The sequence below is a fragment of the Saccopteryx bilineata genome, chromosome 3 (genome assembly GCF_036850765.1).
Source record: "Saccopteryx bilineata isolate mSacBil1 chromosome 3, mSacBil1_pri_phased_curated, whole genome shotgun sequence".
In the NCBI taxonomy this organism is placed as follows: Eukaryota; Metazoa; Chordata; class Mammalia; order Chiroptera; family Emballonuridae; genus Saccopteryx; species Saccopteryx bilineata.
In genome coordinates this window covers 76,363,930-76,436,018 of record NC_089492.1, presented here as the reverse complement: position 1 = coordinate 76,436,018, position 72,089 = coordinate 76,363,930, and the positions used below count along the sequence as shown (strand labels likewise).

Below are 72,089 nucleotides of genomic sequence, written 5' to 3'. Positions count from 1 at the left end.
AAATTTTGTTGAAAGGTTTTCTAAACAATAGGATTTTTTATAAATTTTTAACTTTATTGCTTTTTAGAGAGAGGAAGGGAGAGACAGAGATATCAATTTGTAGCTGTGTGTGCCCTGAGTGGGGATCGAACCAGCAACCTTTGAATATCAGAATGGCTCTCTAAAAAAGTGAGCTATATGGTCCAGGCTAACAACAGGTTTTTAAGGAATAACTTTATATGACTCATTTATGTAGAATTATTTTGTTTCCAAAAATGTGATCACCTTAATTCACAAGATAGAAGCATTCTTATAATACTTGAATTTCAGTTGTTAAAATGGTATAGTTTTTAATATTTGTATTAAGCCTGGATTATAAGCATTCCACTAAATCACTAAGGATAAAAAAAGAACTATATTCAATTTCTAGCTTATGATACTTGCCATTGATATATATGTTTGCAAATTAACATTCAAAAGGACTTTTTATTTCTGTGGACTATTTTTCATGCAGTTAGTATGTGGTAGCATCAGGTAATGGTAGTGGTATGCTTGTTTACCTTTTAAACAACTCAGAACTTAAACTTTTAATGTTTAGGCTTAGATGCTGTAAGAAAGTGACTTAGAAATGTCAAGCTTTTGAAACAAACACACATAGTAAATCTTTGTCAGCAAATCTTAATTGCCATTAATCACCATTGTATAACCCTGGTATCATCTCATCTTAATTATAATGTTTCCTTCTACATTTCTGGGAGTTTTATCTTAGAGTCACATTAGTTCTTCGGTTGGCTTTTCTATCTCCACTTTATTTGGGCTGCTAGACCTAATTAAAACTCTCTTGTGTAATTCAATCAATGGCTCTGGTTGTCTTTTTTAGCAAGCCCTGATTAGCTAGGAATAGAACAACTTAAAATTGGCTCTTCTGTTCTCCCAATTCACAAAAGCAAAATCTAGGAGAAAGGGGCACGTGGAGCTCACCATCCACTGTGACCTCAGTACTTGCCAACACCCTCATCAGTGGAGGTGGTTCTTTATACCCTCTTTAAAGAATTTCCCATGTGGTGGCTCTATCCAAGTGCCACTGGGCTCAGGTGCCATCGGTCATTCTCCTTAGCACTGCCCAGAAATTTCTAATTTTACAAATAATTGAACAGAAAATTCATCAAGAAATACTTTTAGGAAGAAACTTTTTATTCATGTACAGAACAATTTAGGACATAGTCAAACATTATTATAAACAAAGATTTAATGGTTTCATGATAATGGTCCAATGAAGATCATTTCAATACTCTACACTAATGTGTATGCTGAGTAAATGCTAAATAATTTCACAAAAGGGATGTCCATCTAGTTAAGAAAATTTGGATTTCAATACCAGTTTACAAGAAAAAAGACAAGATTTTTTTTCATTTATTGAAAATTATAAATTCGTTACTAACTCTCCATATATGTTGTATTGAAAAAATTTGTTGGAACTGACAGGTAATTTTATAGCAAGATCCTAAATATAGGCTTGGGCCTTTTTACGTGTCTTAAGCAGGAACTACTACTATGAGTCACTTAAAAGTCTTGCTTCTAACAGGAAAAACTTTAATTGCACCCAGCTTTCCCTGGTAAGAATGGGCACAGCCCAGGAACTACTGGTTACCTCCTGGCAAGCGCAAGTGAAAAATCAGCTAGGAGTTGAGTGTGCGTGTTCCTTTTTAAAAAACTTTAGGCATTCAAAAAAACAAAGTTTGGGCATTCACCCAGACCTGTGGCTATGACATTCCTGGGCAGGGCATGCTGGTAGTGGAAATAATGAAGGTTATTCAAACCACTGAGTTTTCTGCTACAAAGTAGAAACTGGCAGACATACCCAGGCCTAAGTGCTCCACCCTCTCCTTCTCCACCTTACCCCGCATCTAAACTGTTGGGTCTCAGGACATGCTGTATTTCCCATGTATAAGATGCTCCCATGTATAAGACCCACCCTAATTTGGGGGTCCGAAATTTGAAAGAAAAAAGTGTTACATAAAGTTATTGAACTCAAGTTTTATTCATCACAAAATTCATACAACTCATCACTGTCAAAAAACTCCCATCCATTAGCTTATCCTCATCTGTGTCTGATGACGAATCACTGTCTTCATATATTGCCTCATCCTCAGTTCCATCTATGGCATTGGAAATGCCACACTTCTACAACCACTGTATAAGACGCACCCAGTTTTTAGACCCCAAATTTTTTGAAAAAGGGTGTGTCATATACATGGGGAAATATGGTAAATCACTTTTGGTCTTTGTAGGCACACAAAGAGAGACTTAAAAATTCTAACTGTCCTGTTAGGACTGTAATGGTGTTTATAATTATCCACTTATAAATTTATACAAATTACAAATGTATAAAAACAGAAGCAAAAATCCTCTATTAGTATTTGGTGAGAATGAGGATGCTATGATTAGGGATTTCTGTTCATAGAATGGCTTCGTCATTAAAAATTACATCTAGGATCTATGATATTTGGTGTTTTTCTACTAACAATATCCAAACAAGCACTTGACAACAATTTTAGACCTAGGGGGACTTCCTAATCAGTAATATGAGGTCACTGATGCCTCATTCAGAGAGGGAATAGTAAATTGGGTCTCACCTTGAATGCCAACACGGGTGGGTTAGGAGTGATGGCTCATAGCATCTTGTGGAGCTGATGATCAGGGAGACGATTTGAGCCATTACTGTCTGCCTCACGTGTGGGAGTCAGGTAGGGGCACACTTACCTTGGATTTGCCATTCCCGGCTGAAACTAAGGCATTATTTGGCACACCCAGATTCAAGTCCAAAGTCTGTCACTTAGCAGTTGTGACCTCTTGGGCAAGTCATTTCATCTCCTTAAGTCTCAGTTTCCTCATTTGTAAAACAGGGGTAATAAAAATGCTTGATCTTACAGGGTTTTTTTTCTCCAGAATTAATGTTAGAAAGTATTTAAAGCAGGGTCTGGCATATGATAAACAAAAGTGATTATTATTGTTGTTGTCATCATCTGTGAGTGTTTTTACATTAAGTGGGTAGTGAACCACGTTTTAAGGACCAGGCCGGGCAACCCGGGAGATGAAAGCGGAGCTGCTGCCGAGGTCTGGCCCGGTGGCCACCTGCTCTGCCCCCCCCCCCCGCACCCCCCAACCCGGGAAACAGCTTCAAAGCGGGCCTGGGATCCGGGAGCAAGGGCTGAAAATCCCTCAAGAAGGTTATTTACAAGTGAAAACAATGCCCCTCTTTTGAGGTTTGTTCTGCATTTGTAAACCAGTTAGGCTTAAATAAGAAAGGTCATAGTCAGGGCAAAATGGCCAAATTTAAGGCAGAGAGAAAAACCACACGGTGAAGACAGTATTCCTGGAAGTAAGATATTCAAAACCAGGCAGTAAATTCACCTGGTTACCAGTGGAATAAACATTTTCTTTCATTGAGATTATTTTGGGCAAATAAAATAGGATTAAAATTCATATAACGTTAGGTTAATTAGAGGATAAAGTGGACCCTTACTTAGCTTTTTGTATTTATATCTAAAACATGACTAGATTTAGTTAAAAGAATTCAATCAGAAAAAATAACTCCCAATTGGTCTGGACACATCTTTCAATTATTTACCAAATTAACCTGCTCCAATAAGTAAGGTTCACATGAAATTCGGTAACTTGTTCTTAAATCTTTCTGAGTTACATCTACGAATCATGAAAACTTTTGCTTGAGGAATCCTCTTGTGAATAGGCTGTGCATCACAAAACTTAGAGAAGGCTTTTCTTCAATATCTGAATGAGAGAGCCACGTGAAAGAATCACAACCGTACTTTTTAGAAGATGTGGAAGGCTTTCAACTCTGAAACTAAAATATTAAAGGCCTGACATATACATCATATTCTAATATTAATCCCACAATGGAAATACTTAAACAAACTTAAACTCTTACGATGGGACTCAGTTACTTAGTACATTAATCCTTGTTTCAATTGGTTAAGATTTCCCTTTAATGGTGTGATTAAGTTTTGCTTTCTGTGTGTACATGTGGCTAAAAAAAAATAAAATAAAATTGACAGTCTTTTAGGATACACAGAATGTTCAGATTTTGCCTTTGCGGTTGCCTCATTAATCATTTCCAACAATGAATTATGTTAATAAAGGCGGGAATATAAGAAAAGAGGTTCTATTAAAAAGTAGGACGTTAATGACAGTATGATATATTGGAAAAATTCTCAAATCTGATTTTTCAAGTCGTTTCCTTTCTATAATGCAGAAAACGGACTTGTACAGAGGCAATTACTCACTTTTTGCCTGCAAAATAAAGTATGTCTGCATCACTTTTTCTTAGTTTCCCAAAAATGGTTTGGATTAGAGACACAATTATTCTATTAAGAAACTGCTTACACGAAACATCAAAGTTATAACTACTTGGCATGATGTCAGTGAGTGATAAGTGTTAAAGGGTCAAGTCATCCCCTCTTTTTCTCGCACATCCATCATCAAGGGCTGACAACAGGCAAAATGTGTGAGGATTCTCATTTCTTATATTCTGGGATTTTTTGTGGAGAACTAGATGAAGGATGTCGTGGTAACTTCGATACATAAACCATACAAAAGGCATTTTGCTATTTTTATAAAATTCCCTGACTCATATTTTTAAAGTCCAAATATTGAGAAAAAAATACTATGTTAATGAGCATTTAATAATTTTTAGGACTTAAACTGGCTACCTGTTCAGGACCTGTTCACATTCTTCCATCTTCGTGACACGAATGCACTAGGTCTGTACTCATCATCTCTTCAAAACAAGTATAAAAAAAAAACAAAGCCACAATTATAAATCTGTCTTGCTGTGTCAAGGAGAGGAATGACTTGGACTTGAGGAACGAGAAGTTTTATAAGGACTTCATAGAAATGAAATATTTCTCACATCTTTCAGAGTATGAGCTAAAATACAATTAAAAGAAAAAATAACTCTCATCTTCCTTGTAATACATTTTCTAAAGGGAGTTGAATCATTAAATATATATGGTAAAATATACTACATTAAGAAATCCATTAATTATGAAATTCTTGAAAGCCTAAGATTTCATTTAAATTTTTATATCCATCTGTAAAGTTGATCTTATCTTAGAGAAGCAAGTTTAAATTTTTGTTACGTGTAGTGCCAGCAAATTAATATTCTGCTTTTAAGAAATATTTCTGGGTGCTTTTCTTTTAAAATCTCTCTTTGGGCATTAGTTTTCCGCATTAAATATTTGATTCTTAGCCGTAAAATGAACAGAGAAACATTAAACTGGAAAAAGGTAGACACTGTAGGTTTCTGATATTATCCTTACAAAAACAAAAACACAGAATACTGTTTACTATGAATGGATCAAGTTTAAGGCCCTAGGCACTCCTCAAACACAGTGCACCCCCTTCCAATTTCCACTGCTGCTCAGGCATTAGGTGGGAGGATGTCAATCTCGGTGGCACTGAGAGATTGAATAAGCAGATTTCAGCTTGACTCAAATTAGAGAACGAATAGTCTCAAATTCAGATGACCCACCCGCTACATGCACATTCATGGAATGAATTCAGAGGCTGGATACACATGTGCATAGGCCTTGTTTCTAAGGTTCCTTCAGTTCAAACATTCTATTAGTCTGTATAGTTAACAGAGACGTATATGTGCTGATATAGCATGATAGAGTCAGCCAGACACCACCGCATCAAAGACTGTGGATGTAAACTTTCTGGTCACCCAGGAGAAATGAAAGAACTGAGACCCTAGTCAGGACTGTGACTAAAAATACTTTGTGCATCAAACAACAATGCATGGCATTATTTAGACAAATGTTTGTAAACTTGGAAGAGAGGTCAGCAATGAAAGTCACCAAGATTTAAGTCATTATTATTATTTGGGACTGAGTAAGAACACCAAGGGAAGAATACTGGGAGAGTGCCCTTCAAAGAACTAAGGGAATACCATGCTTATGGGTCAAGAGGAGAGAGAGCTGAATGACAGAATTAGTCATCAAAGCACCAGATGCTGCAGTGAGGGTTTGGCTCTTTGTCATTAGTGGCCTTCATGAAGGTGGTTTCATTGCAATACTAAAGCTCAGTCTAGATTGCAGTGGGTGCAGGAGTGAACGAGTGCCCAAAGAGAAAGCCTGGTGTAGCTCAAGTGCCTGGGTTCTGAGTTCCATCAGATGTCCCTTTGGAATAGACTTGACACTCCTGATGGTACAGTTATCTCATTAGACTCAAGAGCAACAAAACTTTTTCTAAATCCATTAGAATCAGGCCATCTGCTCTGATTAATTTTAATCTTAATGAAAAGGAGAAACTTTTTTTGTGTGTATGTGTGGCAGAGACAGAGTCAGAGAGAGGGACGGATAGGGACAGACAGGAAGGGAGAGACATGAGAAACATCAATTCTTTGTTGCAGCTCCTTAGTTGTTCATTGATTTCTCATATATGCCTTGGGGGGGGGCTACAGCAGACCAAGTGACCCCTTGCTCGAGCCAGCGACCTTGGGCTTAAGCTGGTGAGCCTTGCTCAAACCAGATGAACCCGTGCTCAAGCTGGCGACCTTGGGGTCTCGAACCTGGGACCTCTATATCCCAGTCCGACGCTCTATCCACTGTGCCACCGCCTGGTCAGGCAAAAGGAGAAATTCTTGAAACTATTTTAGATCCACATTAAAAATGTTTTAAACAGAAAATTTTTTCTGAGAATTATTTTAAAGAATTTATTTGTGCCAAACTGATGACATAGGCCGTGGGGCAAGATCTCAGATGCTTTCTAAATAGAAACTTCGACTAAAAGAATTGTGCTCAATGCTGTTTCATCTGACATGTACTAATGAGAGCCTCCTATTGTGAGAGGTTGTCCTCAGTGGGGCTCACAATGGGGAACCAACATGTTTGAAACAATGACACAGACTTCCAGTTCCATTTTAGTTTTTGGTCTCAGAAATTTATTTCACCAGACTTGATGGAAAGTGTTGTTCAGGAAAGATATTTTGGCTCAGGTATAAGGTCAGCATTTTCAAGCTATTTCCAAGTGACTGACAAGTTTAATATACTGACAGTTTTTTTTTTTTTGTTTTTTGTTTTTGTATTTTTCTGAAGCTGGAAACAGGGAGAGACAGTCAGACAGACTCCCGCATGCGCCCGACCGGGATCCACCCGGCACGCCCACCAGGGGCGACGCTCTGCCCCTCCGGGGTGTCGCTCTGCCGCAACCAGAGCCACTCTAGTGCCTGGGGCAGAGGCCAAGGAGCCATCCCCAGCGCCCGGGCCATCTTTGCTCCAATGGAGCCTTGGCTGCGGGAGGGGAAGAGAGAGACAGAGAGGAAGGAGGGGGGGGGGGTGGAGAAGCAAATGGGCGCTTCTCCTATGTGCCCTGGCCAGGAATCGAACCCAGGTCCCCTGCACACCAGGCCGACGCTCTACCGCTGAGCCAACCGGCCAGGGCTATACTGACAGGTTTTATAAATGCATATATTAATGAAAGACTCCCACACAGTTGACATTCCAAAGGCTATGGAAAGTCAATGTCATAGTGCTTAATTAGGGTTGAGGCCTGATGTATAAGAAAAGGATCTTTTAGAAAATTATTTATTGATTTAGTGAGAGAATAAGGGAGAGATGGAGAAACAGGATACTGATCTGTTCCTGTATGTGCCCTGACCAGGGATCAAACTGGCAAGCCCTGTAGTTCGGGACAATACTCTAACCAACTGACCTATCCGGCCAGGGTTGATAAAATGATCTTTTAACATAGGATATACTGTCAATAAAAGGGTCTAGTTTAGAAAGATTACTTTTACCAGCAAGTGAAAGTCTCTTCTTCTTAAAGCTCTGAATGGATTTCTGAATTGGATGTGTTTGTTTCTTTAGGAACTAGGGAATGCGGAGGGGCAGCTTGTGTATGGGGATGTGGTATTTAACTGAATTCTTATGAAGGTCTTACTGCTTAATCAGAGCGAAGGTGCTAGGTTTTTACCCATCTTGGCTGAAATGATGCCACTAGTGTTAAATCTTGTTGCTACTCCAGATTAGTTTAAGAATTCATTGATGTTAAGAAGGCACATTAACCTGACTGGGTGGTGATGCAGTGGATAGAGCATCGGCCTGGGACACTGAGGACCCAGGTTCAAAACCTTAGGGTTGAGGCTGCCGGCTTGAGCGTGGGATCACAGACATGACTCCAGGGTCGCTGGCTTGAGCAAGGGGTTGCGGGCTTGGTAGGAGTCCCCCAGTCAAGGCACATAGGAGAAAGCAATCAATGAACAACTATGGTGCTGCAACTATGAGTTGATGCTTCTCATTTCTCTCCCTTCTTGTCTGTCCCTCTCTTACTAAAAAAAAAAAAAAAAGATTCATCACCCTTCAGTGCATGTATTGCAAGGATAGAAAGGTAGGGGGAGAGATGGATGCTGTGAGAACTCACAGAGCAGGGGTCAGCACCTGGCAGGTGCCTAATGTCCTAGGTCAGGTTCAATCAGAACAAAGCCATGTTATTCATTCACACTCCTTATGGCTGCTTTTGTGTTAAAATAGCAAAGTTGACTAGCTGTGATAGGCATCTTATGGCCCACAAAGCCAAAAATATTTACTATCTGGTCCTATCAGAAAGTTTGCTCATCCCTACTGTAGATTATTAGAATCCTAAAGAAAGCTAACTGTAAGACACACACACAACACAAGATGACTGGAATTTTGAACACTGATTCAATATGTTTGCTATGAGATTTTGTAAGGTGTAAATACACCAGACTAAAAAAGCACATGGAAACTGAGGTAACACTTAGGCCATTACCTCCCTTAAGACTAACCTGACCTAGGCCCTGGCTGGTTGGCTCAGTGGTAGAGCGTTGGCCTGGCGTGCAGAAGTCCTGGGTTCGGTTCCCGGCCAGGGCACACAGGAGAAGCGCCCATCTGCTTCTCCACCCCTCCCCCTCTCCTTCCTCTCTGTCTCTCTCTTCCCCTCCCTCAGCCGAGGCTCCATTGGAGCAAAGTTGGCCCAGGCACTGAGGATGGCTCTGTGGCCTCTGCCTCAGGTGCTAGAATGGCTCCAGTTGCAATTGAGCAATGCCCTAGATGGGCAGAGCATCGCACCCTGGTGGGCGTGCCTGGTGGATCCCGGTTGGGCGCATGCGGGAGTCTGTCTGACTGCCTCCCCGTTTCCAACTTCAGAAAAAAAAAAAAAAGTGTCGACCTGGAATGCTGAGGTTGCTGGTTCGAAACCCTGGGCTTGCCTCGTCAAGGCACATATGGGTGTTGATGCTTCCTGCTCTTCTCCTCCTTCTCTCTCTTCCTCTCTCCTCTCTCTCTAAATATGAATAAAATCTAAAAATAAAAATGAAAAAAGAAAGACTAACCTGACCCGTGCACAGTGCTGTCTGCACGAGCTTCCCTTAACCTGCACTGTTTTAGCTTTGGTTATCCTACCTGTCCACTCCTCCAAGTTACTCCTGTTTTTCAAAACTGATGAAATGATGAAAGAAAGGGCCTTTTTGATAAAGTTCCCTGCTTCTGTAATCTTGTATCTTTTCCCATCCCAAATGTCTTGTAGACTAAGAGGTAAACTGTGATCTCATTATCCAGCACAAGTAACCCTTTTCTCACAAATGGGTCTTTTAATATGTATCTGTTGAATACATGTATGCCCAAATGGTCAGAGATGACATGGGAGCTCCCACTGAGCATGGTGAGTCACCAATAATAACCAAGGACCAGACAGACTAGGGTGCAGTCAGCTACCTTCAGAAGGCAAACTGGAAGTTTAATGTAGGGTTCTGATCAATATCTTTAAGCTATGTAATAATCAAATCTTAAAAGGAGGCAAATTTAATACTACCAAGGAAAGAAAAAAACATATACATATATAAAACTCATTATTTAAATGAGTTTTAATAGTCTTTAAATAATGTCTTTAAATTTCCTTTGCCACAATGAGGATAAGGCCCTGGGCTAGTACTCTGGGAGGCCAATCCAATTCTATAATGCCATTCTTTGGAATGAGCTAATAGTTTTACTTAATTAATAAGGTGAAAATTACTTGAGAAATTAGTAATGTAGAATCTGCTTTGGAGAATTGTGCCTATCTTTTTTTTTTTTTAAAGATTTTATTTATTCATTTTAGAGAAGGGGGGAGAGAGGGAGGGGAGGAGCAGGAAGCATCAACTCCCATATGTGCCTTGACTGGGCAAGCCCAAGGTTTCAAACCAGCGACCTCAGCGTTCCAGGTTGACGCTTTATCCACTGCGCCACCACAGCTCAGGCAACGCGCCTATCTTTATGTAAACATCACCACTCCAGTTTAGGAATCCAGGTGGGTGTGGTCAAACAGGGGACCGGGTGACAGAAGTACGAAGCTCCATGAATCTTTCACATGAACACGTTTCATATGGTACAATATAAATGTCATCACCTGACATGCCTCTTCACAAACACAGAAATCCCACTGGCAACTAAAACGCAAGATTCAAGAGCCTTTATTGAGGCATCATGTACTCTACACTATCAAGGAACAAATGCCAATAGTGCTTTCTTCCTAGTTTTCCACATCTCCCTCACATACACTGAATGTTAGTCATTTACATGATTCGGTGGCTGCACCAATCATGGTAAAACAAGTATTTTGCAGAAAATGGTCAATATTTAATCTTGTCACTAAGTATTCTGAGTTACGGAGAGGGTGTACATGTTTTTTAAATCACAATAAAATTTAAAAACTAATCACAACGCTCTTGCATTGAGATCTCTAAATGTTTGCTATAGGTTGGGATTGGTCATTGTCTTTGGGTATGGTCCCCTATGGGTGTACTGGGGGAAAAGGGTCCCAAGGGCTCAGGAAGTGTGATCCTTCATATCCTGTGCTGCCTGGCAACACAAACTACTTTTAAACAAAATTTGCTGGATGGCTACAAGCCATTAGATGCCAGTGGGTAAAATCCTTAAGTTACTGATGTCTTTAATCATACACTTGGGGATGTGAGGGCAATCTGGCTGCGATATCTGTCAACCCATTGATCGCCAGGGTTGATTTGGCTGATCTGGCTGGCTAGGCGGGTGTCCCCTTCCTCCCTCACTGCTCCACATGCATCCCTCCCGAAGCTGCGCGCTCGGTCGAAGAGGACGACCTTCCCCGCTAGAGGAGAGGACCATTCTTCAGTCAAGGGTTTACGAGTAGCTGCACTCCCCTGCTAGAACCTCCAAATAATCATACACTTGGTAAATAATATTGACCTCAGACTATGTGCCAGGTATTATTATTTGAATATACATTGTAATTTCTAATTTCAAAGTTTTCCCAAACCTGAAATATTAAATAAGTTCAATATAGGGAAAGAATATTAAAATGGAAGTTCAGGAACCATGGGTCCTAACATTCACAGCAGTCATTGTATCAATCTCTCTGGGAATCAGTTCTTTATTACTTTTGAAGTTTCTTTTAACCTAAAAAAATTCCTAAATTACCTTGAAACCTTTCTACATACTCTTCTGTCACCAGCTGCTGGGACCTATGCCATGAAGAAAGTGGTCTTTGGCACATCTCTCACTAAAATTCTAAAACTGGAAGATAATGTATTTGATTGCCAAATGGGTTGTGTTGGAGGAAAATAAAAAAAGATATCTGGATATTCATACCAAGGTAGGCATTGCGCAGCTATGGAGCCTCACCCCCTTTTGAACTTACTTTTAAATATCCTGTAGTGTAGTGGTCCCCAACCTTTTTCGGGCCACGGACCGGTTTAATGTCAGAAAATATTTTCACGGACCGGCCTTTAGGGTGGAACGGATAAATGTATCACATGACCGAGACAAGCATCAAGACAGTCTTAGCCGGATGTAACAGAGGGAATCTGGTCATTTTTTAAAAATAAAACATCGTTCAGACTTAAATATAAATAAAACAGAAATAATGTAAGTTATTTATTCTTTCTCTGTGGATTGTACCAGTCTGCAGCCCGGGGGTTGGGGACCACTGCTGTAGTGCACTTTTATCTCCTTCTTTAGGACAAAAGTCAGATATTTATGACGTAGACCAAAACCTGAAGGACCTCTGATTTATCTAACTGCAGACTCAATAATTAAATTTTCCTATACCAGTACATGGTCTGTGCTGACTTGTAGTAAAAAGGAAAAAAATTCAAGTAGGAATTTTTTCCATAAAGTGAAATATTTCTAAATTTTAACTGTGTCCTTTGTAGTGTCAAAATATTTTATATTTATGCATACATCATCTTATCAATGTTATTAGTAAAGCAAGACAAAAAATTGGCAACTACAATGGACTGAGAATTTTAAAACAAAACACAGCTTCCTTCTATAGGAATGTTTGGTCAATATTGCGTTAGCTAAAAGCTGCTCAGTCTAGAACATCTCCAACTGGTAGATTTGGACTTTTTTCTGAAGCAGTCCCATTTCATCTTTGAGTAATTATTAAAAACTGCCTTTTAATCTTGAGCCACGTGGTCTCAACTGAACCTCTTGGGACCATACAGACTGTATCTAACTCTTCTGCCTCCTGATAAGTTATTTCACAGGTAAAGAAACTGGGCATCAGCATGAGCAGGTGGTGGAGCAGTGGATAGAGCGTTGGACTGGGGGCGGAGGATACAGGTTCGAAACCCGAGGTCTCCAGCTTGAGTGCAAGGTTGCTGGTTTGAAGCCAAAGGTCTTTGCTGGCTTGAGCAAGGGGTCACTCACTCTGTTGTAGCTGCCGCACCCCCTCAAGGCACACATGAGAAAGCAATCAATGAACAACTAAGATGCTGCAACAGAGTTGATGCTTCTCATCTCTCTCCCTTCCAACGTGGCTCTCCCTCTGTCACCAAAAAAAAACCCCCAACCAACCAAACAAAAATATCCGGGCATTAAATGCTACATGGACATCTCAACCCTCCTTTAATTTACCTTCTCCAAATTAAATCATAATGCTCGTTCCTTTAGTAAAGCCTGAACATCTAGTCATGCCATGATTTTCCTGTCCTACTATTAACACTACTACAAAAACCTGATAAAAGTATGTTTTCTCCATATTAAAGTTTTAAAGACTTTAAATTTCTACATTTATTTTTACTCCACTAATCCACTAATATACAGTTAAAATGGGATGAAGTGATTTACCTTTGCTCTTCAACCATTTCCCAAATTATACACACATGTAAATCACAGGGGAAATATTTTAATGTTTTCTAAAATCTGCAGAGAATCCCTAAAGGAATCATGATAGACGACATGCTGATTACAAATCACTGCTGTTAATGGAAGCAGCTTTCCAAGCGCTTCTAGGAGGTAGTTTGAGTCACTTATGCACTTCATATAAAAACATACAAACAAAAACCCTTAAAATATTCTATAATTCAAACTTGTAAACCTTAAGTACAAAGATATGAATTATATATATATGTCAAAGTTTACAAAGGAGTTCCCCTACACCCCAATGTCTAGTTTTGTACAGTTTAAATGCAAAGAAATCTGTATTAAATGTCAGAGTCAACAAAATTCACAAGCCAGAAGCAGTTTTAGTGCTCACAAGTTTATATTTTTAGGTTTGATAAAGATTCTTGTGTATTTTCTAAATACACAGACAAAACAGTTTTGGAAGTTTACATACATGTCTTAGGACACTTATACTAGGTAGGTAAATTACATTTAAAAAATTGGTCTTTGTAAAAGATCTTCCCAAAGAGCTTTTACAAACAGCAGGCAGAAGAAAGTGTTCTTTTTTTTACAGTGTTTAAATGCTGATTCTCCCATTTCGTAATGGCCTCAACCATCCCTCTCCTCAACCCAAAATTGTTCTCAATAGCCAGTGTACTCCAAATATAAGTACCCAATATCACAAAATGCAGGGCTTAACGTGTGCTTATCCCTGACATATCTGAAATGACCTAGAGCCGTTCAACTTCACTTGAAAGCAGGGATACAGCTGGAATAAAACTGTCCATTTTAACCCTAAAGTGACTAAGAGATCACCTGTTAGTTCTAAGCACATATATTAGGTACCATAGATAAATTTAAGGATCTGGGTGACTGAACGGCACAAAAACTGGGGTCCATATCTAGTTCTTCATTTAAAACCCGTCAATTTAAAAATGAAAATGCCACAGCCAATTCCTAGCATGTGTCACACTGAGGTTTGGTGTCTTATTTGTAGCCGGGTGACAAAACAATGGCTGTATCAGGAGGAAACAGTAGTGAGGATGTTTGGGGGAGAAAGGATTAGACACCCCAATTTCTAACATAGCTGTTGAAAGGGAAAATATGTCTCCATAGAAGATTCCTTAAAGAGCTGAAATTCTACAGAAGCTGTTGCATGAGGCAGCAGTAAGGCCTCCCACAAAGTGCCCGGCATCAGCTCAGCCAGGGCGGCGGGCGCTGTCTGGAGCCCTTCCTCTTCTATCAAATGGAGACAGTAGCACCTGCCTTAGAGGGGAGTAGATTAAACAAAGCGCAACGGCACGAGTAGGCACTAAAAAATGGTAGCTTTTGGAATCATTATTCAGAAAAATAAACTCTTCATTCTATGTTGACAAAGTCCTAAAAATATAAATAAAGCTTATCAAAGTTTTAAAATCTATGATTTTTAAAACCCATCTTCATCACGCTTTCCCCATGATTACACTGCTCCAGGTAGTGTCAGGCCTGTCCCTCTACTGTAGTGACAGAAGTTCCCAGGCCCTGGTCCTCTCATTTCCTGTTTCCTCCCTCTTTCCCCCTTCCTGTGTCTTCTTTCCCTTTTGGTTCCCACCATGGCGACAGGACCACCAGAGTACTCTAAGCGCTTCCCACGCCGTGCTCCTGATTCCCCTTCCTCAAAGGACAGCTCGGTCCTCCCTCCAAATTTCAGAGCTGCTCATGACTGTTCAGTTCCCCTTCCTAGTGTTTCTTCTTTTTTAGCTCTTAGTTGGTAGGGTACTAAAATTTAGCTAAACATTTAGTGAACATGAAAAATGAGGGTAAAAAATGACAAAGCAGGGACCATTAGGGAGGTAACTATCTCTGAGAAGCCAAATAAACAGTGCATGACCTTGATTTACGTGAGAGGGTCTGTTACTACAGAGTAAATAGGAAAGAAACAGCTTATACTCTTCTCCTTCATTAAAATTAAAAGCTCTAAAATATTTTTCATTTAAAATATAAGTTATAAGAGAAAAAATCAGCAAATGTTTATCACATAATTCTGCCAGGGCTCCACAGACAAAATTATGAGTATTCCATTGATATCTCTGAGACCAATCCTAAGTTCTTAGTATCTATCAACTTCCTGAAATTGTACTGTAAGTCAGAAAAAGAATATACTTAAAAAAATAGAAACGTCCAGTAGTATACCTTAGTACTAAAACTACTTTTTAAAAAAGATCTGGCAGGGAAAAGGTAGTCCCCCTCAAGATCATGGAACAAAATAAGTTAGGCAGTCAGCAAGTAGAAAAATCCATCAGTTCCGTTCCTGGTAAAACGTTCACTTTAAACAAGAAATTTCTGTATAGGCTGAGGCTAATATATTCAAGAGTATAAACATTTTTCCTTTGGATTACCTTTCTAAAAACAAAATTGTAAAGTATATTTCAGTTGACTAAAAATATAGCCACATCTGTCACAACACAACATAAAAGGTAATGGACATTTATAGAATATTTTAAATTAACAGTAACAAGCAATCTACATCAAACCTTGTTTCCAACTAAAACCAAAACAAAAGCACAACAATCCCGTAGTGTACCAAGTGTGTATTTCAATTTACTGTATGCAATCTAACAAAAATTTGGTCATAATTTACCAGATATACATAAATGATTTAAGTAGTAAAAGAAAATTCAGCTTAAAGAGAGTAAGTTCATATCTTGGGTAAAGTAAAAGCACATTAGGAACGTAAAGCCAAGTCCAGTTTCTATGCAATAAGTGAACTGTAGTCTAATAAAGCAGATTTAGGTGATTTTCAGATATATATCTTTTCTCTTTAATATATATTTATATATAGACAGATCTACTGATTGTAAACTATGGTTTATTTTAAAGGATGGGGATAAATGGGATGAAAGAAATCTTTATAGTCTACTTACATATTCACAATGCAAAACATTACGCTTAAAATACTTTTTCATTCATAGTATCTTTGCCCAACTAACATCTACTTTGGACCCCACCAGAACTACATTTTACTCATTTATCTAGAACATTGAGAATAAGATGTATTCATCAGTCTTAAACAAAAATCAAACCCAAAACTATTCATGTCAGTTTTACAGTTATGTAGAAACTACAATAAAGTTTAGATAACAAAAGATGCATCTAACCATGTGACTGTACTTGATCTTTGATTTATCTGAGCAGAAACATCAATGTCTAACATTTTAACCTTTATTCTGCTGAAATCAGAGACTAGAAAGCTTATCTCTCAAAAAAACCTGTTTCGACTTTGACCAAATGAAGCACCAAAAGGATTATGTCTGTCAAGGTATACTTGCACCTTTCTCACATAACTAGCATAATTTAGTTACCTGATATAAAATAGGAAAATATACTCAATTTCTATTTAAAAGAAAGCTGAAAATATGATATCCCTCACTCTTATATAATATACAATATGTTCCTGATAAATGTGCACGTTAACACTATGTGAAATGTTGCTGTGAGTTTTACAATCAGCTAATTCATCTACCGTCAGGCTAAATAAATCTGACAAATTCTACTTTGTAATACATCACTCTTGTACCCTGAACAATTTAGTTAATAATAAATTGTAAAACCTCTCACTATGTTATTTGTAAGACTTTGCTGATTGTTGGATCATGGTGACTACTAGAACAACTATATATCAAGGTGTAGTGACTTTAAAAAAAATAATTGTCTTATCATAATTTTAAAACAATATCCCAGTAAGTATGAAACAAAAGAGAATGCAATTTTTGTGTTAATTTTAATGATAAAAGGGCACAAGAGTAAAAACCTGATATTTCACTTATATTGCATAACAAGCTAACCAAACTGGACATGGAGGATAAATTAGAAAACAAATCATTTCACTCATTGTTTCTGTGACTCTTCTTTCATTAGATCTGTCTTTTCAAATAGGACTGAGGTATAGTACACTGGCAAAAATAAAGAGAGGCCAACAAGAATAGTGCCAAAGTAACAGATACCCAGAACCGAACACCAGGCCAGAAAACGTCCTAGAGTAACCATTTATCAGACTAGAAGCAGCAGGAGCCAGTCACTTCTACATCATAATCACTTAGTGGTACTGTCAACTTCGCCACGGTAACTTTGAAACATCATTCTTCATTTGTGTAGTAAAATTCATGTCAAAAAGGAAGGGGGAATGGAGGAAGTCAGTTAGTTCATTCCAATAAATTACCTCTCCAGTTCTTATAAACATGCCTGTCAGCACAAAACTGAGAAATGATACCTAAGATTAGAAGAGACTTGCTTTAACTTTTGAAGCAAATTAGAATGGAAAATACAGAAAGTACAACCAATGGGGTTGAAAAGGCCCCTCACTGAAAATCTGTATTAAAAAAAAAATAAAATTAATAAAAATAAAAACAAGTACTAGTACAAACTAGCCTGAGTGGTTTGATGGACAGAGTAATTGGGCCAGCTGTCACGGTGTTGTCATGAATGGGTTTTCTTCATTCATGTTAAACTTGTACATGAATGTCAGCTCTTTAAGGACAGGTACTCCATTTTCATCGGACCCAGAGTTACTGTATAGCCTATAAATAAAAATACTTTACTCTGATAACTGACTGAAGATGTGAGACTCCATGTGATCCAACCACAAGGTTGTTTGCTGTACAGTCCTGTGCAAATATAAAAAAATTTTTTTTGCTATAAGGCTTTTTGACCCTACAGTTTTCACAGCAACATAACTACCATCCAGCATGTACCATATTTTGCAAGCCTTCAAGTTCAACAATTCAAATTGTCGATTCATATTATGTCCAAATGCAGCATCCTTGAGGAGTAGAGTAGGCAGTCAATCATCTAGAGACATGCAGACATCTCCTGACTCGTCCCATCGAGACGGGTCGTTCTGGTCTTCTCCGTCATCAGCCAGCTCCTCGTCAGCTTCTCCCACTTCATTCTCCTCGTACTCTTCATCCCGCGGGAAGTCTGCATCCTGTCCCTGATCTACTCCTTCTTGCCCTCCTGGCTGTGACTTATCTGCACAGTCTACACAAACACCGTAGCGTCGAGATCCGTGCCTGATTCCCACACTGGCTGCTAACATGAAGATCTTCTTACACACCATACATTTGTATTTTTTATCCTTTTTATGCACCTAATTGAAAGGGGGAAAATCCAGTAAGGATAGTATAGACATTATAACACATTTGAATGACCCAAATTAAATCACCTGCATAGCCATGAGTAAATATGCCATTGTTTTTTCTCTGTGAAGTTCAGTACCAGTTCATAAATCATATTCTTTGTTTAAAACTATTGAATAATCAACTTGTTTAAAATTGCAGGTAACAGGGTTAAAATATATTAAATTTTACTGACAAGTGATAGGTAAAGTTACTTACCAGGGAATGTCTTTTCACATGCTCTCGGCGAGTAAACAGTTTCCCACAGATATCACAGCTAAAAGATCTGACTCCCGTGTGAATGAGCAAATGCCTCTTTAGTGTTCGTCTGTATTTGGCTACATAGGTACAGTGAGGGCATTTTAACTTGTTTGTGTTTAGAGATGATTCACCTTTGAGAGCAAAAAAAACACACAAAAAAAGCACTTATATATAAACAGAAAACTTGCTATTGAAAGCTTACCTATCTCTGAGAATAGGACTCTTATGGGCCTATGTATGGGGAAAATATGGAAAAGGATTTGGGAACTTTTAATTGTTAAGCATTATTTAATAATTCTGTAGATATTTAGTTGACTGATACTTGCCATTTTCCCAAGTTTCTTGTTTTGGCCACGATTCAGGCAATAATCCATACTTGAAATCGTTTGAAGCACCTGGTAACAATCCATACTTGAAATCAGTTGAAGTACCTGGTAGTAGTCCATACTTGAAATCACTTGATGGGCCAGGCATTAGGCCATACTTGAAATCGTGTGAAGTACCTAATACAATTGAAAAGTGATTTTGATGTAATAATGGTAAAAGAACGTTCTCTTGCTAGAATCATAAAACATAGTAAATGAGCATTATAATAGAAGAGCTTAATATAAAAAAGCTAAACAAAAAACTCTACATTTTAGTCTAAAACTGAGGCGTCTTCTTCATACTTTATTACCCTAAATATAATATTCTGATTGGCAGGCATCTTTACACAAAATGAACCAAAGTTTAAAATACAGTTTAACAGGAAAAACTCAGTGAAATAAATCTGAATACTATTTTTTTTTAACTTTTCCATTGATTTGGGGGAAGAGGGTAAGAGAGAGAGAAGCATCACTTAGTTCCATCTAGTTGTGCACTCGATTGCTTTTCATGTGTGTCCTGACCAGGGACTGAACCCACGACCACAGCACACTGGGACAATGTTTTATCCACTGAGCCAGTCGGCCAGGGCCTGAACACTATTTAATAGTGCGTGGAGGCCACATGAAACTACTTCTTTAAATATTCTATTTCAAACATATTCAAAACAGAACAAAGTTGCCTGACCAGGCGGTGGCTCAGTGAATAGAACATCAGCCAGGGACGCAGAGGACCCAGGTTCGAAACCCCGAGATTGCTGGCTTGAGCACTGACTCATCTAGCTTGAGTGCAGGCTCACCAGCTTGAGCGTGGGGTCACTGGCTTGAAGCCCAAGGTTGCTGGCTTGAGCCAGGGGTCACGTGCTCTGCTGTAGGCCCCCCTGCCTCTGTCAAGGCACATATGAGAAAGCAAGCAACAAAGAACTGATGCTTCTTATCTCTCCCCTCCTGCCTGTCCCTCTCTCTGTCTCTAAAAAAAAGAAAAAAAGAAAAACAGAAAAGGGTCTTAGTAGTTGTTATTCCTAATGATTCTGTCACTGGAGACTATCACCCTTGGGGCCGTGGGACAGAATAGTCTCTTTTGTCCCCCCAAATCACATGGTCTTGCTTTAAGACTAACTGATATAGAAAAGTGGACCATGAAAAATATAAACACAAGTGATGTAAAGTTCTTGGATTATTAGACTCGTTTGCCAGGCACAATGGGGGGGGGGGGCGGCGGCAAGGTAACTGAATGCCTTTTTGGGGTTTCATCAAGATCTCTCTTTCTACACCTAAGCATTTAAAAATCCAGAAGGTAGATTCAAAACAGAATTGCTGAAGTCCCATAGGGACTTGGTGCCTGAGGATCTTCAGACTAGCTAAAATAGAAATGATCCCGCCCTGGCCAGATGGCTCAAATGGTTAGTGTCACCCTGATGTACAAAGATTGCAGGTTTGATCCTGGGACAGGGTACATACAGGAACAGGCTGATGTTTCTCTCAAATCAATAAATAATATTAAAAAAATAAATAAATAAAATGGGAATGATCTCTGCACTTAATCTGACCTTGATATTCCTTGTATCCAGGAATCTTTTGGCAATGCGAATCCAGAATCCTCCATGGCTACTGCCACCATGACCCAATTAACCATAAACTCACAGCAGGTTATCTGCCCTCCTAGAGTTTTGTTCAACATAACAATCAGATTCTTTTAAAACTTAAAGTGACACCCTGCACTACTCTGCTCAAAAGCTTGCAAAGACTATCCATCTCACTCAGAGTAAAAGCCAAGGACTTCCAATATCCTACCATCTAACTGACCTAGCCCTTGCTCCGCCACCCTCTTGGGCATTGTTCCAACCACACTGGTCTCTGGGCTGTCCCTCTGTGACAAGGTGGCTCCTACTTCCAGGCCTTTGCACTCCCTCTTTCCTCTACCAGGAACACTCCCTTCCAGGCAACAGACGTAGCTCACTCATACAACAATTTGTTTATTTTTTCTCTCACAGCATAAATTTGATGAAAGAATGCTTGCCAAAAATGGGTTATCTAAAAATTCATTTTCCTATATCTATTTTGCAGGTACATTGCCTCTCATATAAATGAATTTAAGGCTTCTTCTTTGGTGAAAGTATCAATACCCAACAGGGCAAAAAGGTCTCTGAGGTATTTAAAATCTGCACCTCATTACTATTTATGTAAATTGTTTTATAGTTGGAAAACCACCCATTCTTTTAAATGTTAGGCAAGCTCTCTCAAAACAAAGAAAAAGAAAAGGAAAGCCCTCTGATTCCGTAATTATAAATTAAAACAAAGTAAGCTCTAAGAGCAAAGACTGTGCCCGTCTGCTGGTATTTCCAATGTCCAAAACAGATACTTTCAGTTATTTGTTGAATAAATGTATCTGGCAAATGCTAATATGTACACATGGTGTTTCTGGCTTGCCCAAAATACTTGAAAAATTAACATAAGAAATCATGTTAGATATACTGCTATACTCACTAAATATTATTCACTACTATAATAGAGATAGAATAGTACTAATAGAACATAGAATTTGGCCCTGGCTGGTTGGCTCAGCGGTAGAGCGTCGGCCTGGCGTGCGGGGGACCCGGGTTCGATTCCCGGCCAGGGCACATAGGAGAAGCGTCCATTTGCTTCTCCACCCCCGCCCCCCCCTCCTTCCTCTCTGTCTCTCTGTTCCCCTCCCACAGCCAAGGCTCCATTGGAGCAAAGATGGCCCGGGCGTTGGGGATGGCTCCTTGGCCTCTGCCCCAGCAGAGCGATGCCCCGGAGGGGCAGAACCTCGCCCCTGGTGGGCGTGCCGGGTGGATCCCAGTCGGGCACATGCGGGAGTCTGTCTCTCCCCGTTTCCAGCTTCAGAAAAATACAAAACAAAACAAACAAACAAACAAAAAAAGAAACATAGAATTTGATCATCCAAGAGTGAGAATTAAAGGTTTTTAATCCATGTTTTTCTAAATAACCTATAGTAAAAATATAATAAAAAGCATTCATAATAGGCAAGAAAGAGGACTCTGATATTCAAACTAATTCAAATTAAGGAAGCTGTATCCCAAACTTCTGTCATCTCTCTAAATCCTTACAATTAGTAGTGGTATCTTATAGGAAACATAAAGGCAGCTTGAAGAAAGGCATTCCTTTATAATCCAGTGCACTGAAGGACCATTAAGGGCATTAATGAGCTACCTCAAATTTGTGTTTACTGGGCCCTGGCCGGTTGGCTCAGCGGTAGAGCGTCGGCCTGGCGTGCGGGGGACCCGGGTTCGATTTCCGGCCAGGGCACATAGGAGAAGTGCCTAATTTGCTTCTCCACCCCCAGCCCCTCCTTCCTCTCTGTCTCTCTCTTCCCCTCCCGCAGCCAAGGCTCCATTGGAGCAAAGATGGCCCAGGCGCTGGGGATGGCTCCTTGGCCTCTGCCCCAGGCGCTAGAGTGGCTCTGGTCTTGGCAGAGCGACACCCCAGAGGGGCAGACCATCGCCCCCTGGTGCGCAGAGCGCCACCCCTGGTGGGCGTGCCGGGTGGATCCCAGCCGGGCGCATGCGGGAGTCTATCTGACTGTCTCTCCCCATTTCCAGCTTCAGAAAAATACAAAAAAAAAAAAAAAAAAAAAAAAAAATTTGTGTTTACTGTTCAGTAATTCCCTTCTGGGTACATTATTCCATAATGACAAACTAAGAATAAAGCACTGTTCTTAGAATCAAAATTTTAAGACAAAGGCTGATCTCAGTTGCAAAAATTCCAATGCATCAAAGTGTTCCCCTAAGGAGAAGTGACTCTAAATCAAGGGCTGACTTTTCTGAGAATGAGATAAATTATATGGACCATTACCCTCTGAAAATATGTATATGCAAATTTAAAACTTTACATAGGAATTCACACAGCCCAGCTGACCCTATCTATTCTTGGAACAGATTTCTAACCAAAAGGACAATAAAATATTCCTGTACTGGGTGATTCTCTGAACAAGCAAAAAGTCTTCAAATTTCAACCCATCTTATCTGTAAACTACTCATTTCCAAACCTTTTCTGTAAATTCTTTTCAACAGTTAGGAGAAACCACCTCAAGGCAGTTTCTTCAGAATTGTATCTTAATTTTGGTCACTGTATTCAGAATCCCAGCAGCTCCTGTAAGGACTATCACTAGCTGTCCCACCCCTCATCAATTTTTTAAAGAATTTCAAAGCTACAGAAATGGAAACAATGAACACTAATGTCCCTTTATATATACACTCAATAAATGTTAGTTTTGCCACATGTGCTCTATGTATACATATATACATCTTTTATGTCTATTTGAAAACAACCTGCACACTCACCACCTCACCCCTAAACACAGTGTGTATCTTATAGAACTTTCTCCTCCATAACCACAGCATCTTTATCACAGCCAAAAAATTTATTATTAAACAACTATCATTTGACCCATACAACATACTCAAATATCCAACTGTTTCCAAAATGTGCCTTTTGTAACTGTTTGGACCCAGGATGCAATCAAGATTGACACAGTACATGTAGCTGGTCCCCCTCAATCTAGTGGTTCCTCCGTTTGTCTTTCATGGCCTTAACATGTTAGAATCTAGACTAGCTGGATCTGTGTCTCATCTTCCCATGTGATCAGATACGGGGGCAACATTTTGGCAAGGATACCACACAGATAATTCTGTGTGTCAGCATGCACACCATGTCAGATGGCCCGTTATTTCAGTTTCTTTTACTACTAGTGCTAACTTTAATCCCTTGGTTATAGTAATGTTCATGAGATCTCTGTATTGTAAAGATACAATAGCCATCACTCAAAACACCAATCTCTTTTGGAATTATTTCTTAGGCAGACATAGAAAGGCTATTTGCAAGTACTGAATACCTGCTTAATGCTATAAGGCACGAAGCGTAAGACACGGTTTTCAACCACAAGAGTAAGTGCATGCTCAAGCGGAAGTCCAGTGTCTTGGACAGGAATGAGCATTTGCGCTGGGGGAGCTGGAATTTCCCCTTTGTAACTGGAAGACACAGAGGCCATGGAATACACTCTTATGACACCCTTTTGCTCAGTCATCACATGGCTTAGCATCCAGTGACAACCTTGAATTTATTTCCTGTGTAGGTTGCAAGATAGGTATTTTTACAATTATATCTTTCTTCTATATTTATTAGCTTGGCATGCTGTAGAAAAAAGCTTTTTTTCCCTTTCTAATTTACTCGTAATGTACTCATGTAATTCTTTGGAATATTCTCTGTCCTTATGTTCTGAATGCTTCCCAAAAGCACGCTTGATATAAACATTAGTATTTAGAATTAACATCTTCTACAGCCATTAACAGCCATAGTACCCAGTTTACATCAAAGTTAACTCTTATACATTAATCGTTCTGCCTGACCTGTAGTGGGGCAGTGGAGAAAGCATCGTCACCAGTTTGAAGCTCGGGGCTTACACAAACAGGGCACATAGAAGAAGCAACTAAGAGGTGATGCTTCTTGCTCTTTCCCCACCCTTCTCTCTCTCCTCTCTTTAAAATCAATACATTAAAAAAAAATCAAATACATTAATCATTCTGATAATTACCATTCTCATTCCCTCTATATATTAGCAGGAAGCCACCATAATTACTTTAGATATTTGTGAGTTTTAAAACGTCCTCCAAACAAACAAGCACTTATTTATTCATATTTACCAGGCTTCTCGAGTTTATCATAATCATAGCTACCACAGATGAAAGTATTTACACATAATACTCTCCTTTCAGGAAAAGAAACTGTAATAGGTCCTTAATAAACATATACAACAAACACTTCCCAATCCTCAACTCCTCTTAAAGGTACTCTTTTTAAAGACCTATCGTACCTACCAGCATCACCTCCGTCTTGACCCAAGCTGGCTTCAGCCAGTAAATTTGCATTCACATTCCTATCACAGTCTGGCCCTGAGAGTAGAGCACCATCCAGATCTGAAAAGGAGATGGAAAATAATCTGTTATTTACAACCACACTATAGCTATCACCCAAAACACCACCACCTTTTGGAATTATTTCTCAGGCAGACATAGAAAGGCTATCTGCAAGTACTGAATACCTGCTTAATGCTACAAGGCACGAAGCGTAAGACATGATTTTCAACCACAACAGTGAGCGCAAGCTCAAGAGGAAGTCCAGTGTCCTGGACAGGAATGAGTATTAGAGCTGGGGGAGCTGGTATTCCAGCTCCACTTGTTACCTGCTATGTAATGTGCCTCAGTTACCTCGTGTGCATCCACCTGTGTCAGATTTGATACAGAAATCAGGTTAATGCAAGCTGAGTGTTATAATTACTGTGTCTGGCACCCACAAGACAGCCACGACTCCTGGCACAAATGGATAAACATTGTTTATGTAGCAAGCGTTGTTTCTGTGCTGGTTCAGAAGTGGAAAAGACCATTTAAAGCTAGAACAGAAAAGGAAGCTATCAGGGAAGAAGTAATTCCCCAGAGTTAATTGTGAACTATAGAAAGGATGTGGGGAGGCAGCATAAAAAAGAAAACTAGTGTGATGCATACTTCTGGTTCCAATCTGTTAGTTCCCTTTAAATTGGTTCCATTCCTTCCTCGCCACGGCCTTCATCTGGGCACTTGACCTTACTCTCCTGTAAGTCAGCAAATGACTCTCACAGTTCCTTAGTCTCCTTGCTCCTGAAACATAGTGCTCCCATCCCATTCATTTCCTACATACTGCCCGAGAGATTTTCCTAAAACATAAATCTTTAAATTGCTCCGTTACTTAAAATCTTCAATGGTTAACCACAGTGTTACAAGAGTCTTCGAACTCCTTAGAGTGCAAGGCAATTTTCAGGTTCCTGCTTATGAATCTAGAATCACCCCACTGGCACTATCTACTCTCTCAGATGAATTCAAGTCTCTGAAGCCAGTTTTAAATGCCACTTTTTATGGACAGCCTTTTCTCTGCCTCCCATTCATTGTAGCACCATCCTGTAGTACTCTAAATTCCCAACACTGAAGGTTTGAAAAAAAGAAAAGAAGAAAAAACCAAACCCCTCCTCTTTACATAAGATATTTATGTTTAAAAAAGTTAATGGTGCAGTATTGTCATGCCATGGGTTCCTACCTAGCAGTGGTTCTAGTGTCCAGTGATAAATACACTTCCCACCTAACAGGTGTGGTGCTTCCACGCTAAGAGGCACAGGATTGCACACCTTCATAATGACGAGGGAAAAACGTGTACATAGGTCATGTAGACCCATGAAAGAGCAGGCTTCAGAAAGAGCAGTAAAAGTATTGTAAACAGGGTGTTAATCTCATTTGCCTTAAAACAAACACACACACAAAACAATTCTTGGTGTTATGTCAATGAATTAAAGGCTACAAGAGATACAGGGAGACCAGTTAGAAAGCTATTTTGAGCCTGACCAGGTGGTGGCGCAGTGAATAGAGCGTCGGACTGGGATGCGGAAGGACCCAGGTTCGAGACCCCGAGGTCGCCAGCTTGAGTGCGGGCTCTTCTGGCTTGAGCAAAGAGCTCACCAGCTTGGACCCAAGGTCGCTGGCTCCAGCAGGGGGTTACTCAGTCTGCTGAAGGCCCGCGGTCAAGGCACATGTGAGAAAGCAATCAATGAACAACTAAGAAGTCGCAACGCGCAATGAGAAACTGATGATTGATGCTTCTCATCTCTCTCCATTCCTGTCTGTCCCTGTCTATCTCTGCCTCTGTAAACAACTAAAAAAATAAATAAAAAATTTTAAAAAAATCAAGAAATTAAAAAAAAAAAAAAAAGAAAGCTATTTTGATAATTCAGGTGAGAGCTGGTGGTCACCTTGATTTGGCTGAACAGTGTGGCAAAATGGAGAAGAGTGGATGACTTTAAGGAAGTATGTGGGGGAAATTGCTAGAGCTGGTGAGACTGACAGCTGGGGCAGGAGCAAAGAGAATGCGTGCTGTTTCCAGCCTGTTACTAGAGCAGCGGTTCTCAACCTGTGGGTCGCGACCCCGGTGGGGGTCGAACGACCAAAACACAGGGGTCGCCTAAAGTCATCGGAAAATACATATTTTATATGTATTTTATAATAAATTTATAATAAATTTAATAAATTTATTATAAAAATAAATAATAAATTTATACATTTTATAATAAATATGTATTTTCTGATGACTTTAGGCGACCCCCGTGTTTTGGTCGTTCGACCCCCGCCGGGGTCGCGACCCACAGGTTGAGAACTGCTGTACTAGAGGTAGTTGGGGACCCCAAGATAGCCAGTTCTAAAGGGAAGTTTACTTATGAACTTATTTAGTGTGACATAATTAAGAAGAAAGGTTTGAGGTGACAATGACAATGGTGGTTAAAAATGGTAAGCTTGAAACTTCCTGGGACCAGCTCTGCCACTCCACAGCCATAAAGCAGGCTGTCTGTGATTGAGAACTGCTGCACTGGTTGGTCCCTAAACCAGCCAAAGTGCTATCTGGGAACTTGCTAGGATGTAATGCTCAGTGCCATCCTAGACCCACTCAGACCCTCTGGAGGTGGAGGGCCCGTGATCCATATTTTGATAAGCCCTCAATGTGAGTTTGATGCTCACTAAAGATTTATGGCTGTTCTAATATAAAAATGGCAGAAATACCAGGCAAAGAGCTAACTACTTTTCATTTACTGTGACTGAGATAAATGACAAGTGCTTATTAGCTCTTTGCCTAGTATACAGCAAACACTCAAAATTATAACTCATATTTTTTTTCAAACTCCCGAGTAGAGAAATTTAGTACCAAAGGCTGCAGATTTGGTGCCTGAGGTGGTGACCAAAAATGTTTGTTAGAATATGCACAGTAAGTAAAACAAAGTGGTGGGAGTAAGCAAGAGACCAAAAGGGAGAGGGAGAGGGAGGGGGAGAGGGAGAGGGAGACTGCCTAGCACCATGAGGACTCCAGCAGGAATAAGCTACAGAAGGGTGGACAGACTTAAGGAGAAGTATGTCAGCAGTGGTCCACTGTGACAACGCTGTCAAGAACTGCAGGCAAGCCCCAAAGTGTGCAATTACTTTTACTTCATCTGAGACACTGAGCACAGAAGTGGGAGGCTGGGGAAGGAGCAGCTAGAGTGGCCTGGGTCTGGCTAGAGATGATGGATGTGAGCATAACACAGACAATGTCAGAAATGTGGTCGTAAAGGGGAGAGTGACAAAGAACGAGAGTTCTGTTGTTTTAAGGTGAAAGTAATAAACATATTTAAATGCTAAAAGAAGTCACTAGGAAGTTAAAGATACTGAAGAAATACTATAAAGAGAAGTGGTCAGATGTTAGATTCCTGGGGAGTCCGTCTGGCTATGTGAAGGGAGACAGCCAAGACAAGCTGTACAGAGAGAATTCTGCAGATAGGCCCTGCGGGACAGACGCGCTGTCAGGTCAGGTGGGGCGTGAGGTCACTGCCAGAGGAAATGGGCGGGCCTCAGGAGGTTGGCCAGAGCTTCCCGAGCAGTAAACAGACAGACTCCTCTGCCTGTCCCTTTAGAGCCGGGACACTGTGTCGGTTTCATTTTACCAGTATTTATCAAAGTGTACAACAAAAAGCTTTTCAACAAATGTTAAATACTGGCTTAAATATTCTGCCCTTTGCAACCTGTATTCAAGTTTAGTTGTAATTAATAGTACCTGAAGAATAATTCCTGTTTTCTGGTGTACAATAAACACTAACACACACCCAAAAACTGAAAATAACTAACTGAAATTCATCAGCTTTGTTTTACTATAAAAAATTAAATATATTTTGAGTCAAAATAAAATTCAAATCATTATCCAAACAATTTTACTAGGTTTCTCAAATATCATTTTTAAAGTTATTCTAAAGTATAGTCTGTTCAGAAGGTACTTCTTAAAAGTCTGCCAAGTGGGTTTGAAAAGAGGGTGTTTCTATTTATGTAACATTCTATAGTGATTTGTTGAAGGCTTTCCTCTGCTGGTTCTTAAAATAGGCATTTCCTGCCTGCTACTCTATCTCTAGAGTTTTAGAATTTAATTTGTGATCTTTAATCCTACATGGACAAGTACAGAACGTCTCACCCTACCCTAAAAGCTTACTAGACAGCATATGCAGTCTTCCTGTGAACACTATTTGCTCTAAGAACAAAACCATACCTAGCATGCTACAGACAGATCTCTTGAGAGGTACCAACTGCTTGGTTCTTGGTATCAAAAGCAAACCTTAAAGCAGGTGAGCTCCTTCAGGCTGACTTAAGTAAAGTTTCATAAACAGCGTGTGTAACTCAGGATTCAACTGTATCTTACTTGAAACCAGCCAAACTGCCTAACAACTAATTTTTAATCAGTTTTGTTGATGTGACTGGGATAGAAGCCAGGCAACCAACCATTCACTTCATTGGGAGTGAATTTTGCATCACTGGGAAGCAAAGCACTGACTCACCGTCTTTTTCTCTAAAATTATAAAACTAAAAAATACACTCCAGCACAGTGGTAGGCAAACTCATTAGTCAACAGAGCCAAATATCAACAGTACAACGATTGAAATTTCTTTTGAGAGCCAAATTTTTTAAACTTAAACTATATAGGTAGGTACATTCCTTATCGAGGTGGCGCCCACAACGTGGTATTCTGTGGAAGAGCCACACTCAAGGGGCCAGAGAGCCGCGTGTGGCTCGCGAGCCGCGTTTGCCAACCAGAGCTCTAACGTTACTTGTTTTTTTACATTCATGACTTGCTATGGGTATCTTTCACTTCATTTAAACTTAGCAAAAAGGGCCATAAAAAAGGGCTATAATCTCTCTACTACTGACAGACCTTTTTGAAGAACTGTTAAAAATGTTATATGCACAAGATAATGGCTCTTTCTGAATGGTAGCAGGTATTATGTGCGCTATGTAATATCACTCAAATCATCAGAACTAAATGATAAACCATATACAATTTCTTCTGTATTTACAAATGTCCTCCCATAAACAGGTCATAGCAGACCCCATCCCAAAAGAAGACACAAAGACCAGATTTTATGCATCAAGCAGTCAAACCATTGGCATGAGCTTTCTCATTCAAACTTCACATGTTTATGTAACAGAAGGAGAATATTCTCATCCTCAGCTGCATGAAGAAGCCTAGGTAAGCTGGAGGCAGAGCGCTGCCTTGCTGACTGACTGAGCACCAAAGTTGTGGCCCGGCACACAGCAATCAAAAACAAGGCTTGACTTGCAGTGCTGGAAATGAAAGTGAGAAGTATATCCATCCTAAACTTAATTTTCTAGTGATACTTTATCACTAGACTTTTCTGTTAAAGTAGCAAAAATAAACTTTATGTACACTGCTCAACACCATTCACTTTATTAACCTTTTTATTTAATAAAACCATCTCAAAATATTAAGTAGACCTTAGATTTCAGCTATTATTGTTCTTTGCAATAATATATTTTTATTTATCTTTAAAGCAACCTTCTCCTTAGGATTCATTTTTTTTTTTTTTCTTTTTCTGAAGCTGGAAACGGGGAGAGACAGTCAGACAGACTCCTGCATGCACCCAACCGGGTTCCACCCAGCACGCCCACCAGGGGGCGATGCTCTGCGGGGTGTCGCTCTGCTGCGACCAGAGCCACTCTAGCTCCTGGGGCAGAGACCAAGGACCCATCCCCAGTGCCCGGGCCATCTTTGCTCCAATGGAGCCTTGGCTGCGGGAGGGAAAGAGAGAGACAGAGAGGAAGGAGGAGGGGGTGGGGGGTGGAGAAGCAAATGGGTGCTTCTCCTATGTGCCCTGGCCGGCAATCGAACCTGGGTCCCCTGCAAGCCAGGCCGACGCTCTACCGCTGAGCCAACCGGCCAGGGCCTCGGGGTTTTAAATAAAAAGTTCATTAGCAAATTTCCCCTTATAAGTCCCAGAAATATAATACAGTGTGTCCATAAAGTCATGGTGCACTTTTGACCAGTCACAGGAAAGCAACAAAAGACAACAGAAATGTGAAATCTGCACCAAATAAAAGGAAAACTCTCCCAGTTTCATACCTATTCAGTGCAGTTCAATGTGGGCTCATGCACAGATTTTTTTAGGGCTCCTTAGGTAGCTATCTCATATAGCCTCTACAGACTCGTCACTGACTGATGGCCTACCAGAACGGGGTTCTCCACCAAACTGCTGGTTTCCTTCAACTGCTTATCCCACCGAGAAATGTTATTCCTATGTAGTGGTGCTTCCTTACAAATGCGCTAATATTCACTTTGTACTTTGGTCATGGATTTGAATTTAGCGAGCCACAGAACACACTGAACTTTCCTCTGTACCGTCCACATCTCGACTGGCATGGCTGGGGGCTGCTCCGCTGTATACACGGTGTTATGTCATCATCTGCGCATGCGCACATGCTGCCACATCATCCTATAGAAACTGGGAGGGTTTTCCTTTTATTTGGTGCAGATTTCACATTTCTATTGTCTTTTGTTGCTTTCCTGTGACCGGGTGCACCGTGACTTTACGGATACACTGTATTTAGTTATAAAGTAACTTTTATGGAGAGGAAAGCTTTGAAAATGTAAAACTATCTGATCACCTCAGAATATTAAAACTATATCAGAAATCAAAGGTTCAGTATTATAAAAACTCAGGGTTTGACATTTTAGGGGTTTAGATAATACCCTCAGCAGGTAGAAATGACAAAAATGATTTTCCAACTAACCCACATAAAGCTTCTTCAGCACTCAGCGCAAGTCTGGGTCAAACACAGAGAGACAGGGAAGGAAAGGAACACAGGCGGAGGTTCAGAAGCAGAAAGGGGGAGAGATGGCAGGATATTCTTGCTGCCATGCAATTGCCTATTAGCATTCTTTCAAGATTAAATACTGAATATTCTTAGGAATTAATATATTTTATATATTAACTACTTGTGGACATTTATATTTAAAAATGAGCACCAGGCCTTCTGGAATCCTTAGAGGAACAAAACAAGCCAAGATTCTGACCCATGGTGTAGTTTCTGAAAGTCTTGGGGTAAGAAGCAGAATGTAGTAACTTCAAATTTTAGACAAGTAATTAACTATGACACTTCCAGTGGGGTCTACAATAGCATCCTGTAATCAAAAACAGTCTTTTTGCAACAAAACATACACTTACATTTAAGGAAATAAGAATGAAATAGCTGGATTTGCTGCCAACTGAATATAAGGTTTTGTTACTAAAATGATTGAGAAAAAGCTCCAGGTAGTTTTTACAGCTTTCTAAGCTTTCAGGATTAGAGTTATGACATTTCCTTCCTGCTCTTCCATGCTTCCACGACAGACCTTATGTGGGATACACTCAAGGCTAATTACAGCGGCAAAATTTGAGTCTGGGGCCCAAGCTCCACGTTTGTTAAACATATTTTAACTAGTTCATACAATAAATGAATATGGCATGGTCAAAATATTAGAAATCTCAAATCAGATGGCCATTTTTCAAGGTTGTAAAAATGTTTCATAATTGAAGAAACATGATCATTTAGAAAATGTTTTATGCTTGGCCTGTGGTTGTGCAGTGGGTGGAGCGCTGACCTGGAACACCGAGGTTGCTGGTTCAAGGCCCTGGGCTTGCCTGGTCAAAGCACATAAAACAAGCAAGCAATGAACAAAAAAGTGAAGCAACTGTGGGTTGATGCTTCTTGCTCCCTGTGCCCTGTAAATTAAAAAAAAGAGCCTTGGTAATATTAAAAAAAAAGTTTTATGATTCTGTAGCATATGAAAGTAATGCCAAATATCAACTATTACCCAAAATGTAGCAGGGCAGATGTGCTGGTTAGCAGATAAAGAGTTTACTGTAATTAGAGGTAATAATTCATTTCAAATATGAACTGTATCAGGATATCTTAAAGATACAGAGTTTGAGCATTCTTATCTCAAAATATTTAATACTCAAATTATATGCCTTTTAACCAAAGGCAATTATAAAAATTGAAAAGGTAAAGCATTATACCTGATTCAACACTAGTTGTAATGATTAATAAAAACATACAAATGCTGTGCAGTTGTTTTCCCACTGGAAGTACAGACGGGAGAAAGAAACTTTTTAGATTGATTTCATAACCCTTGATTACATCAAAGCACTTTACATCTGCATATCTGAACAGCATTAAGAAAAAACTTAATCATCAGTATAGAATTCTATCATGACTTTTAAAGATAAAAGTCAACTGTATCATGGGCAGCAGCATCTACTTGAGAATGCTGAGGAAACTGTCCATTACACTAGCTCAGTGGTAGTCAACCTGGTCCCTACCACCCGTTAGTGGGCGTTCCAGCTTTCATGGTGGGCGGTAGCGGAGCAACCAAAGTATAAATAAAAAGATTTAACTATAGTAAGTTGTTTTAAAAAGATTTAGTCTCAGGCCCTGGCCGGTTGGCTCAATGGTACAGCGTTGGCCTGGCGTGCAGGAGTCCTGGGTTCGATTCCCGGCCAGGGCACCCAGGAGAAGCACCCATCTGCTTCTCCACCCCCCCCCCCCCTCCGCTCTGTCTCTCTCTTCCCCTCCCGCAGCCAAGGCTCCACTGGAGCAAAGTTTGCCCGGGCACTGAGGATGACTCTGTGGCCTCTGCCTCAGGTGCTAGAATGGCTCTGATTACGGCAGAGCGACGCCCCAAGATAGGCAGAGCATCGCCCCTTGGTGGGCATGCTGGGTGGATCCCGGTCGGGCGCATGCAGGAGTCTGTCTGACTGCCTCCCCGTTTCCAACTTTGGAAAAATACGAAAACAAAAACAAAAACAAAAATTTAGTCTGCCAAACTTAGTGAAAACCCGACATAAAGACTTGGTAAGTAATTATTATTATATGCTTCAACTTGCTGTAACTCTGCTTTATAAATTTTATAAAGTAAACTTACTTCCCTACTTTATAAATCACCATTACTGTGGAACCAGTGGGCGGTTAGAAAATTTTACTACTACCAGAGATACAAAAGTTGGCGGCAGGTATAAAAAGGTTGACTACCCCTGCCTAGCTGGTATCTGCTCCTAGAGTCCACTGCAGAAACTCCCTGCTGAGGTCAGTGCCACAAGTCTAAGCCCACAGAACTGTCCCCTGTGAGCGAAGCTGATGAGACTATACAACGTTTTAAGAAAGGCAAAATATAGAGGCATAAAGGACCAGTAGTTGTCAGGCATCTGAAAGGGAGGGAGGGGGAATAAATAGGTGGAACATGAACTTCAAGGGCAGTGAAACTATTCTTTATGATACTGTAATAGCAGATACATGATGTTGAGCATTTGTCAAAATCCACAGACCTTGACAACACAAAGAATGACCCTTAATGTAAACTGTGGACAATATATTAATAAGAATTCATCAATATTGGTTCATTAAATATACCACAAATGGATTCAGGGGAGGAGAGGCATACTGGAACACTACATTAGCTGCTCAATTTTTCTGTAAATCGGAAACTAGTCTTTAAAAGAAAGGTCTAGTAAGGAAAAAATAGCTGTTTAGTACAGACACACCTCATTTTATTGCACTTCACAGATGTACATTTTTTTTTACAAACTGAAAGCAGAACCATCCACCAGCAAAAAAATCAGGGCTTGCTTTATTGAGGTGCTCTGAACCCAACCTGCAGTATCTCCAAGTTGTGCCTGTGTCTTAGAGCCAATTAAAAGCTTAATTAGGGTGACCATATTAACACACTGTTGACTAGTACACTGAACTTAAATTTTATCTGCTGTCTAACCATGGACATCACAAGTTGTCTCCCCTTCTACCATGTAGACAGCTGTGACTTAATTTTCTTCCAGATACAGGGGGCAATCTGCCTGTTTTTCAAAGTGTTTATTTACTGCTGTTACTATTTGATTAGAATGTATTATATTTTTTAAAACTGACCTTTTTTTAAGGTCAGAGAAGGATGGACTGTGAGACAGACTCCTGCATGCACCCCATACAGGATCCACCCAGCAATGCGTTAGTACTGAGCTATTTTTAGTGCCTGTGGCTGATATCCTCCAATAGAGCTATCCTCAGAGCCCAGGGCCACACTCAACCAATCAAACCAATTGAGCCTCTGGCTGCTGGAGGGGGAGAGAGAAGGGGAGACGGAGCCAGTGGTCACTTCTCCTGTGTGCCCTGACTGGGAATCAAACCCGGGAAGTCCATATACAGGGCCAATGCTCTATCCACTTGGCTACTGGCCAGGGCCTAAAAAACTGACTTTTACAAAAAAAAATTTATATGTATTTTGCTCATTCATTTCTTGTGAGTCATTTCACAATCTTTGTTCAAAATGAGGTATGTATGCAAAACAAATACGTATCCATGCAAAAACAGGTTATTTACAATGGGTGCAACCTGCTAGTGTAACTAATATTTATAAAATCTAAATTCAGGAAATAATGTTCCATGAATGCAGACCAAAAATGGGATTCAAATCTTAATATGCGTTGATTAATAGTAACATATAAATAGTTTGAGAAGGGCCTGGCCTGCAGTGGTGCAGTGGATAAATAGTTTGAGAAAAAAATGTAGGCATAAATTATTCCTATAATTTAATTCTTAATTTTTTATCTACTTTATCTAAAATTTGTTTTCTGATTATAAATCAGCAAAACAAGGATTTGAAATTTTTACATTATCAGAGCAACTGACACCTTTATTTAAATTTTGGTATCCAGACTTCAGTGTTTCCCTTTGGTTTTAATTATCCTAGAAAGCCCAAAAAACAGTAAAAAGGACAGAAGTTTCTAAGTTTCCCTGAGTTCTACTTTCAAGTATCCTCATATATCAAATTAGTCAAAGCGAATGTCAGTAGTGAATCAAATAACAGATATGCTAGCGTAAGATGAAAAAATGCCATCTGAATAAAATCCGATATACGTATGTGTATACATCTTATCTCAACATCTTACAGCATTTCTTTGAGGCAGACAAACACCAGCTTCAACATTATGTGGCAAAAAGATATTATTTAGAGATGTGGTTTACAAACTGTAGTCTTAAGAATCCAGGGATGGCACAATTCCTACAAGACATCCAGAAATCCAAATATGTGAAGCACTGCTTATAGAGTAAGTGATGAATTTATGACAATCCTCCAGACATTTAGGTATAGAATTTTAAATTTATTTAAAAGCATTTATTTCTGGTTCTACTAGACAGTCCTAACAAAACATAAAACCTGTCTCTATTATCTATGAGCTGAATGACCTTGAAAAAGGCCTCATCCTTGGTAAACACAGATCCACTGTGTTCATACTGGTCAGAACTTGCCTGAAGATTTGTAGTCAATTCTGTCCACCAAAATTTCAAGGTGAAACAAGCCATGTCATGTCTATGACTAGAAGAATTCACAAGGTGGGAGGTATAGCACTTAGGCTGTAAGGAGACTTCAGGGAAATCTTTTAAATGCTGAATATCTGAAGGGTCATCAGGGAGATTAGAGGTTAGGCTCAGATTATACCACCCAAAATGGCAGAATTAGGAAATTAAAGCAGAGAAAGTTTTGGCTTAATATAACTTAATAATTATAGTCATCCTATACTGTAATAGGCTGCTTTAGAAAGTATTCTAAATATTCAAGCTGTCTATGTATTCAGAAAGTCAAGCTGAAACTACAAAACCATTTAATCTAGAATTTAGTGGAGCCTGACCTGTGGTGGCGCAGTGGATAAAGCACTGACCTGGAACACTGAGGTTGCCAGTTTGAAACCCTGGGCTTGCCTGGTCAAGGCACATATGGGAGTTGATGCTCCCTGCTCCTCCCCCTTCTCTCTCTCTCTCTCTCTCTCTCTCTCTCTCTCTCTCTCTCCTCTTTGAAAATTGAATAAAGTCTTTTAGCCTGACCTGTGGTGGCGCAGTGGATAAAGCGTCGACCTGGAAATGCTGAGGTCGCCGGTTCAAAACCCTGGGCTTGCCTGGTCAAGGCACATATGGGAATGGGAGTTGATGCTTCCTGCTCCTCCCCCTTCTCTCTCTCTGTCTCTCTCTTCTCTCCCTCTCTCTCTCCTTTCTAAAATGAATAAATAAATAAAATAAATATATATACCAAAGCTTTAAAAAAAAAAAAAAAGAATAAAGTCTTTTAAATAAATAAATAATAGAATTTAGTGGAAAGTACACTACTGGAAAACTGATTTCAAGTAACCTCCATAGTCTCCCAACTTTAAGGAGGATTAAAATTACCATGATAGTTGTGCTTTTATGGTTGTCATTTAATTTTCGTAATAATCTTATTACTATTGTATTTTAAAGATGAGGAAACTGGGGGCAAGAGTTTACCTAATTTGATTATGCTTACACAGTGCGTAGGTAGAAGAGCTCCTTTTCAAATCCTGAATCTATTTGGACTCTTTCTTGTATCAGTGGATCTCAACACTGGCTCACAATATAATCTGTACACTTTATAAAATAAAAATCCTACCAACCAGGCCACATCCCAGACCAGTTAAACTGAATCCCTAATGGAGAGACCCAAGAAAGTTCCTAAGTGATACCAACATACAGGCGTGATTAACATCCAGTGTTCTAGACAAAGGCTTAGCAAGAAAGCTTTACTGCAACACACCCATGTCCACTTGTTTACATGCTCTTCATGGCTGTCCTGCTACAATGGCAGAGCTAAGGAACTGATCCTATGACCAACAAAGCCAAAATATTTACTACTGTTTGGCCCTTTACAGTAAACATTTGCCAACCCCTGGTTCTGTTATCAATTATATTCTAGCCATCATACTCTTTATAAGACCCATTTTCTACCACTAAATGAGGCTGGACTTAGAGGCACTAAAATGTTATAAAAAACAGAAACAACAAAATCAACCTGAATGTAGCACATATCAGTGTTACAACCAAATTTATGAGTTAAGCTGTGTTTAGATACCAACAAAACAAGAGAATTATCTTTGATAAGATTTAAGAGATGAATTGAAAGTTTTTTTTTTCTTTTGAGGTTAAGTTTAATAAAGCTCAGGACAGTGAAACAAGGAAGGGCCTAGAACAGCAGCAGCAGGAGAGCCTGGGCGGGGCTGCTTTGACTCACTGGGAAGTCAGAGACAAGGGGGCCTTGGAGACAAAGGACTCAGCCTAGGGTGAGCTGCTGCTGCCCGCTGCCCACTGCTCCCCTGGTTGCAAGTCTCCCAAGGACCCTCAGAGTTTAGGAGATGCATGCCTTTGGGGAGAGAAGATGGAAAGCAGATGGCAAAGGCATGGGCATGCTGCTAGGAGGCAGAGGGCCAACTGAAAGCATATTTGACTATCAAAAATTAATTTATCCTCACATCAATACAATCTTAGCTAGAGATGTTTGCTAGGAGAATTGCTAATGCTGTTACTTTTTAAAAAGATTTTATTGATTTTACAGAGAGAGGAGTGGGTGGTGGAAAGCAGTATTGGCTCATAGTTGCTTCATTCTAGTTGTTTAATGCTTGCTTCTTGTGGCCTCAGCCTTCCAGGTTGAGGCTCTATACACTGCGCTACCACGGGCCAAACTAGTGATGTTACTATTTTAAAGTATGCATTGTGGGTCAATATTAGTGCTTTCCTTTTCTTTAGAACACCCCAATTACATGTGCAATGAATTTTAAAACTAGCTCTGATTAGTTATGCCAAACAGCTACCACCGAGGAACTCTCCTCACTCACTCCTTAAACTGGTATACATTTACCTATTTTTAAAAAAGCATGTACCTCCTACATTAAGAATTGCTTCAAGGTCTTCTATATTAAAAAATTAAGCAAGACTGACCTGTGTTGGGGCAGTGGATAGGTGTTGACCTGGAATGCTAAGATGGCCCGTTTGAAACCCTGGTCTTGCCTGGTCAAAGCATATACGAGAAGTACTACTGAGTTGATGCTTTCCGCTCCTCCCCCCCTTTTCGCTCTCTCCCCAACTTTCTGTCTCTATCTAAAAAAATAAATTAAAAACCCCCAAATCATGCACTGCTACTTTAAAGAAATTGCCTGAGGTTTTTATAGCTAAAGACTTCTTTTGCTAAGTGTGGTGAGAAGAGCAGCAGTGTTCATTTTCAAATGAGTAAAAGTTCTGATGAAACTTAACCCAGACCTAAAAAGCTAAAGGAACCCTTTCACAGGACTACTATAAAATTTTGCCTTTTTTTTTTAACTTTCTTTTTTTAGCGGGGGGGTGGAGGAGAGAGGGACAGACAGGGAGAGAGAGAGATAAGAAGCATCAACTCACAGTAGTAGCACTTTAGTTATTATTCATTGATAACTTTCTCCTATGTACCTTGATGGGGGAGGGGAGAACTCCAGGAAAACCAGTGATTCCTTGCTGAAGGCAGCGACCATTGGGCTCACGCCAGCAACCATAGGGTCATGTGTATGATCCCACACTCAAGCTGGCAACCACGTGCACAAGACAAGAACCTCAGGGTTTCGAATCTGGGACCTCAGAGTCCCAGGTTAATGCTCTATCCATTGCACTACCACTGGCAAAAAAATAATTCATTTTAACTAAGTATTCTACCCCTAGATGGTCACATTATGGAAATCAGATCTTGAACAGTTACAGAGCTTTAGGGCAAAGCAAACATGAAATCATACAAGCAGGGTGGTGCATGAGTATAGGTCTGCACAGAAAACATCAAGACCACTGAACTGCTTCTTCAAATATTATAAAAATAAGTTAGACACAGGCAATTAAATTACATTAAAGTCTCAATCTATTCATATTCTTTAACAATGCTCTCTCACCCCCTTTTTATAAAAAACCCACACAACACCCTGGCCTGTAGCGGTGCAGTGGACAGAGCATCAGTCTGGAATGCTGAGGTCGCAGTTTGAAACCCTGGGCTTGCCCAGTTCAAGGCACATTGGACAAGCAAGCAATAAACAAGTACAGTGAAGCAACTATGAGTTGATGCTTCTAGTTCCCCCCACTCTCTCCTCTCTGTAAAATTAATAAATAAAGTCTTAAAATAAAAACCCACACAACAAATGTGATATGCGAAGATTCTTGTATATACTTCTTGGGGATATAATGAAGTCTCAGAGTTCTCTTAACTAATGAAAATAAGGTGACAGTGGGACAAACAAAATATTCCTGCTTCTGTAACATTTACTGTTAGAATAGTAGCTCTAAACAAATTACAATAATCCTAGAACCGTTTGCAAAATTCTATGAGCAACTTGCAAATGTTTAATTTACCAAAAAAACTGAAAAGTAAAGAATGTTAACAAGGTCTTAAAAATGTTCTGAAACAATAAGGTACATATTTCACTACAAAAGTTATTTTTCCCAGCACTGGGTGCAAAAAAAGTGAGCAGAGTTCAAAGACAGCAAAGTCAAAGAACTAACTATGTACTTTAAGTGGAGTCCGCAGGCTGCACAACAATATGGAGGAGTGCCTACTAACACAACCTTTGTGAAATCCACATATACATGCCTGGAGAGGAAACTAAGATACTAAAATTATGTACTTGAGCAATTTTTCCCCTCTTCTAAGTATTTATATTTAGTATTACCTACGTGTATTACCTTTATGACAAAAAAAATTTTTTAAAGTATACTTCAAAATTTTATCCAACCACACACAAAAAAATTATATCCAACCAGAATTAGAAAACCGAAGTGCCTTTGTAGGTATGACATTTATATTTACCTGGCTCCTCCTTAATGAATGACAAGTCTTCTTCTGGATAGGCAACAGGTGGCTGTATCACTGAGCAATCTTCTACATTTGTTTCATTACTAGGTGGTATATTATAAACAAATCTCTTTGTAGTTTGGTTTTTCCTCCTTGTTTTGCCAGTTTCTTGAATTCCGTGGGAGCCCATATTATTCCAAATAAACACTTTTGTTTGACCTTGGGCTTCATTTTCAGCCAATTCAGGTGAACCATCCTGGACCCAACTACTGTCATTCATTTGGTAGTTTTCTATTTGGCCCTCATCCACATTACAGCCATCATTTTCAATTTTTACATTACTTGCCAAATTGGTAAGATTCCGCGTTGCCCAAAAACTGGCGATTTTTTGATCCCGTGATGAAGACAGACCATCCCTGGTCACTGGCTTTCTGTTGTTGTAGTCCACAACCACAGACTCCGGGGCTTCTGACTTAATGCTTATGTTTAAGGCATCTTTAATGAAGTTTCGGCAAGTCTGAACCACTTCGCTCATTTGAAGGTAGCTGGCCACTGTCATCACCTCAATGGCATTTTGGCTTGTAAGCACCAGGTTACCAGAATACAAGAAGTCCAAGATGACTGAGAAACCTTGAACTGCAGCAATGTCTAAGTGGGTTGTATTGTTTTGGTTAGGGCTTTCTTTGTTTGAAAAGCAATATAAAGTCTTAAAGAAACGGCTGCCTGCAACCAGGATGTTCTTATGAGCTTTAAAGATTTTTCCACTCACCACAATGCTGACGTCACAAAGAATACCTTTCTTTCTCTGTTCATTTAGTTGTCGAAGAAGTTGATAGCAATAAGAGTTCTCATTTGGCCTACTATTAAAGTCACAGTATCCCTCTTCTGAAGGTATTTCTGATTCCTGTAAGTGAATGAAAAACATTAATATTGATTTTATTTACTTTTTAAAGCCCTCAAACCAAGTAAAATAAGTATCATCATCAATATAATTTTTTTAAAAAAATAGCACTAATCAAATACAGTCATCCTGCAGCATCCACAGGGTTGGTAATGGGACACTTCCCCCTATCAAAATCTGTGGTTGATCAGGTCTCTTCTGTAAAATGGGTAGGACTTGCGCATAACCTGCGCACACCCTCCTAAGTACTATAAATCGTCTCTGGATTACTTATAATACCCAATACAGCCTGAACAGGCAGTGCGCAGTGGATAGAGCATCAGACTGGGATTCGAGGACCCAGGTTCGAGACCCCGAGGTTGCCAGTTTGAGCGCAGGCTAATCTGGTTTGAGCAAAGCTCACCAGCTTAGACCCAAGGTCGCTGGCTCAAGCAAGGGGTTACTCGGTCTGCTGTAGCCTCACAGTCAAGGCACATATGAGAAAGCAATCAATGAACAATTAAGGTGTCGCAAGGAAAAACTAATGATTGATGCTTCTCATCTCTCTCCGTTCCTGTCTGTCTGTCCCTATCTATCCCTCTGACTGTCTCTGTAAAAAAAAACAACCAAACAAAAAAATCCCAATACAACGTAAATGCTGTGTACATAGTTGTTACACTGTGCTGTTCAAGAATAATGGCAAGAAAAAGTCCACCATCTCCAGTACAGAAGCAACCACCTTAGGCCTAACTACACAGTGTGAGTCAGCAACAAGTAATCACTATTAAGTGTTCACAACCCAAATACTGAAAGGAAAAAAGTGAACACCTTGGGATAAGTTGCTGCTATTTTAAGGAAAATCAAACATCTGAATGAGGATCAGCAGGGCTTCATTTACAGAATAACATGTATCATGTTATTCTTCTGAAATATAAACTAAGAACATGAATTAAGAATTTTTAAATATTAAAACAAACCCTGGCATCATACCATGGTCTATAGAAGCAACGAATTAGCATTTCCAAAGTCAAGTACTGCTTCAAGTTTACATACTCAGCAGTCCGACACTTTATGAATAAAGACTGGCACCCTGGCTGGGTAGCTCAGTTGGATAGAGCGTCGTCCCAATATGCCAAGGTTGCAGATTTGATCCCAGTCAGGCAGCATACAAGAGTCAACCAATGAATACATGGGTAAGCGGAACAATACATCAACGTCTCCCTCCCTCCCTCTCTCCACCCCCCTAAAATCAATAAATTAAAAAAAAATTTTTTTTAAGGAAGGAGGTGGCGATCTCTAATAGTAGTCACTGTGCTCTAAATGTTCTGGGCTAGTGCCAACTTCTGAAATTCTCTGCCATTATCAGACCAAATGTCCTAATTTTATAAAACAACTCGCCTGACCAGGTGGTAGCACAGTGGATAGAGTATTGGACTGGGACACAGAGGACCCAGGTCCGAAACCCCAAGGTTGCCGACTTGAGCACAGGATTATAGACATGACTCCATGGTCGTTGACTTGAGCCCAAGCTCACCGGCTTGAGCAAGGGGTCACTTGCTCTGCTGAGCCCCCCCCTCCGTCAAGGCACATATGAGAAAGCAATCAACAAACAACTAGGGCGCCACAAGGAAGAACTGATGCTTCTCATCTCTCTCCCTTCCTGTCTCTATCTATCCCTCTCCTTTGTGTCCCTCTCTCTGTCACAATATATATATATTAACTCAAACTCAGACAGCTGTCAGAGCAGCTGAGTTGAGTGAGCATCATCCTGATATGCCAAGGTCGAGGCTTCCATCCCTGGTCAAGGCACACACAAGAACCAACCAAAGGCCTGATCTGTGGTGGCACAGTGGATAAAACATCGACCTGGAATGCTGAGATCACTGGTTCAAAACCCTAGGCTTGCCTGGTCAAGGCAAATATGGGAGTTCCTGCTCCTTGCCCCCTCTCCCCCCCCCCCTCAAATGAATACCGTACTTCTGCATGAGTAAGACACACATTTTTTTCGAAAAATTTGGGGTCTCAAGACTGGGTACAACTTATATAGTGGTTGTAGATTTTTTACTTGCATTTCCTGCTTTTTCACGCTTGTTTTTGCACTCATTGTTTAAGACAGTGATTCATCATCAGACACAGATGAGGACAAACTAATGAATGGGAGTTTTGACAGTGATGAGGAGTTATATGAATTTTATGATGAATAAAACTTGAGTTCAGTAACTTAATGTAATACATTTTTTCCCCCAAATTTCGGGCCCCCAAATTAAGGTGTGTCTTATACCCAGGGAAATACAGTAAATAAAATCTTTTTTAAAAAAAGAATCAACTGCCCTGGCTGGTTGGCTCAGTGGTAGAGCGTCGGCCTGGCGTGCAGGAGTCCTGGGTTCGATACCCGGCCAGGGAACACAGGAGAAGCGCCCATCTGCTTCTCCACCCCTCCCCCTCTCCTTCCTCTCTGTCTCTCTCTTCCCCTCCCTCAGCGAGGCTCCATTGGAGCAAAAATGGCCCGGGTGCTGGGGATGGCTCCTCGGCCTCTGCCCCAGGCACTGGAATGGCTCTGGGTGGATCCCAGTTGGGTGCATGCGGGAGTCTGTCTGACTGTCTCTCCCCGTTTCCAGCTTCAGAAAAAGAAAAAAAAAAAAAGAATCAACCAATGAATGCATAATCAAGCAGAACAACAAATTGATGGTTTTCTCCCCCTCTCTCTCCACCTTGCTTTTCAAGTGAGAGGAGGGGAGACAGTGAGACAGACTCCCACATGCACCCCGATCAGGATCCACCCAGCAACTCCCAGGCTGACATGCTTGGACCAACCGAGCCGTCTTCAGCGCCTGGGCCAATGCTCAAACTGAACCACTGGCTGTGGGAAGGGAAAAGGGAAAGAAGGGGGAGAGGGAGAGGAAAAGGAAGAGGAGAGGGAGAGGGTGAAGGAGAGGGAGAGAGGGAGATGGGGGGAGAGAGAGATGGAAGGAAAGGGGGATGGAGGGAGAGGGAGAAGGAGAGGGAGAGGAAGGGGGAGAGGGAGGAGAAGACAAGCAGATGGTCACTTTTCTTGTGTGCCCTGACCAGAAATCGAACCCAGATGTCCATATGCCAAGCCTATGCTCTATCCCCTTAAAAAATTTTTTTTAAATGCTTTCAGACAATAGCCTATCCACCAAAACATTTGCCCATTCTAATGTGAACTATAAAAGTCAAGCACTATTAGTCAACCACTATTTTTTCTCATTACCATTGCATAACAGTAATGTCCCTGCTTTTACAAGCAACACTAGCAATTCTTTTTCACTACTGATTCTAGCAGTAGGCTGTGTTTGAAAGCAACTATTAACTATGCCCTTAGCAATGAAGGCTTTACAAACCAAGAGTTTGTATACTCTCCAAGGGGAGTATTACCTGAGTATTTGGGTGAAAGAGAGCGGAAATAAATGGCCAATATTATTTCCTGAACCAAGTAAATTCTTAGTACTAAAGACCAAAGTTATTACTAGTGAGCAAAACTCTTAAAGTACTGAAGAATATGTCAGGAGTGTTATGAGAGCAGACAGGAAGCACATGTATCCCAATTTTTCCAGACGTGATGGGATGCCTTTTGGAGGAAAGATTTGAGCAGAGCCTTAAAGAAGACAAGAGTAGGCTGGGCCTGACCTGTGGTGGCGCAGTGGATAAAGCGTTAACCTGGAAACACTGAGGTTGCCGGTTCAAAACCCTGGGCTTGCCTGGTCAAGGCGCATATGGGAGTTGATGCTTCCTGCTCCTCCCCCCTTCTCTCTCTCTCCTCTCTATAATGAATAAATAAAATCTAAAAAAAAAAAAAATTAAAAAAAAAAAAAAAAAAAGAGTAGGCTGGAAGGATGTGCACTCTAAACGAATAAGATACTGTGAGAAAAAGAACCAAGATGGTCTAGAGCAGGGGTCCCCAAACTTTTTACACAGGGGGCCAGTTCACTGTCCCTCAGACCATTGGAGGGCCGGACTATAAAAAAAACTATGAACAAATCCCTATGCACACTGCACATATCTTATTTTAAAGTGAAAAAACAAAACGGGAACAAATACAATATTTAAAATAAAGAAAAGTAAATTTAAATCAACAAACTGACCAGTATTTCAATGGGAACTACGGGCCTGCTTTTGGCTAATGAGATGGTCAATGGGCTTCTCTCACTGACCACCAATGAAAGAGGTGCCCCTTCCGGAAGTGCGGTGGGGGCCGGATAAATGGCCTCAAGGGGCCGCATGTGGCCCGCGGGCCGTAGTTTGGGGACCGCTGGTCTAGAGTATCCTCATAATTCCAGATTTATGAAAAACTTCAGGGTGATCCAAAAATCCCCAAGATATGTGCACTGATGAGCATTTTGAGGTAAGTGTCTATAGCTTTCATCAGATTATCTGAAGAGACTGGAATCCCTGACTAGATTAACAACCACTGCTAAAGGTGCCTTACAGAGCTTTAGAAGCAGAGTGAGTGGATTAGCGAAGAGCTGACTGGAATCGAAGTGGAGGATTAATACTGGGGACTAAGACTGGAAATACTGGGACCAAGGAAGCTACTGTTACCGTGCAACATACTTGCAATAAACAAGGACCTTAACTAGGGAAATAGGACAATGTCAGTGGGGGAGAGGTGGTAAGGCAGTCTAGAAAAATATTTGTTAAGGTAAAATCAGAACTTGAGTGATTAACTAGATGGGGGGGGGGAGTTCAAGGAGACGGGAATCACAGGGTCTTCAGCATTCTAACTTGGGGAGCTAGATAATGCCACCAACTTGTAGAGAAATCTACACCACCCTTCTGAGGGGACAGTGATAGACATAACTTCAGTTACAAATAGTGAGCTCATCTGTAATCAATCCACTAAATAAGAAAATGCTATTTAACTAGTATTTACTTACCTACCCAGAATTTTAGTTTTCAGTAAATGATTACAGAACCTAACACAATGTTAAAACCTACATATTATTCTATAAAATGGTTATTTAATGGACCATAGGCTCATTTTTAGTAGTATTTCTCCTTCTTAGTGAAAGGTTTTTCAAATTTTTTCCTAAATTGCTTAAAACAATAAACCTTGAGCCAAATTTTTGTCAAATTCAAACAAGGTTGTTGTTTCCCCCTTGCTTTAATTGATGACCTCAACAACCTCCATATAGTTAATTCAATCAAACCACTGATATGAATTCAGTCTTTACTTTCTGGAAAGGTTAAACAAATTTATAAATATACATCTGAGGGCATGTTCCAGGGAAAGAGTTGACAGAATATGTGATTGCGGCTATGAAAATTTCCACATGGGAACAAAGTGATCTGAACCATGATACAGTGGTAATCACTGTTATTAAAGCAATTTTAAAGTTCTCTAGACTAATTGGTCAAATCCTGTATGAGCTAATTATTGAACTTGAGTCTCTGAAGATATACTCAGTTGTCGGGCAAAATGAAAACTATATGCTGTCCTTTATACCCTATACTCACACATCCTTTTAACCAATATAGGAAATCTCTTTGAAATAGAAGGCTCAGAACAGATTCTGACAGCTTATTACACTCTTTCATGAAAAGTCCTTAACAATTAACATCCAATTAACACAAGAATATCAAACTTTTTAAGAGGATGCCATGTTTTGGTCGCTACCATGGAATTAATGAAAAAGAATTTTTCTTACTTACAGAAAAAATAAGAAAGAAAAGTAACCTGTAGTGACATACTGAGATTTGGCCAAACTCCTCTCAAAAAACAGGCTTCCTTTAAAAAAAAAAAAAAAAAAAAAAAAAAAGGGTAGTTGTATGTGTGGAATACTGAACTACCACAGCCTCAAACTGAATTCTTTCCTGAAGCTCAGAGAGTTTCATTTCAATATTCTAAGATAGGAGAAAGTTAATACAAGTCATTTTTCATAAGACTGAGAAAAATCTCAAAGTTCATAGAACTGAATGGCCAAAGTGTCTGAAGATACGAGAATGGGACCTGATTTGCTCTCTAGAATCAGAGTGATTCCACGAGATCAACTTAATTGGCTTCCAAACTGATAAAATTGGTAACCCTGAGACATGAGATGCCAGGCCACAAGAAAAGCATCTTGCTACACTTACTTGCTGAGAAAACAGGAATGATGACTTAAAAAAAAAAAGTTTTTTATTTATTAAGTGCCAAGTCCTGGCACATATACCTTGCATGCCATGAGGAAACGAGAAGTTCTGCCTGCCAAGAAAGAGGATCAGGACTTGCGTCCTCCTAACCTTAAACTCAAAAGTTCTCTTACAGATTGTGTTATACTGCCTCCTACAGGCCAGCAAGGACAGCTGACCAATGGGAAAAAATGAACTGTCCACAAGAATTTGTCAGTTCTTGAACCTGCCATTCATATTAACAAAGAGAAATGAGAAATATAGGTGGTACCTGCAAGGCACACACAATAGCAAAGTAATACTCCAAACTAGAATTAAAACAGAAATGATTAGGATCAATTCAGAGCAGAAACATCCAAAAACCCAATCAAGGGAACCAATATATAGCCTCAGACAAACTACACTGAATCCCCTCATCTAATGAAAGAATGTCCCAAGAAAGAGGATGGGCTGCAGATTAGATCTATAAAAAGGGAGCTTCAAGGGGATGGGAGGGGAAGGATGATTCAGAGATCAAGTTTAATAATGTTTTAATAATGGTTCTACCTAAGAATGAATTCCGTGAGCCAGATACATGCCTAAGGGGAAGGATACGTGCACCATACCAAGTCTGTCATAAGGTGATCCAACTAATTCCCCTTCCTCTGATTTCAGGTTCACTAAGCAGCTAATTATAATTTGCATTCCCATTCATATTTGCCTACAGGGAGAGACTACTGATAAGAGGAATAACTGGCCCATTGTATATTAAGAAAATTCATTCTAATTGTCTTTTTAAAAATTTTCTATATAACTAGCCATTATTTAGAAAAGTCCACTTTCATTTTCACAAGTCCACCACCTCCACCCACTTTACTATTTAACTTCAGAAATAAATTACTTAACCCTTTAAAGCCTCAGACTCTTCTTCTGTAAAATGAGAGCAAGATAATTACTTTGCAGAGTTAAGGTAGGGGTGATTGGCATATGGAAGACAAGGAAATGTCAGTTCTATTTCACTCCATTGCCAAAGCTCACAAAGCTAGTAATTGCAGAAAGCTGAGATCTGAACCCAGATTTCCTACCAAACCCATTCTTTTCCCATTACAACATTCCTTACAGACTCACTCTAGTCTCAGTTGTCACCAAGGGCTCTAAGACTCAGGACAATTTACTTAACCTTTCTGGACCTTATATCTTTAAGTAACTTTCCTTCTATGGCTCAGGCAGCTAAAATTTTTGCAATAATTATTGCCATTGTCCACTGGGAAAAATAAACCTATGCTTTGAAGTTAAAACCTTAAATCCGAGAAGCTTCTGGGCTGTGTGGTTATTAAATACTGCCTAATTAACTCCAGTATAAGTGTTCTGAACAGCAAGACCACTCCAATAAACATAAAAGGACTAATATCTACAAGTCAACTTTCCAAACCAGTTGCTGGCTACCAGTTCGAGAGAATGAATCCCACCCACCACCACAGGTTGTCTAAAAGTCTTAAGGGAGAACGTATGAACATCTGCTTGCCTTAAAAGGGCACTATCAAAATGATAAAGACTACTATCTCTACAATGAAACTATTAAAATAAGAATTATGAACTAAAGAGCAGTTTACTTGTGTTGTAACTAAGGACCTGATTTCAAGGAGTTTGGTAAATATGTTCTCTACCAGTCCAAACCAACTTTTGAAAAGGGGGGACTATATAAAATCTCAACACAGAAATCTGAGGAGAAAACAGGTAAGAACTACAATAATTTACCAAAAGCGAAGTTAAACAAAATGTTCAACGGAGATGAATTTAGTAAAATTTAGAAAGGAGTGCAATAAGCAAATAACTCCACTACACTTACACACTACTCTCATATTTCAAACTATTCTGACCTGATACAAAGAATTTTCTCAGTTAAATGTTTTCCTAAAAGGATCAGAGTCAAAGATGAACTAATTTGTTCTTCAAAGAGTTGCCAGATTTGACTTCCACCAGCATGCTAAGGACTATGACTTAAGGAGCTTTTCAAAAATCACAGGCAATAAAAATGTTGACCGCAAAGCCGTCAACCTTTCAGAGCTAAAACCTACAACCTTATTTTATTAAGTTTTCTTTTTGAATCAATCTGATGGGCAAAGATATCTATCTGGTTCCTAAAAAATAAGGTAAATTCAGCGCTACGGTTGGTAAATTGTCATTCCCTCTCCCTCCCCCCAGCACCCAGATAACTTCGGAGAACTTGTTCCCAGGCTAGCTGACCTCCCACGCACAAGTTGCCGGCACCTCTCCCCACTGGTGCCCCACTGGAACGATGCTTCCCCAGGGAAAGCGGAGGTTTTAGCTGGCAAACCTTTCCCTAAAGGACCTGAAGAAAGCAGGAGCAAGATATACATACAGTACCTGGGCGTTGGCTTCGTGGAGTTTGTGCTCGGCAGAGACGTGGTGCCTCAGGAGGAGGGTCTTCTTGTAGTTGCGGGTCCCTCGCGACAGCTCATCATGCCCCACTGGCGGAAGGTCCCCGCTGCCGCCGTCCTCGGGGGTCTTCTGGCACCAACAGCACGACATGAGGCCGGTATCCTTGGAATAGCGCAGCCAGGGGAAGTCTTTGAGCCAGGCGGTCTGGAAGGAGCACTGGAGCTTCTGCATCAGGGACTTGGGCCGCGCGAGCGGGAAGTGCTGGACAGCCTCGCCGTCGCCGGCCCCCACGCCGCCGCCCTCTGCTTCGTCCCCGCCATCGCCGCCCGACCGCCGGCTGCCGCAGCCGCCCTCCGCCCCGCTGCCGTCGCCCAGACTCGCCCCCTCCTCGTCGTCCTCAGTGCTGTCGCTCAGGGACGCGCCGTCCGGCACCAGGTCCTTCCCCTCCAGCGCGTCCAGCTCTAGCTCCACCGCCGCCGGCCCGCGCCCATTGAAGTGCCGCGGGGGCCACGCCGGGGGGTCGGGCCGGCCGCGGCTACTGCCATTGTTGCCGAGCCCCCCGCCGCCGCCGCCGCCGCGGAAAGCCAGAGTCCGACGGTTCCTCTCCGCCAGCAGCGGACCGCCCGCGCCGCCGCCGCCCAGCGAGCTGGGGCCGCCCGCGTCCGGGGGCAGCGGTGGCTCCGGGGCTTCGTCGGCGGCGGCGCCGGCGGAGGCCTCCGCGTCCTGGGGCTGCGGGCCCTCCAATTCCACTTCCTCGTCCGCCCCCCGCCCGTTGGGTTGCGGCGGCGCGGGCGGCGGGGGCTGTCGCGGCGCGGGCTGCTGGGGCCAAGCCGAGGCCTCCCCGCCGGCGTTATTGTTCCCGGAGCCGCCGGCGCCGGCGAGCAGCCCGCCTCCTCGGAACGCCAGCGTCCTGCGGTTCATCTCGCTGAACGACATGGCGCGCGCCGCCGCCGCCCGCTGCCCGGCTCGCGCCGCCTCGGGCCGCGTCCCGCGCGCTCCCCGCGCTCCGGTCTCGCGGCCCGGCCTCGCCCTCCCGCCCGGCCCGCGCTCGCTCCCGGGGCCGCCTCACGCGTCCGCCGCCGCCACCGGGCCGCCGCCTCCGCGTCCTGCGTCCCCGCCCGCCGCGCTCCGGCCGCGTCCCGCGCGGAGAAGGGACGGCGGGGAGGCGAGGAGCGGGCGGGCGCGTGCGGCCTTGGAAGTTGGGCGGAGTGCGGACGCCCCTCGCCGCCCCTCCGGGCGCCGCACCGATCCTCCGAGCCGAGAGCCCGCCCGGCGCGCCGCCGCCGAGCCGCCGCCGCAGGTCCGAGGCGCCGAGGACGCGAGGCTCTCTAGAGCGCAGGGCTCCGCCACATAACGCCCGACAATGAAGCCGGCGGAGCGTTTCCGTCCGACCAGGCCCCGGCGGAGGTCGAATGGCAAATGAACAACGGACCGTGCGCCCACAATGCACCGGGGTAGCAGCCACCGCTGGAGGGGGAGAGGGTGGGGGCCGGGCGGGGAGGGGGCTGGGCTTGGGCCGGGCCGGTGGGGTGGGGTGGGGGCGCCGCGACCCGGCGGGCGGGGGCGGCGGCGGGCACTGCGGGCGGGGGCCGGGGCGGGGGCGCGGGCGGCGGCGGCGGGCCGGGGTCTCGGGAGGGGCGGGCGTCTGCGGCCGGGTCGGCCTCCGCGGGGACAGACAGCTGGCGAGTGTCAGGGCTGGCCGCCTCCCCGCTGCCCGCACGCACCTACCCGCGCCCGGGACGCTCATTTTCCTCCTCTCGCCACGCGTCCACCTGGGAGTCGGGAAATGACTGTGGGAGCGGTGGGAGCGGCGCTCCGGCCGTGTCATTTGCCGGGGGCGGGTGGTGGCGCCCGAGGAAGTTAACTTATTTTATTTCGCTCCGTGACAAAGACTGGCCCGGGCGGTGCCTTTTGCGCGAGGAGGCTCCTACCGCGGACACCTCCCGCCGCGACGCCCGCTGTGTGCCAGGCGGCACCTCGGGCCCCGGGCGACAGTCGTTTCGCTGAAAATGCACCGCCCCGAGTGTCTTATTGCTGTGATGAAATGGAAATTTAAATAAAAGGTCGAACACGTGCGTTCACTGGGAAGTATTGACATGGGTGTGACATCACCAGCAGCCAATCAGATAACTGCAGTGGTGTTTATACTTCTACAACCACCTTGTGAGTATTACACTATGTCATAACGTTATAAATATTAGGCAGGGTTTTCCCCAGGAGTGGGGAGGAGTCTGCTCACACGCACGTTGTATGGGACTCGGATCGCTCCCTGTACAGACACAAGAATCCATTTCCAAGACATTTTTTAACTGTTTACATTGCATATGGAATTTGGAATGATTAGAAGAATAGATTGAAATGGAAATGAAACTCATAATCTTAGTCGAGTTTTTCCGGATAAAGGTTTTCTAACTTAGAGCACTTATGCTGATTAAAAAATTTTTAATATGCTAAATTTAGCAAATTCTAAAGTGTTTAAACTGATTTTACTATTTTTATTTTTTTCTTTTAAATTGAATTTATTGAGGTGACACTGATTAACAGAATGATACAGGTTTCAGCTACCCAACTCTATGACATATTTCTGTACACCGTATTTTATGTTCACCCTCTAAGTCAAGCTCATTTTACTATTTTTAAACGTGAACTAAATCTCAAATTAGTTTTATTCAAACTTATTTTGGGTAAAAATGATATTCTCAAACTATGAAAAGGGGTTTTAGTCTTTTAAGAAGTACATTAAAGGGTTAATCACAAACAAAATATCAATGTATTCAAGATAATTGAGTGGAAAAAGGATATTTACATTTTTATATTAATACATGTATATTAGGATGTACGTAGAAAAATGAGATGTACATCTGGACTCGGCAGTTATAGTTTATATAGTATTAGGGATTTTAAGTTTCCATATTGTATATTAATGGAATATATTACATATTAATGTTCTATAAAGAGCATGTGTTACAATATTTAGGCTCTCTAGTTTTATGTTTCTGTTCTTTTAAGAAATTTCTATTTTTAAAATAATAGTATTTAAAGCTTTGAATATGTAATGTATTATAGAATAAGGTATGTTTTTCAAGATTAATTTTATTTTTTTTGTTGTTCTACCTATTTATGCAATCATTTCTGCCTTGACCAGAATCATACACACAACCTTGGAATATCTGACCAACTGAGCTACCCTGCCAGGGCCAAGATTAACTTTTAAAAATGGATTTTCTGGGAGATAGTATTATAAAACACCACTTATCTTAATATTTATATGTATATATATTTAATTTATTTATTTTAGAGAGAGAAGGGGACGAGACAGACGGAAACAGATCTTTTCCTGTATATGTTCCTTTATATTCCCTGATCAGGAATCAAACCCACACGTGTGTGCATTGGAATGATGCTCTAACCAACTAAGCTGTCCAGCCAGGGCTATCTTAATATTTTTAAATGGACTACATACATACAGGCACAGCTAGACTCTACTTTTTATTGATTGTATAGATTTACTCAAAGCAACTTCCACTTATTCACTGTAATTTTACCATCTATAATAGATGAAATGTAATTTTAATGTAAAGAATGATGCTACTAATCTGCCACAAAAGAGATTTTGGCTTTGAATTATTTTTCCAGTCATAATCATATTTTCACCTATCCATATTGTCACCTGGCCACCAGTGATCATCAGCTTGAAATTCCAATATAGGGAGGGTGGCGGAGGACAATCTCCCTTCGGGTGATGGGTATGCAACAGAACTAAATGACAAGATAACCTGGAAATGTTTTCTTTGAATGTATGTACCCTGATTTATTGATGTCACCCCATTAAAATAAAAATTTATTTATAAAAAAAAATTCCAATATAGGTCCTCAGATTGGTATGGTTTGTGGATTTTTAAAAATTTTGTCCTGCTATGTTTTAGTAATTGGGAAGTTTAGGGCAGTAGAATCTCTGATGTTGACCTAATTTGTACCTTGGAAAAATGAGAGGATTCTGCCTGCGTGGCTGTATTTATCTTTAAAAAAAATTTTTTTTTTGCCCTGGCTGGTTGGCTCAGCGGTAGAGCATCGGCCTGGTGTGCAGGAGTCCCGGGTTCGATTCCCGGCCAGGGCACACAGGAGAAGCACCCATCTGCTTCTCCACCCCTCCCCTCTCCTTCCTCTCTGTCTCTCTCTTCCCCTCCCACAGCCGAGGCTCCATTGGAGCAAAGTTGGCCTGGGCGCTGGGGATGGCTCTGTGGCCTCTGCCTCAGGCGCTAGAATGGCTCTGGATGCAACAGAGCGATGCCCCAGAGGGGCAGAACATCGCCCCTTGGTGGGCATGCCGGGTGGATCCCGGTCGGGCGCATCCCGGTCGGGCGCATGCGGGAGTCTGTCTGACTGCCTCCCCGTTTCCAGCTTCTGAAAAATGAAAAAAAAAAATCTAAAATCGATTAAAAAAAATTTTTTTTTTGATTTATTGACTTTAGAGAGAGGAAGGGAGAGGGAAAGACAGGAATGTCGACCTGTTTCTTGTTCCTGTATGTGCGACCAGGGATCAAACTCACAACCTCTCACATCTGGGCAATGCTCTAACCAACTGAGCTATCTGGTCAGGGTTTTGTGTTTTTTTTTTAAATATATACATGGCTGTATTTAATATGTGCCTCCATGGGCTATATGGAAGAGTGTAATTATATACTGTGCTTTGTCCTCAGTGCATATTTATTTATTTATTTATAGATTTTATGTATTGGTTTTACAGAGAGAAGGGGGGAGTGAGAAGTATGAACTCATAGTTGCTTCACTTTAGTTGTTCATTGTTTGCTTGTTGCTTCTCCTATGTGCCTTGCCAGGCAAGCCCAGGGTTTCAAACCAGTGACCTCATGGTTTCAGGTCAATGCGCTATCCATTGTGCCAACACAGGCCAGATGTCCTTAATGCGATTTTTAAATTCTAGGCAGTTTGCAAATACATGCATTGTTTATTATATTCTAACCACCAGCAGCTCCTTCACCAAAAGTGGAAAGAGCTGTTGAAATTAGTTGCTTGTGTAGGATTAACGTGATGGGAAGTAAAAATGGACTTGAGAATTTTTATTTCAACTTCAAAGGTTGTTTTCATTACAAAACTGTTAAATTCATATCTTTGCTTCTTTTCATGTTATGTGCCTAGTACGTAGTAGGCACTAAGTTTATACTTGTATTACTATTCTTGTTTTCTGTTAGTGGCAGAATCCATGATGGTATTATATCAAAACTGAATTTTTCTCACATATCTTATTTACAGTATCTTCTGTCTCAAATGACCTGTGAATATGGACTTATTAGAAATGAATAAGAATTAGATTCCAGTGGTACAAATAGATGACTTAAATTCTGGGACCACTGAACTCCTATCAGCCAAGTGTGCTTGTGTGGTATATGCATATATGTGTGAGTGTATATATACTCTTTTCATTCCGTATGTATAAATATATATTCAGTTGTCATTCTCTAATCCTTGAAGGAAGGTGGAGTCAGAAATGAAGTTCAAGAGGATAGTACCCACAGATGTCTCAGAATACCCTGTGTGAGGGGACTTTGAGTGACAGAAGGGGATCTCCTACTTTGTAAATGGGAGTTTTAAGAATTCCCCCTACTCCTTCCAGTTTAATACTAGCAAGCAGGGATCTGTACTCCCCTCTAGCCCCTCTATTTACAGTTGGGGTTCTACCATATTCAGGGGATTCCCCCTTATGCTTACCAGGGGAACCCCCCAAGAATGGGGTATCCCCAACCAATTTATCCTTTAATTTCAGTTTAGGCTGTATAAAGCTGCTGCAGGCCACCTGATACAGTCTCACTGTCACTGATGAGGCTGAGCTCCCATATCTGGTTCAGCTGACCTTTGGTGGTCACACTTGACTGTACTGCCTTAGTAGAGGCACCTGGCCTCCTAGGGGTCTAGGGATAATGGCCTATGATTCTGTTACTGGATGGACATGTGTCACCCTCCAGAATGAAGACCTGAGAATAGACACTGTATCATTCACTCTTACACTCCCCTACGCAACCTCAACCTGGCACACAATAGGCAGTTAGTAAATGTCTATTTTCTCTTCTCTTACAATCTCTTTTGGTAGGGAACTTTTCTTCATGCCTTCCCCCCCCCCCCCTTAGCTAATTAAAAAACAGTATTTTGAGAGGTATTGAGCTAATGTTTTTATCGTACTTACATTAAAAGCACAATAATATGTGTATACAGGACTATTATTCAGCCCTTAAAAAAAAAAAAGAAGAAGGAAATCCTGCTGTTGGTAACAACATGAATGAACCTGGAGGGCTGAGTGAAGAAGTAAGCATAAGCACAGAAGAAGAAATACTACATGATCCCAGGGTGTTTGTGTTTGCCTGGGGCTGGAGAGAGGGAATGAGTGGTATTAGTCAAAGGGTACAAAGTTTCAGTTAACAAGTTGAGCATCCTCCAGGTCAGTTGCACAGCGTGGTGCCTAGAGCTAGCAGTACTCCATTGTGTACCTAAAGCTTGCTAAGAAGGTAGATCTTAGGTGTCCTTATGAGAAAAAAAAAATATAAAGTGGGCAGTAGGAAACCTTTGAAGCTGATTGATGTGTTTATGGCATAGATTGTAGTGATGGTGTCATGGGTATATACTTACCTCCAAACTCATCCAGTTGTTTACATTAAATATGTATAGCTTTGTGTATGTGTCATACCTCAGTAAAGGGATTTAAGCAAAAAGAGCAATGATAATAATGTAGTTGAATATAATATTAGTACCATTTTCTATGTAGCTTACACTGTATTACAAACACTTTACACAACTTCCCTGTGAGTTAAATCAAGATTCTATAGATACTTTTATCTTCATTCAACAGATGAGGAAAGCCAAGTATTTATATAAAGGGTTAACTGACTTGGTTATTGAATGAGGCAAAAGTTGTATCTGTAAGGTTGAAGACAATGGAAATAGTCTGTAGTCTAGCTACTAAAACACTCATGATACACTTAATGTTATATCTGCATAATTATGGGCTATACTAAATTTTAAACTTTTTTATTATTCAAACATACTCATAAGACAAAAGAAAAAGAAGACAACCCATTATTTCCAGTACCCAGAACTAACCACTGTTATGTAAATACAGATTTTCTGTGCATAGCTGAAATCATTTTTTTTTTTTGGTGTTTATGAATTGGCTTTTAGTGTATTTGTGTTTTCAGTAATGAATATGTTTTAAATTGATTCAATCTTTTTAGTATCATGTTAACGGCTATGGATATACCATAATTGATTTAACCAATCTGCCATTGTTGAACTTTTCATTGTTAACAGATTCTTTTGCCATTTTAAACAACTCTTTAGTGAATATCCTTGAAACTACCAAGTTGTATTTTATTTCCTTAAACTAAATTCAGAAAGGGGAATTTCTGGCAATGGGAATGAATACTTTAATAAAATCTCACTGGCACCCCCTGGTTGCCCTCCAGAAACGCTTTCAAAAGTGTAAAGCTAGCGAAAGAAAACACTCTTAGGTACATATTTTTATCCTGGGGTTTGAAAAACCTGGTTCTCAGGAGAACATAAAAGCCAGAAACCTTAAAGGAGAAAGTTGACAGAATTGACTATGTAAATTATAAAACTTGTTTTTCAAAGCCATAATTAACAAAAGTGGGGTTTTTAAAAATTTTTTTTAATTTTTTCTTTTTGTGTGTGTGTCTTCAACAAAAGTTTTTTTTGTTTTTTTTTTTTAACAAAAGTTTTTTTAAGTGAACTAGGAACTTGGAGTGGAGGCGTGAACACACAATACAGTGTACAGAAGATGTGTTATAGAATTGTGCACATGAAACCTGTATGAGTTTGTTGACCAGTCACCCCAATTGATTCAATTAAAAAAATAAAATTAAGAGAAACTGACCTGTAGTGGCACAGTGGATGAAACCATTGACCTACAATGCTAAGGTCCCTGATTTGAAGCCCTGGGCTTGCCCGGTTAAGGCACATATGAAAAGCAACTACTTTGAGTTGATGCTTTCTGTTCCTCCCCCTCCCTCTTTCTCTTTTTCTCTCTAAAATTAATAAATAAAATCTTTTTTAAAAAATAGAGAACTAGAAAAAGAATCTGGGATATATATGACAGACAAGGCTTTTTTCCCTTTTTTTAAATTGGTTTTAATTTATTGTGTTTACATAGATTCTAGTGTCATCCGAATGCATCCCTTCCCCCCCCCCAGACAGACAAGGCTTCTATATACATAGGGCTCTTATAAATCAACAAGACCAACACATATCTTTTAGAAGAAAACGTACAAAGAACACATATTAGAAAAATCACACAAGAAAAATACAAGTGACTATTGAATGTGAAAATGAATATAGTTGAGAATACAGAAAGGAATAACTTTTCTGATAGACTGGCTATATGCATCAAAGTTTGAAAAAAAATTATATATATAATTTTGTTTCTTTAACCCAGAAATTTCAGTCCTAGGAATTTACCCTGGACAGGTATGTTAAAATGTACTTGGGGGGAAAAAGAAAAAAAAAAAGATGTACTTGGGCTTTCATAATACGGGGTTATTCACATACATTGTGGCACATGCTTATAATTAAGGTGACCAACTTTTTTACAATGAAAAGGACAAAAATAAATTGAAGAAAACAATATCGTAAATAAAAGACATTTTATTCATTGCAACAATAATACACTATAATATGAGAACTGCATAATAAAAACATTTGTAATATTTTATATTGTAATTATGCTTACATGCCTATTAATTTTTAATAATTGTAAGAAAAATTGAATGAATATTTTTTGTCAATGTATCATCTTGTAACAATATATTGGAAATATCTGAACAAGAAATATTCTTTATATTGAATTTTATGTGAATTGTGCTTACCTGTCTATGATTGAATAGTCACTGAGAAAGAAATAATTATGAGTCTATAATGTCATATGTGCCGTGCAGTGTTTCAGTAAGAAGTACACAAAGCCATTTGAGCGTGCTCGGTATATCACGCATGCTCTCAAGGTCTCCCGTGTAGAGTGCATGGGTCTCATAATTGCGTCTTGCCGCATGGTACTGATCCTTGACTAATCGTCATGTCAAATACAAATACGTCACATCACACGCAATGAATTGACTCTGCATCGATCGAATACGAACATTTACAGATTAGTCTTTCAGTATCAAAAAGGATGAAACTTACAAAAGAAGGACTGTCCTCCCTAAAGGAGGACGATTGGTCACCTTACTATAATGCATTATTGACTGGCCATTAAAAAGGGTGGTGTGGCATTACGTAAGTCCAAGACTTATTATTGAGTGAGAAAAGCAGTAAATTCATCCAATTAATATTTATTGAGCACCTACTTTGTTGAGCACTGAGCATATACATGTTGCTGAACAGAAGCCAAGGTCCGTAGAACATATACAGTGTGCCCGTAAAGTCATGGTGCACTTTCGATTGGTCACAGGAAAGCAACAAAAGACAATAGAAATGTGAAATCAGCACCAAATAAAAGGAAAACCCTCCCAGTTTCTGTAGGATGATGTGGCAGCATGTGCACATGCGCAGATGATGACATAACACCGTGTATACAGCTGAGCAGCCCACGGCCATGCCAGTCGAGATGTGGATGGTACAGAGGAAAGTTCAGTGTGTTCTGTGGCTTGCTAAATTTGAATCTGTGACCAAAGTGCAATGTGAATATCGGCACATTTATAATGAAGCGCCACCACATAGGAATAACATTACTCAGTGGGATAAGCAGTTGAAGGAAACCGGCAGCTTGGTGGAGAAACCCCGTTCTGGTGGGCCATCAGTCAGTGAGGAGTCTGTAGAGGCTATATGAGATAGCTTCCTAAGGAGCCCTAGAAAATCTGTGCATGAGCCCACATTGAACTGCACTGAATAGGTATGAAACTGGGAGACTTTTCTTTTTATTTGGTGCAGATTTCACATGTCTATCATCTTTTGTTGCTTTCCTGTGACTGGTCAAAAGTGCACCATGACTTTACGGACACACTGTACATAAGTTCATATGTGAATACAGCATGGAAGGCAGTTTACAAGTATATTCATTAGAATGGAGACAGTAATTGTCTCAGGAGTAGAATTTCAGTTTCTAAAAAATTTTATTAGTACACTTTCTATACTGTCCTATATAGAGAATATAATTTATATTGGATATAGAATTCAAAAAACACCCTAATAAAGCTATTTTCATATGGGGGAGATGTTAATTTTGATCGTCAATGACACGTTTTTCCCCTGTCCCAGGACTTCTGGGATGGAATATTGTTCATTCTTTTTCTCCACTTAATTTTGAACCAATTTTGCCCTCCTCCCTCCAGTAAACGAAAGGTTTAGAAGATAAATACCAGTTGTTTCTTTTCTTGGAAAGTTCCAATCCTTTTAAAACATTTGTTTTTCAAAAGCTTAAGTTTATATGCATATGTTCAAGGAAGCATCTATCTCAATAAAGCCTGCATTCTGGCTCTGCCCTCTAATCTGTTCCTCCAGTGAAGCCAGTAATCTTTGCAAAATGCAAATCTGGTTCTATCACCCCCACCCACACTTAAAACCCTAGAAAGGTTTCAATTATTTTTTATTGGTCTACATATCAAAACACTTTTTTGCCTGCAGAGCCTAGCAAGATCTGGCTATTTTCCACTACTCCAAGCCTCATCTTCTGCCTGGCTCCCTCCCTCCTCCGACACTCTCCTTCTGTCCTTGTTTGCTTTGATCCCTGTCTGGGCCTTGCACTAGCTGTTCCCTGCCTGTAAAGCTCTTCCCTCCCGGTTCCTGGTTAATCCTTAGATCACGACCTCAGGGCGGCTTTCCCAGACCACCAATCCCCTCCCCCCAATATTCAAACATCCTGCCTCAGATTCTCCAAGTATTTTTAAACTCTCCATGGAACTTGTCACAGTTGCAGTTTCTACACATGCGTAATTAATTATTTGATTATTGCACGCTCCCTGGATAAACTGACAGCTTCCGGAGGGCAGGGACCATTTCTGGTTTTGCTCACTGTTGTATTTCCAGCAGCTAGGAACAGTGACTGTGACATAGTCGGTAAAGATTTGTTAGGTGACTCAGTAAATGAATGTACAAACTTACAAGCACTGGGGACACATAACCTTGAACTTTCAACAAAAAACAAAAACATGAAAATTATACTGAATAAACAGAACAGAAATATGGGAGCTTTACAATGTTGATAAAAAAAATTTAAAGTAGCCGTGGCCGGTTGGCTCAGTGGTAGAGCGTCGGCCTGGCGTGCAGAAGTCCCGTGTTCGATTCCCGGCCAGGGCACACAGGAGAGGTGCCCATCTGCTTCTTCACCCTTCCCCCTCTCCTTCCTCTCTGTCTCTCTCTTCCCCTCCCGCAGCGAGGCTCCTTGGCCTCTGCCCCAGGCACTAGAGTGGCTCTGGTCACGGCAGAGCGACCCCCCCCCCCCCCGGGGGCAGAGCATTGCCCCCTGGTGGGCAGAGCATTGCCCCTGGTGGGCGTGCGGGGTGGATCCCGGTCGGGCACATGCGGGAGTCTGTCTGACTGTCTCTCCCCGTTTCCAGCTTCAGAAAAATAAAAAAAAAAAAAAAAAAAAAATTAAAGTAAATAAAAAATGTTGATAAACATTTTCATGTCATTCAGTGTAAGACATGTCCATAGAGTGTACACTTGTAGGATGGTTATTCCGAAATTTTTAAAAAATTAAAACAAATGAATAAAAATAAATCCAATTAAAATTACTGGGCCATTAAAAATGTTCACAAATAAAACATCTGTGAAGTTATGTTTTGTAAAGCCAGTTGCTGCAGCCACCATCAAAGCCGCCTGGCCTGTTCAGGTTCTCTCACTTGATTCGGACAGACGGTAATGAAACAACAGAGCCAAGAACTAGTGGGTCATCATCTTTATCCTAGCTTGCACCCAGCGGGCAAGAAATACACACAGTGGGAAAATGCTTCCCTTTTCATTCAGGGCTCCCAAAGCCACTGACTTATTCGAGTTTCCTAGAATCAAAGTTTTCTACCTCACCAGCCTTATTCACCTCTGTTCCCCATCTCCTTCTCTCTGCACAAACTGGCTTCTCCTTCAGCATTCCGCCATCTTGGCTGCTTCTCCTCTCCTCCACGTGGCCTTTCTCTGCTCTCCTCCAGCATGGGCTCCTCTGCCCCATTTTATAGTGTAGAAATCAAAACCTTTAATCCAATGTACAAACAAGGAAGTCTCTGATACAAAGTCACTTAGGGTGGGGAAGGCTTAATCTTAAAACTAAGCCTTAGCCTATAACAACCCTGCCTGCTTACAGCCTGTCCCCCACACCCAATGCAAACTATGAGCGAGCAAACACATATATCATATTTACAAATTTATTTGACCAATAGGTTTTAATTAATTTTTGAAAATTCCAAATTTAAGAATAGCTAACCATTTTGTGATTATAGTTTCTCTGTATTCTAATTACTAGCAAATAGGAGTTACCTCACTGTATTCTCAGATGAAGTAAAAAGTAAAATGCCTTCATATATATGAGTTATACAAAAATAAATTCTTTTTACAGTATGATTTTTTATATGGGCTGCAAAGAATGAGAACAAGGGAGTAAGGATTTGATATTTATTTTTTTTATTGCAAACTGAATTATTAAAACCAAACATACATTACTGATTTCTGTAGGAGATCCATCTCAACTATTTAGTTTGCAGCTACTGTTTGATTCACAGATTTGTTTCACCAATATAGGTCAGTTTCCTAAACTCTGTTCAGTTGCCACCAATTTGACACTCATCCATTTTCACAATGCAAACCATTTACCTTTAGCAGGACCTGGCATGGAAGGAAGATAGATATCAAGACTATAAAGGTCCAGTGCTACGAAGAAATGCCCTACAGCAGGACTTCCTACACAGCTTCACGCAATAACTTCATAGGTCGCTCCAGTTCCAATTTAGGTAACTCCCTTCCCCCAGAATTTGGAGGTAATACGAGGTTGGAAACTAAAGCTATGGAATCAATGTAGGTCATGAGATGGGTCTTTATAGAAGAAGCCCACCACCCCATCGATGTGATCAAGCAGACTCTCCCCTGTGCTTGAGATTGAGGGTACATACGTTATTGGAACATGACTGCTTCAAGGAGAACTAATGCTTCTGGGTCTGGCACAGTGCTCTTCACACTGGGGTATGCCTCGCCTTGGAGGCATACAAAGAGTTTCCATGGCATATGTCAGCTCACGGGCAGTTTTAAAAAAAATATTTAGTTGGCCCTGGCCAGTTGGCTCAGCGGTAGAGCATCGGCCTGGTGTGCTGGGGGACCCGGGTTCGATTCCCGGCCAGGGCACATAGGAGAAGCGCCCATTTGCTTCTCCACCCCCCCTTCCTCTCTGTCTCTCTCTTCCCCTCCCGCAGCCGAGGCTCCATTGGAGCAAAGATGGCCCAGGTGCTGGGGATGGCTCCTTGGCCTCTGCCCCAGGCGCTGGAGTGGCTCTGGTCACGGCAGAGCAATGCTCCGGCGGGGCAGAGCATCGCCCCCTGGTGGGCAGAGCGTCGCCCCTGGTGGGCGTGCCGGGTGGATCCCTGTCGGGAGCATGCGGGAGTCTGTCTGACTGTCTCTCCCTGTTTCCAGCTTCAGAAAAATACAAAAAAAAAAAAGATTTAGTTGTCAGGCATTCAACTTTCCATGTGCACTCTTTTCCCCAAAAATGGAACTGATGAGAATGCACCCCTTAAACTGGTGTTCCTCTCCCACCTCCTATTCCACAATCCCTTGCTCCCACTTGGCAAAAGAAAAAAAAAGAGGTCAGCCTTTCACCCATCCCTAATATGCTACACTGCCCCCAAACAGAAAAGGGACCCCAGAGACAGAGTAGATGTCACTAATCACTTGGAAGCGACCCTTCTGCAGCTCTGATAGCTTCCAGTTTTTGACTTCAGCAGAACTGAGGAAGGACCTAGTTGAAGTGTGAGTTGATCGTTAAAAATAACTTTTGACGACAGGTCACCAAGGGGTTTATGCACATAACTTGGAAGGAGTGTAAAGAATTTTGAGACGTAGCTAAAACAAAACCCTTCCTATTCCAGTCATCCATAATTTTTTATGACCAAGTGTTCTCAGCATTTATTCAAAAGAAGAAAAAGGGGAAGAAGATGTATGACACCCCTTTCTCACTCTAGCAAACAAACTCTTAACACATTAACTAGTTGGAAAAAACCCTCAAATTTAAGAAATGCATTTCCAATAAATGAATGTTTATGTCCTGTTTAATATCAATGTTTATGTTGCTTTGACCACATGTGCACTAATAATTATAATGGTAACTCATTTCAGGATATTTTAAACATTCAGAGTCATAGAAATAAATTAGTTTGATAATAGACTTCTGAGTATAAATACCATATTATAAAACTGGGGAAGTAGGATAGAAATAAAGGAATAGTGTAAATTTTCAACTCTTAAATTATTTTAAATGAATGATGTTGGTTGTCAACTAATTATGGCATATTGGTTTCATTGAATGGATTTTCTAAGAAGATATAGGGTTACTTTGCTGTGTCAAAATTTACAACATGCCGGAACAACATTTATTACAACAGTTTGAACTTAAAATGAAAATATTTCAGATGCTACCTTAGAATGTATAAAATAATACCCAGCATTTCACAGTTATTTGGGGAGAGGACACTGACCTAGTTCAATATTTTCTAAATGCTGATTTTTCACCATTTGGAGGTAAAATGAAAAATAAAGACAATCTAGAGAATTTTTCATAAAGGTAAATTTGTTTACCTTAAAAGACTGCCTATTATTCTGAAATCATATCCCTTCTGCTGATTTAGACTAAAAATATATATCAAAATTATGATGTTAATATATGGTATCTTTTTTCTTCATTGTTTCCCAGATTGCTTTAAAAAATGCTTTTTTACTCAAAAAATTCAAAACCTTCCTGACCAGGCAGTGGTGCAGTGGATAGAGCATCGGACTGGGAAGCAGAAGACCCAGGTTCAAAACCCCAAGGTCGCTGGCTTGAGTGCGGGCTCATCTGGTTTGAGCAAGACTCACCAGCTTGAGCCCAAATCACTGGTTTAAGCAAGGGGTCACTCAGTCTGCTGTAGCCCACCCCTCACCCCCATCAAGGCACATATGAGAAAGCAACCAATGAACAACTAAGGTGCTGCAGCGAAGAATTGATGCTTCTCATCTCTCTCCCTTCCTGTCTGTCTGTCCCTATCTGTCCTTCTCTCTGACTCTATCTCTGTCACACAAAAAATAAAAAATTCAAAACCTAGGAGAACCACTGATCTAATGGGATGTAAAGAGGGATATTTTATTCAACAGAATATTCTGGAATAGAAGTATTAAGGAATGGATAAAGCCATTCACCACCTACTTTAATGGGCACAGACAGCAACCAGTTCAAAAGTATTTTTTGAGTTTCTACCATGTGCCAAATATTAGGATTTAATAGATATATAAGATTGCTCCAACCCAAGAAAATCACATTTCAGCGAGGGAGAGGAATATGTAAAGTAGTGTATTTCCCGGTGTATAAAATACACCCTTTTTTGAAAAATTTGTGGTCTAAAAACTGGGTACATCTTATACAGTGGCTGTGGCATTTCAAATGCCATAGACGGCACTGAGGACGAGGCAATATATGAAGACAGTGATTCGTCATCAGACATGGATGAGAACAAGCTAATGGGTGGAAGTTTTGAGTGATGAGGAGTTGTATGAATTTTATGATGAATAAAACTTGAGTTCAATAACTTTATGTAATACATTTTTTTTCCAAATTTCGGGCCTCAAAATTAAGGTGAGTCTTATACTTGGAAGCATGTTATACATGGGAGGATATGGTAATAATTGTAATGATTGAGTGTTGATAGCTGTACCCATTGCTATGGAAATATGGAGGAAAGAATGACTGTGGCTGGTTTCAAAATTTGAACTGCTAGGGAATATAAATCTTTGAGATACAGATATGAATTTTGTCAAAATGAAAGGGAGTTTATCCTGAGAGCAAAGACATGTTCAGTAGTTCAATGTGTTTGGACTACAGAAATGCTTGAGGTGAGATTTGAAAAGGAAGGAGAACGGGAGGTCAATAAAGGGTTTGGGTTTTATCCTGAAAGCAATGGAGAGATCAAAAGAGTTTTAAGCAAAGGACTACTAAAACAGATATTTCTTAATAACATCGAATTCCTAATTATATAGTCACCAACCAATCTGATCTTTCATTTGGCCTCCTATGTAGATTCATCCAACTGGGGAAATATTCTATTAGCAAACAAGGTTATCTTGCCAGATAAATGTCTTATTGAAAAACAATGAATTGTCAGTCTTCTGAATTAGATTGGTTTGCAGTAGTGTCCAGAATCTAATATATTTTAAATATAGTGATCAAGCCAGTCTTAGGCAGTTTTGGGATACCCATACCTGAGTATAATACGGACAGTATTATTGAGATCAATGAGTTATTTCGCTCTCTTGTAGTCTTGACTGAGAAGCTAATAGGACTTCTAAATGACTCTCTGTCATATCCGGAAGATAATACATCCATCAGCCTCCCAACCTCTCAGGTGGGCTGAGAACTCCATAGTCATGATGCTGGTCATTTCATAAATGGTGGTGATGATACTTAAAAAAAAACAACCAACCCTTAACTTCCAGGAATGAAGATGAGACTCTTCCAAATGTTCATGACCAACCAACATAAAATTTTCCCCAGGCTTTTAGGTATCACTCTTGCAACAAGAGCCATGCAGATGGCCGTGCCTAAATGCCTCTCTTCCCAAAAGGCAGGGACCAGTGTGTGGGGAGAAGGAAGAATTTGGCGTACCTCTGGATACACATATGCTACTTACAGTGGCTCCGGAGAGTCTTTTGCATATACAAACACAGTCAACCAAAATGAGGTAGGTTGTCTTCCTGATGGTGAGAAGAGATGTAATTAATTTTGCTTTGATGACTTTCTTGACTGTTCTGAGACACATGTCCCCAGACCAGTCCCAGTCAGTGTTGTACTGGGAAGGTTGTCATGCCTCGCTGGTGGTAGAACAGTTAGGCTCATGGAGCAAGTACAATTCAGGCACAGCAGACTTATTTTTTTTCTGTTTAAGCAACCTAGCCCAACAACCATGGGGTTGTGTTGTTGACTCTTATAGATCTTGGGCTTTTCAGGTTTGCTCAAGAGATAGAAATGATCAATTTGAGATTCAGAGATTTCTTTCTTCTCACAGTCTAATTACTTTGGTTAATATGTTCACATCTACAGAGGTACCCCCGAGGGATGGGCACCAGACGCGCATTTTTTTTTTTTTTTTTTTTTTTTTACTGTACAGGACTTTTAGTTTTTACACTGTGAGATGTGGGGAAATTACCTATTATCTATAGACCCTGTTTTTCTCACTTGTAAAATGGAGCTGCTCAGAGAATGGGAGCAGCCTCACCAATCTGCTGTGAGAATGTAATGAGATAGTCTATGTAAAGCACCCACAGCTAGCTCAGTGCCTAGCAAATATGCACCAACCAATTAATTTATTCAACTTTTCAAGTCCTGATTGCTCACCCGGGGCTCTGCTAAGTGCTGGGGATAACATGGACAGAACATAGGTGCGGTTCTCACTCTCTGGAAGCTGAGGCTCACGGCCCAGTAACCACAGAAACAGATGTGAAAAGAAGAGGAGGTGGAGGAGAAAACATGGTGCTTTTGGAGCTTTGAATGGAAAGGTTTGACCTGATCCTTGAGGTGATCAGAGAGTACTTCCCAGGGAAAGTGAAGGGAGATTGAGAGTGACTTGGTGGCAGAAAAGAGAGGGCTTTCCCACTGAGCAGACACCTGGGGGAATGTGTCGTCCCAGGTAGGAGGACAGGACTGGGATGCAAGCGTGAGGCTGGGCAGCTGAAGGCAACAGGGTGGGGCTGTGTGAAATGACTGGTGGGGTTCACTGTCCAGGACCCTGTAGCAAGGTGTTTGTTTTTGTTTTTGTTTTCTTAAAGAGCAATGGGAAGCCCCTGGAGGGCTTTTGAGTGAGTTTGGAGGATGGGGAAGAATGCAAGGTCATGACAGGTTTGCATTCTGAGACCAGCTTGGCTGCAGGAAACTGCTAGGACTAGGAGACTAGGATGGGAGGAAGTGGAGGTTATCATAGGGGATGATGAAAGCTGGGACTAGGCGGACGCTGGTGCAGGTGGACAGACCTGGGCATGTCGGAGAGGTATTTCAGAGGGAAAGTTTGCAGAAGTTGGTGATGGATTGGATGTAGGCATTAAAGAGGGAAGTGTTGGGTGTCTGACACCATTCACTGTGACTGCTAACATCAGAAGAACAACATTAGGGGGTGAAATGATGAATTCATTTGTGGAAATTTGATTTTGAAGTTCTTTTGAGCTATTTAAGAGGGCACATTAAGTATGCCAGAGCTCATAGGATATACCTGTGATAAATGAACATATATGTGTACATACACAATCACACATAGGTCATCTACATAGATGTGGCAACTTTCTTGTTCTTCAAAGGAATGTTTTGCCTGACTAGGCGGTGGTGCAGTGGATAGAGTGTCGGACTGGGATGCAGAGGACCCAGGTTCGAGACCTCAAGGTCGCCAGCTTGAGCGCGGGCTCATCTGGTTTGAGTAAAAGCTCACCAGCTTGAACCCAAGGTTGCTGGCTCCAGCAAGGGGTTACTCAGTCTGCTGAAGGCCCGCTTCAGGGCACATGTGAGAGAGCAATCAATGAACAACTAAGGTATTACAATGCGCAATGAAAAACTAATGATTGATGCTTCTCATCTCTCTCCGTTCCTGTCTGTCTGTCCCTCTCTCTGAATTACTCTCTGTCTCTATAAAAAATAAATTAAAAAAAAAATTTAAAAAAAAGGAATGTTTTAAGAATTGAGTCGGACATGATGCACACAAAGTACTAAGCACACGTGGATGACTCTGCTAGGCTGGAGGAGCGAGGGGAAGGCATGGGTCCAGGGGTGAAGAGTGGCATGGGAACACCTGAGATAATACCATGGGGAGTGTGGGACGGCAGCGTGATTCTTGTCTGGTATTCGCTGCTCTGAGTCACTAGGTTCTGTTAGGAAACGCCTTAACACAGATGTTTTCTAAATGATTGCTTATTGAATCTGGGGCCTGGAAAAGCTCTGATCAATACTAACTACAACATAAAAGTATCCAAGGGGAGTTTTCATGAGAATTCATGAGCGTTCAGTGAGGATCATTAGTCCAATGTAGTAAGGCCAGAGGACAGTCCCTGGAATTGGAGAATGGAAGGCGACCACAGAGAGACATGCAAAGGTGTGCATTCTGGGAGGAGTAACAGGTACAGAGGCTAACTAGAAAGCATAGTGTGATGGAAGAAGTGAAATTATCTTGGAATTAATAACATTTGGGGAGTGACAGGAAACATAGATAAGTCAGGGGCCAGGTGATGGAAAACAAGTAAGTGATGAGGACCCACTGGAAGACTTGAAGCCAGGAAAGGACATAATCAGACTTGCTTTTATTTAGAAAGGTTCAGAGAGCCTATAGACCAGAGAATGGGATTGCAGACCAAAGAGACAGAGGTGCAGTCATGATGCTATTGCAATGGGACAAGTAAAAGAAACATGATGTCCAGGAGGAAATTAGTCTGGGTTGGAGGTATTTAGAGAGATATTTGGGAATTATCAACTCATAATGGGTAATTAAAATCAGAATAAATAAAATACACATGTAAAGAAGAGAAAATTGAAAAAGAATCATGTGATATAGTATAGAATTGCATGCTAGAAACCTATATGATTTTATTAACCAATGTCATCCCCCAAAATTCAATGAAAATATTTTTTTAAAAAGGTAAAAAGAGACCCTGGCTGGCAGCGGTAGAGCATCGGCTCGGCGTGCGGAAGTCCTGGGTTCAATTCCCGGCCAGGGCACACAGGAGGAATGCCCATCTGCTTCTCCACCCCTCCCCCTCTCCTTTCTTTCTATCTCTCTCTTCCCTTCCTGCAGCCAAGGCTCCCCTGGAGCAAAGTAAGCCTGGGCGCTGAGGATGGCTCCATGGCCTCTGCCTTAGGCACTAGAATGGCTCCAGTTGCAGCAGAGCAACGCCCCAGATGGGCAGAGCATTGTCCCTTGGTAGGCATGCCGGCTGGATCCCGGTCAGGCGCATGCAGGAGTCTATCTGTCTGCCCCCCCCCCCCACACTTCTCACCTCAGAAAAATACAAAATTTAAAAAAAGATAAGAAGAAACCCATGAGACAGTATCATATAATGAGCAGGTGCAAGAAGAGGGACCTGAGAAGGTTTCTCACCCCATTGTCCTCATTCTCTGAAGTTCTTTTTTATGTCTAACTCAGACCTTTCATGCTGTCATTAGTTCCATTCTGTTCTCTCCCCGGTGGAGACAGAAAGCAGCTGTGCCTTGTCTTGTATATAAACACCCTTCCCGTGCTCGAATACTGTTATCAAGAAACCCGGTAGTCTTCTCTAACTTAGGCTGAATAATTTCTAGCTATTTCTCCAACCCTTTAATCATCTCTGTGGCTCCCTGTTGAGTCCCTTCTACTCTCTCCGTGTCCCTCTCTAAGTTGTGGCATCTGCTGCTGGATCTTGTCCTTTTGAGACTCCCCTTTTAGTATATGGAAGAATTTTCTTAAACACCTTATGCAACAGCTTTCCCTGTCCCAGTGCTGTGCTTGGATTTGCTCCATGTTAAATACGGGATTTCCAGTAAACCAGCTTATTTTGTCTATTTATGTTGAACAGACTAAGTTTTTGTATTTGTTGTTAACATTGAGTTCCTGTTGACTGTGACGATCCAGAGGTAGTTTTTGGCACCCTGACGTGGTTGAGTGAAATAAGGTGACCTGCGCCTGGTCTCATGGATATCAATTTCAGTAGGAGGCTCGAGCTTTGTACTCCATGTATGTGCATAGGATGACATAGATTAAGAGTATTTTTTTTTCATCTCCCCTTTCTATTTTTAACTGTAAAATCGGATTGAACTGCGACTATGAAGGAACCTTCCTTATTGCACTTATCTCACATATCTGTCTCCCTTACTCCGCTGCGAACGCCTTTTAATCCAAGGAAGACGCACTCCATGCCCACCTTCAGTTGAGTGTGGAAAAGGAAAGTCTTGACCAGCAATGACACTCCCAGGAGTCAGTAGTAACTTAGTTATTGCTGAGCAGTGTGATTAGAAGGATTCTAAATAGAGTGCTGCTTCATCAAAAAATGCTGTGGCAAGTTGGACTCGTTGGGAATCAGAATTTATGACTTGCTATAGCAAGTTGTTTGCTTTGGACATGGGACATAGGAGAGGAGGCATCAGTAACCCATATTGGCCATTTAAAACAACAACAGGAGTTATGCCTTCATTCCTATACAATGCCTTGGTCCCAATCTAGTAATGGACTACTCCCATAAGACTGAAAACAGCATTCCATTCAGTTATAGATCATAGCGAAAGCAATAGGAAACCTCAGAGGTCATGGCTCTACTTTAAAAAAAAAAAAATCTACCCACTTATTTTGCACAATTGCACACGATCTATTTTTAGTAGCTCTTGGAAATAGTGTGAGTGCTAATCTGCATGGTTACCACACACAGTTCTGAAATGTCATTACAACCGTTCACAGTTCTTTCCTTGAAGCTGCTCAGAACACAGTTTTGACTTAGCTTAAATGTCAGCAAAAATAATAGAGACTTTAAGAAAATTAATTGAAGAATTCAGCTGTCATTTCAAAAGTTCCTGCAAGAAATCTGTCTTATGGTGCTATTGCTTGCTAATTGTTATCCTGACGGCATACTGTCAAATGATATATTAATAGTCAAACAACTGGATCACTAAAAAATTAATGACATCTTTCTTAGAGAGGTAAGGTGCGGTATGAAAGCTGAACCAAGGGGTAAAACAAATAAGAATGCGCATGTCGGGGTATTGTGGAGCCCCTGGTACATTAGAAATAGTCTTGGAGTACTGTCTGTGTTTCCATTTAAGGTACACTGCTGTTCCCTTTTGTTGTTCTGTGCTTCTTCACTTAGCGCGAGCCTCCATGGAGAACAACCTCAATCATAACTAAATGAGTGACAAATCCAGTAGATTGACCCACTCACAGGAGGCCCTGTGTCTAAAGCTCCCAGTTGGTGATGGAGATAGGCATTCTTCCCTATAACTTCAGTGAGTTGAGTGAGAAAATTCTCGCATGACGTTCTTTCTGCGTTATTGGACCATTGACATGAT

The 72,089-nt window shown here is 41.0% G+C and overlaps 1 protein-coding gene across 1 annotated transcript; it reads right to left on the bottom strand.

Annotated features, from left to right (window-relative positions):
- Nucleotides 1–13,006: 13,006 nt before the first annotated feature.
- Nucleotides 13,007–50,926, bottom strand: ZBTB10 (zinc finger and BTB domain containing 10). Its single transcript, XM_066266377.1, has 6 exons — nucleotides 49,832–50,926; nucleotides 40,471–41,359; nucleotides 24,777–24,875; nucleotides 18,883–19,059; nucleotides 18,515–18,687; nucleotides 13,007–18,267 (listed from the first exon to the last, which is right to left on the bottom strand). The coding sequence occupies exons 1-6, from the start codon at nucleotides 50,780–50,782 to the stop codon at nucleotides 17,962–17,964; spliced, it is 2,595 nt and encodes an 864-aa protein (XP_066122474.1). The 5' UTR covers nucleotides 50,783–50,926; the 3' UTR covers nucleotides 13,007–17,961.
- Nucleotides 50,927–72,089: the final 21,163 nt, after the last annotated feature.

Bases quoted from the DNA above. Each gene is read 5' to 3' on its own strand.
- ZBTB10 (XM_066266377.1), bottom strand. From the start codon at position 50,782: ATGTCGTTCAGCGAGATGAACCGCAGGACGCTGGCGTTCCGAGGAGGC. The intron at 41,360-49,831 runs GTACTGTATGTA...ATTCACTTACAG, and splicing joins TCCACGAAGCCAACGCCCAG to GAATCAGAAATACCTTCAGA. The intron at 18,268-18,514 runs GTAAGTAACTTT...CCTTTCAATTAG, and splicing joins ATGTGAAAAGACATTCCCTG to GTGCATAAAAAGGATAAAAA.